The 72,089-nt window shown below is 35.0% G+C and overlaps 1 protein-coding gene and 1 pseudogene across 1 annotated transcript; one reads left to right on the top strand and one right to left on the bottom strand.

Moving 5' to 3' along the window:
- Positions 1–9,624: 9,624 nt before the first annotated feature.
- On the top strand, positions 9,625–10,660 carry LOC143585082 (AT-hook motif nuclear-localized protein 23 pseudogene; annotated as a pseudogene).
- A 26,029-nt stretch (positions 10,661–36,689) lies between these two features.
- Positions 36,690–41,994, bottom strand: LOC143585081 (disease resistance protein At4g27190-like). Its single transcript, XM_077066954.1, has 3 exons — positions 38,997–41,994; positions 37,912–38,274; positions 36,690–37,383 (listed from the first exon to the last, which is right to left on the bottom strand). Exons 1-3 carry the CDS (start codon positions 41,961–41,963, stop codon positions 36,721–36,723), a joined length of 3,993 nt encoding a protein of 1,330 aa, XP_076923069.1. The 5' UTR covers positions 41,964–41,994; the 3' UTR covers positions 36,690–36,720.
- Between the last annotated feature and the right edge of the window lie 30,095 nt (positions 41,995–72,089).

The following is a 72,089-nucleotide window of genomic DNA, read 5'->3' as shown; positions in this document are numbered from 1 at the left end:
TTCTTCTTTATTTCTTTATTTATTTTGACTTAGGCCTTGGACTTTCTAGGTTTGTAGTCATACAAGATCTGATTGTTAAGGCCCTGAGTCTTCTGCTTTGTTTTATTTTCTTTCTTTTGTTCAAGCCTTGAACTTTCTCTGCACGATAATATAGTATTATCCGACCTGATTGTTATGGCTTGAACTTCTGCTTTATTTTAATCTTTCTAGATCGAGTCAATTGTACAAAGAGTCAAGTGTACAAAGTAAAAGTGTCCAAAGTGTTAATAAGTGTACTGTGATCAAATAAGAAACGTTTAAGTCAAGTTGAGGTGATATGTCAACACAAACTAGGCCCGAGATATGATGGAATCAGTAACATGTCTGATTAAGTGGGGACCACACAAGTTCCGTGCCTAATTGAACCTTAAATGTATCACGTTGACATCAAAACACTTGTCAAGTTAAACGAGTGGATAATATCTACAATCGATGATGAACTTGTGTTACAATAACATCAAAATGGAAACGTGATCTAGGGCTTTGCAAATCAATATGATTCCATGTTGCGATCGTTCTTATAAATTGATTAATTAATCAATGAAAAGAATTATGTAAATTAATTCAATATTAACTTTATTTCTACATATGTTTTATTTTTGTTTTTATTTCATTTTATTTTGTTTTGTTTATATTTTCTAAAATATTATTTACTTAGTTATTTTAATATTTTATGTTTTATTTTTATTTTTAATTTTATTTTACTTTTATTTAAGTTATAATTTATTTTTATTTTTTTTATTTTGTCAAAGAGATCATTTTTGCAAACGTTAACAGTTACGGACCGACAAAAGAAAATTTGAAAAACAACCAAGTGAGGTGGTTAAATACTTTTCGGGTTTAAGTTCGTAAACAATTTTAAAGACCGAGGACTGAGAGTGTATTTTCGATGAATACTCGTGATGTTTTGACCTTATCGCGAGATAGGCTGACCCTATATATAAGGGCTACCTAAAATATCTTTCACTATTCACCAAACACTATACCACACACGCTCTCTCTCTCTCTCTCTCTCTCTCTCTTCCTTATCATTCAAACCCAAACTTCTTTTCTTCATAAATCTTCAAGATCCGGCCTTGATTATCACATATTGATCACAAAATGGAACCCACTCCTATGGTATAACACCATCATCATCTGTTCTTCTTATTTATATGAACCGTCGGCTAGATCTAAGGGTCGATCTTCAAAATTGTTGTTGTTATCACTTCAAGCAACTCTCGATTAGACATTTGGATCATGAAAATCATTAGTAGATCTTAGGTTTTGGTTTAATTTGTAAAGTTTGTAGATCTAGGGTTCATTCATATTTATTGGGGTCCGATTGACTAAGTAAACCAAAGGGTTTTGACTTCAAACTCTCCAGAACTTCAATTCGAGTATGGGCGACTCCATAGACAGCAAGGAAATCAAAAAGAAGGCAAATTGTGGATTTTTTGCAAATTAGAACTTCGCAAAAGGAAAGGTTTCACTTCGCATGCTTCATGCGAAGAGAATGATAAACATAATTCGCTTCGCACACAATGCGATGCGAAATATCTTTGTCATTCGCTTCGCACAAATCATGTGAAGCGAATTTCTTTCCTGTTTCACTTCGCACATCTCATGCGAAGCGAATGAACTTTCTGTTTTGCTTCGCATAAGCCATACGAAGTGAATTAAGGGTCCATGCAAAATTTTAACATTTAGCAAAATTTTTAGAAACTTGAACTGATTGCTACTGGACTGTTTGTCACATATGGACTGTTTGACCTCTGGACTATAATGGACATACAAACTTAATATATTATGGACTTATTAACTTATAAATAAACTTAAAACCACTTTTTGTCTTATTAAAACTAAATTGTATATAATTAATTAACTATAAATAATTAATTAAATTAAGTACTTTGTACATATTTAAATATTTGTACATATCTTGTGTTAGTTTAAGTTATAAATGATGGTTCTCATGATCTTGATGAATGATTTCAAGCACATAACTTATATTGTCCTCTCGAGGATCCAAAAGATAGAAAAGAGAAAGTGTTCACATCAATGATCAAGGGGCTAAGGCAGTCACCCCTTGAGTATGTCATTTCTTCTAACCCTGCCATTTACTCAAAATGGGTTATAGAATTCTGGGCATTTGCAAAACCAGTAGAGGACTCTCTTTCAATCAACACAAAGGTGGCGGGAAAGACATCGAAAATTAAGGAGGAAGACATCAGGCGTGCATTGAAGATCAAGGATGAGCCAGATTATGTTTATGAGAAAGGTGACAGGGCCAAGTTGAGTGGGTTCGTGACGGATATGGGATATGATACGGAGTGGAAGAGCTTGGAGAAGAAACACCTACCACCATATTGGAGATTCCTATTCCATATTGTGATTCATTGCCTATCAGATTTGAGGGGAGAATTTGATAGCATGCATGCAGATTGGGTACGAATTATGTATGCACTGACACATCGAGAAAAGTTCAATTATTCCTGGATGTTGTTCTTGTGCATGCTGGCGAATGCAACAAATGAGTCTACATGGCTTATGTATCCCAGATTCGTGCAGTTGTTGCTTGATGATATGATTCCCAAGGTACCCAGGCCAGCTCAGAAGAAAGCTAAGGATAAGAAGTCATTACCCGAGCCTTACCATGTCAATGAAATCAGGCAGTCAGTCTTTGGGCTTATGTTGAATACAAAAGGGAAGGGTCATCAGTATCAAGGAGAAAGGCCAAGACCAAAGTTTGGATTGTTTGAGGAGACCAAGCCAGTCGGGGATGAATCTGAGGAAGAAAGTGGGGAAATTAGAGGTTCTGAGGCAGAAGTTGAAGAAGATGATTCATCTGAAGAGGCACCTGAAGACCGAACCAAGGATAAACATGATTTGAAACGGAAGGCAGCCGACAAGCCTTCTGTTGGTGGTTCTTCTGATAAAGCTAAGGCAGGAGAAGAAGAGGAGGAAGAAGAGCAACAACCCTTAAAGCGTCTGAAGAAGCTTGCAAACTCCCAGAAGTCTTCCAAGTTCATTGTCAAGCTTTCAAGCAAAGGTAAGCCTTCCTCTACACCTGACCCATACGTAGTTTCACCCAAAACTTTAGCTAAAACCCTAAGAGACCTAGACGTAGCCAAGATTAAGATTCCTGTGTACAAGAAACCCAAAACCAGAATCAAAGCCAAAGCCAAACCAACAAAAACCATGTTACATGACTCACTAGACCCCTCACCTGAACCCTCACCCACACAACAAGACCAACTAATTTCCACATTCTTAGGAAACCTACCACCCTCCCCACCTCAATCACAACCACAAACCACCACTCCACCCGAACAACCAAAACAAATCGAACCCTTAACCACCTCACCATTCGCCTCACCCATCTTCAGCTCACCAATCCAATCCACAAGCTTATGGAGCCAAACCTTTATTTCCTCTCCACCAACATAACCAGCATCATCAACCTTAGAACCAAGAGCCTACACACCTCTATTCTCAGCACCACCCACCTCTACAACCTCACCACTACCTACCCAATCCATTACCCTTCCATTCCAAAAAACATCACCACCCATCCTCTCCGACACTCCTCCATCTACAATCCTCTCACCTAAACCCATAGCCAAAGGAGTCTTCGACACCTCTGTTATACGCTGATCCTATCCTCGATAGGATCATCGCCTTGGAGGAATCAAATGAAAAAAGGGCTGAGTGTGAGTTGGTGCTTCTGGATTATATCAAAAATCAAAAGAAGAAGATATGGAGGATGCCAAGGAGAATGGCGAAATTGGTGACAAGGGTTGAGATCCTGGAGAAGCAGAGAGAGCTGCATTATGTTTTGATAGACAATCAACAATCCTTGATCAATCAATTCCAAGGTCGAATTCAGAATCAACAAGAGCTCCTTAACCATGAAGCACTGGAGAATGCCAATCTTAGAGCATCCCACTTTAGACTGGGAGATAGGGTGGAGACTCTTGAGAGGAACCTACCTGCTGCCACTATCCTTGAAGAACGTGTATTCAAGAAGATTGATGACATAGTGACTAAATGGGATATTGAGAAGGAGGCTACCAACTCCCATGTGTCAATGATTGAAGGACAGTCTGCATCGGCTGCCTCTCGGTACGCTCATTGATGAAAACACACAGTTCAGAACCGAGATAGAGGCTATTCAAGCAAAGATAACTGAGCAGGATCGTCTAAATGATCTTCAGTTGAAAGTAAACGAGGAGATGACGGAGAAATACAAGGCGGCCTCTGAGCTTATTGGTATGGGTGATGATGATTTTGCCACGCTCGAGGCCCGTCTTGACTCAGTTTTTGGAACATGGAGGAAGTCTTCCGCCGTTGCACAGATTGGTGGATCCCAACCTACCGCAGGTCCGAGTGTGGCTGTGCGAGCTGAGCAGGTTGGTGGATCAGAAGGAAAGGCGACTGTGGGTCGGGTTGCAACATAGATCGGCTAGGCAGCGAGTGTCCTTGGTACTAGCTTGGGAATGTCTCATGTTGAACAACCTCAACCCCAAGCTGGTGGAAATGATGAAGGTGGACAAGGTGATGGTGGAAATGATGATGACGATAAGACGAGAGTGATGATGAGGACGAGGAAGAAGACGATGACGATGATAATGACGGAGATGGTGACGGAGGAGATGGTGGAGATTCTGGAGCTGGCGTAGCAGGAGGTAGTGGAGGTCACACTCAATCACCTCCACAGGATCAAGAGCCTCACGATGATCCAGCTGCGTCTGCAAGCAAGGTGAGGCAGGACGACTCCAGAATCGAAGACATATATAACGAGTTGTTTCCTGCAGGTAATATTGCAGGTGTGATGGATGATTTTATTGAAGCTGGGAAACCATTGGAACCAGTCACAACGCAGAATGCGGAGGAGGCAGTAGACGACGATTACATCAATTACTCGCTAAATCCAGACACACCACCTGCTGATGCTCAACCGTCTGAAACACCTGTCACTGATCCAGTCATTGATCCAGCTGCCAACTTGTCACAAGCAACACAGAAGAAGAAAAGGAAGACACATATTGTGACAAGTCGTGCCAGTACCCCGCTCCCTAAACTACCCCTATCACAATGATTCGTTGATTGTGTATGCAAGATACAACCGGGATAACAGTTGCTGGGCTATTAGAAGATACAACGGAGATCTCATCTACCTCACACACAAGGAATTGAGTTCACTACCAGAACTTGATCTTAATTACCTTCGAAAAGCTTTGGGACTTGGAGAGTATGATGAGAATTTGGACGGTTTTGTCACCCGTCATCTGCATCATTAGTCAAAAGTGGGTTATAAGGATTTTGAAGTAAATAAGGGTTGGAAGTTTAAGAACCCGAGAAAGATCGACCCAGCTACCGGACAGTCGCGAATTATGTGGAGATATAGGGCACCAAAAGACAGCCACATTATTTATCATGGTGAACCCTATATTCAAAACACGCTCCGAGACTTTATTGGCTAGGAATTTGACAACACTATGGGTGAAGCCGTCATACACTGTAGAAATATGCACGAAATTCGGGTATTTGACTAGCACGAGCTGATGGGTCTGCACTCGGAAGACATTCTGAAGCTTTACAACTCACCCCTGCACACCGTCAAGGACATTGGACGTCAGAACACAGACCGGATAATTGAAGCATTCAACAAGTTTATCAAAAGACTTGTTGAACTTCCACTTTCCAAGGACGAATGCTTGGAATACGATACCGACGGTTTCCAATACTAAAGACTAGAGGGAGATTGTTAGCTCCCATTTTGTTTTATTAAGTCTTTTGTATTGGTTTTTATGTTTTGGGCTTATCATGTTACTTTTGTATGTAATTGGGCCTAAGGCCAATTGTAAAGAAGCCCATTGAGCATATGGAAATAATACAAAGTTCTCATGCATACTTCTCTATAAATAGAGAAGCATGCCATGAGAAAACAAGCCTTTTGTCAAATTGTTAACTTCTTGTTCTTATCTTTCTACGTCTCTTACTCTCACTCTCAAACCGAAAATAAACTTCAAGATCCGACACCAAAGGTAACCCGGTGTGATATTCCGCTAGCACCGAGTTTGGTTGATCCAAAAATAGTTGTTAGATGCACCCCCGACGGGACCTACAGCATGGCGGTACAAAGCACACAAAGATGGGCGCCCCATTTACCATGGAGAACCGTTTCAGCCAAATCTTTTCCGTCAATTTATATGTTGGTAGTTTGACAACAACACGGGGGAAGCAATAATTCACTGTGAAGATATGCACTTTCTCCGCTTCTTTGACAAGCATGAGCTGACTGCCATTTGCAAAACAGATCTGCTTAAGCTGTATCACTCTTTCATGGCGACTGTGGAAGACGTTTGAAGGGACAACATTGACCAGATAAGTTGAGACTTTCAACAAGTATGTGCGATATCTTGTTGACAATCAACTATATGATTACCCTTCCGCCTTCGAGTATGAGACCGATTGACAGAGACTACCGAAGCAAATACTAAAGACTAGAGGGAGATTGTTGAGCCCGGTTTTTTTTATTTAGTCTTTTGTATTTACTTAGTCATTATTATTGTAACATGGTAGATTGTCGATTTTCGTTACTTGTATGTTTAGGCTTGAGGCCTTATTTGGTGAGCCCATTGGGCCGTAAATAATATAATGTACTGTAGCATGGAAGTCTTCCACTATAAATAGTGGAGACTTCTCATGCACAACAAGATTTTCCAAAAACACTTCTTCCTTATCCAGACACAAAAACTGTCTACTCATCTTCTTCTTCACCTTCCTTCTTATCTTCAAGCAAATAAACCAAACACTCCAAGATCCGAGATCTAGGTTAACCATTGGTGATTTCCGCTAGTTAGTGGTCTAGATTGCCTCAAGAACTTAGTTGTTAGATCCGTCACGAAACCTACAGTAATATATATATGTATATGTATATAATATATATATATGTATGTATATGTATGTGTGCATCTCATTCTGTGAGAGAGAGAGAGATTATAACAATGGCTACATTTGCATATTAATTTATCAACAAGCTAAAACATGGACAATGAAAAAAACTCTTTTAAAATAGGTGTCATACGTTTTATTAACCACCCCCCCCCCCCCCCCTCCAAATAAAAAAATAAAAATTCCCTAAAGCAACTTAAAAAGAAAGAGATAATGGGGCCATCTTCATTACAAATAGGTACTACAAGAACATGGAAACGTATACCATATGGGAAAGTGAAGGGGACAATCCCTTACATTTTTTTATTCATAAATTAAACTATAATACAAATTCTACCCGTGAATTCATAAAAATGCAGTCATTAATTAGTGTATATAGTTAATTAAAAGAGGTGCTGTTAAAAATTAAATAAAAAGGCAATGCGATATTAAACAAAAGTGTCGTGTATATATAATAATGAGACTTTATATATTAGCCTATGTTAAAATCTTTAGTTATAATTTATTTTTCAGATTGAATTATCTTGCACAATGTGGTATAGTTTATTGAAAACTGGATTAATTAACTAAAAAAGGTTAGCACATTTGGTATGCACAATGTTTGACATAGTAATGAACAAGTGTATACTGTATTGTCGAATTTGTACGAAGTGCACACTGCACGCTATGTTAATAATACGTTACATTTTGTCCATTGCATACGTATATGTACGAGTAAAGATGTTACACACCCTTTTGACCAAGGAAACTGCAGCTTACATATCCTTAAAAGGTTCTATGATCTTCCTAAATGAAACAAGTTTCATCCAGTTTATTCACATCAAACACATCACCTTAAGAATCATATCATGCATTTTAAATTAATTTTGGACATTTCCGGCTTCTTGTGAAGCTTTTATTCATGGAGCTCACAAAGTCACATACATTATTTAATAATTATATTGGTAATATTTACATATTTACAAGCAAATAATTTATTTCTCATTTTACCAAAGAAAGGTTATCTTAGTCATCAATATTTTTAAAAATTTAGTAATAAATATAAAAAAAATTCTTTTTTTTTGTTTACATAATTAAAACCTTACATTTTAAATTATTTGCTTATTGAAAATCTTTAAATGCGAATATTACTCCCCTTAAAACAATACGGGGTTGTAGAAGTGATCAGTTTGAACCCTAAAAACAAAAGATTAGTACTATTCCATCCCTGTTCATCGCAAAAGTACTTCCATTTTCTCCCCTCATTTGCTCATCCCTTAATTTTCCTTTTGTTCTTCACATATTCAATGTTTCTCTCTCTACATATCATAGAATACTACTTCTGTCACCTCTCACTATATTTGAATTTGATAGAATAATATTCTGAGTATTATTCCAATGATATTATGGACCTAATAATATAATAGCCTTTTTTTTTGTTTTCCTCTGTAAAGTATTTCACCAGTTCTATAACACATTTATTTTTAACTTTAAACAATCATAAATGCATTCTAATCGAGTAAATAACAAAATATTTAATATTTTTATATTTTGGAAATTAGTAAAAGGCTAAAATATAAATGGCAACAAAATTGAGAAAGACGAGAAGAATTTATGGCTTTTAGATGGTTAAGATTACCTTAAAAAATCCGAATATAATAACAAAAAAAATCATAACTCAAAAGCTAAAAAAATAGAAGAAAAACTAAAATGCCCCCCCCCCCCAAATGATAAATGTTGGTTTAGCTTTTAGGGTTAGGTTTTCGGGTTTAGTTTTTAAGTTTAGTTTTCTTTGTTGTGTTGTTTTTGGGTTCCATGAGGGGGAGGGGGGGGGGGTTGTTTAGGATTTTGGGTTATTTATTTATTTATTTGTTTTTTTATTTTTTGATGAGTTTATGTGAGATGCAGAGGATCAAAGAATGTAAAATGTGCACTATAAGATTAAATGGATAGCCATAAATCTTTCTCATAAGTCTCATTTTTATGGTCCTTTGTAAAATAACCCAACTCTTGAGAAAATGTCACAAAATACTAACCAAGTTTTAAAACTAGTTCAATTATGTTACTCATGCATTTTTTTGTTCAAAAATTAAGTCATTAAACCTTTAAATCGAGCCATTATCAGAAAATTTTTATTTAAAAATAAAATAAAGAAGATATGGGGGTCGAGTTTTATGTTATATGTAATTATATTAAAAAATGTGTTAGTTATATTAAAAATTAAAAAAATACCTAAAATCCAACGTCAGTAGTCCACATTAGCATTAAAAAAAATAAAAGAAAATTTTCTAATTGAAACTAAAGAAAACTGCTAAAGAAATATGTTAAAACCTATAATTTGAAACAAATATGAAAACTTGGACTTAGAATATTTTCAAAACTTGAGTGACCTAATTGAAAAAGTTTTAAAACTTTGTTATTATTTTATGAAATAAGACGGAATAACGCTAAAAAAACATGTTAAAACTTATAATTTAAATAAAATATGAAAGCTAATAATATTTTTATTTTTAAAACATTTATTTTTATACATGCATGATTTCATTGGTATAAAAAATAATTTGTTCTATGTAAAAATAAACTAAAATAATAATAATAATATAAAATTATAGGTAATCCCCATTTACTGAACCCTAAAAACAAAAAATGGGTCAGGTGTTAGTGTTACTATTCCATCTCTATTCATCACAAAAAGTACTTCCTTTCTTTCTTTTTCTCCACTCATTCGCTTACCCCTTAGATTTCCATTTGTTCTCTCATTTTCACACTTTCTCTCTCTCTCTAGATATCATAAAATACAACATGTCTCTCTCTCTATAACCTTTTTTAAACATATATTTCCTCCATTACCAACTTACTTTATTATTCTTCATCATCTCTTTCTTCTTGTTTCTCTCCCTTCAGATTTCTCCTCCTGATCTATATCTATATCAATATTATTATGTCAAACAATTTAGACTTAACCTCCACTTCCCCTTTCTCCCTTCAAACCCTACAAAACCCTCCTGACCTCCACCTTCAAATCCCACCCGACTCAGAAGACGACAATAACCAACACACGCCTGGCTCAGGCAACGACCGTCGCCCACGCGGCCGCCCTCCAGGCTCTAAAAACAAACCAAAACCACCAGTAATAATTACTAGGGAAAGCGCGAACACTCTCCGCGCTCACATCCTTGAAATCAGCAACGGCTGCGATGTGTTCGAGTCGATAGCGAATTACGCCCGAAAGCGTCAACGTGGGATATGCATAGTTAGCGGTAGTGGCACCGTGAACAACGTGAGTGTTAGACAGCCCGCAGCTGCTGGATCTGTGCTAACACTTCACGGGCGGTTCGAAATACTTTCGCTGTCTGGCTCGTTCCTGCCCCAGCCCGCGCCGCCAGGGGCTACTAGTTTAACTATATATCTGGCGGGCGGGCAGGGGCAGGTTGTAGGTGGTAATGTTGTCGGGGCTTTGATTGCTTCTGGCCCAGTGATTGTGATAGCAGCCTCTTTCACAAACGTCGCCTATGAGAGGCTGCCACTGGGTGAAGATGAGGCGGCTGCTGATGGTGGTGATGGGAATGTGGCTCACCAGTTTCCGGACCCGTCGTCTATGGGTTTACCCTTTTTTAACTTGCCGGTTAACATGGCTAACGTTCAGTTACCCGTGGATGGTGGTGGCTGGTCCGGAAACATGGCGAGCCGGCCTCCGTTCTGACCGAGTTAAAGTATGCTTCACAAATCACAAAGAAAGAGTTGAGGTCAGATAATTGAATTCTGTGGGTTATTAGTTAATTAATCATGTACAATGTATTTATTATTAGCTATTTAAGGATTTGAATATGGATGGAATTATTTTCGTCTTGATGATGTTATTGTATGTTGCTGGGACGTTATCATTATCGTTATTTGTTTATTAGTTATGTAGCTAAAACAACTAATCTTTGCTTATTTTCATGAGAAGCAAATCTAAGTTGTGAAAAAAGTGTGTCAATTACTAGTTTTATTAGTGCTATTTTAAGTATCATGTGACTACATTTTATTATTGTAATTACTATATTCAAAGCTCAAGTTGGACGCTATATTCAATGCATAAATTAAACAGTTTTTCTCTATGTATTTTCTTGCAATCTCGTGTTCTAAGGAATACTCTTTCACCTAGATCTTCTAATTATTTTATTTATCTAAAAAATAAGAGATTTATTCTTTGGTTATTGACTAGGACAACGTTACTAAAATCAATATTAGTTAGAACTTAGATGGTCCTCTCTGGAACTTAGTAATAATTACAAGAGTAATAATATGTCTATTCAAAAGATTGAAAGAAGCACTAGCTCCATCACAATTACCCAGTTCTGTGCTTTTAGTGCAGTAATTATGTGTGTTACTTTCCATAGTTAATAATTGAACTTAAAGAAACTGTTAATGTTTGCTTTCAATCAGAGAACAATATCATCTAGTTTACCATCAATTAGCAACACATAAAGGTTTAAATTGAGTCTATAGCTGTCAATTAAATCAAACCAGGAAATATTGTGTGTTGTATTAGATTTTTTAGGGTTGCAAATGATATTCACGTTTCTTACCCATTACTATAATACAAATACATATCTGGTCTAATATGTTATAGTGTGTAGTTACATAAACTAGTTTATGTTTTTCATTTACCTTTGGAAGTTAATTTTCGGTTTGAAGAATGACTATTTTTGAAACGAATTTTACAAATCGTAGCTCATAAAGCAGCCAACTGATGCAAATTAAAGCTGACAAAGATTTTGAGTTTGTTTGTTAATACGAGCCAACTCCTACATTCTTAGAGTTTACAGACAAAGCAAGTTTGCCTTCTCACATAACTTACAAGTACGCATCCCCAATAGCGAACTCGCTTAGTTTGGTTCTCACACCTGTGAACATCCCACACTTCAATGCCGTCTTTTACATGACTTCACAATCGATCTTTGGTAGTGAAGCACCTATTTGTACAACCAACCTTCAGAGTAGGGGTATTCACGGTCCGGTTTTGACGGTTTTTGGGTCAAACCGTAAGCCAAACCGTTAGTACGGTTTTTTCTACTAAAAAACCGAAGCCAAACCGTTTAAAATAAAAACCAAACCGAACCGAACCGAACCGTTACTAACGGTTTGGCTTCGGCCGGTTTCACGGTTTAGGCTTTAATATGCTATTGTCAATAACTTGAACTCTAATTCACAAGTTCAGATTTCAAACTGTCCAAAAATAGAATAACCAAAATGCAAGTTCCCCATAACTAATAATATTGTCCAGAATTTAAGCCTAAAACATGTGGTCAAAATACACAAAAGCTTAATACAAGTTGACGGGATACTGGACTTTTAGTAAAGTTAGGCTAAATTACATGCTAGCATTTTATAGTGGGTTAAGACAAGAAGCCCAATTTTTAAAACATATGATATATTATAAATAATTATATAAATCTAATATAAATTAATAAAATTTATATATAAATAAATCATACGGTCCGGTTCGGGTTTTTACGGCCGGTTTTCAATAAAAACCGCAAGTCAAACCGTTCATTACGGTTTGAAAATTTTGAAGCTGACCGACCGAATGCCAAAAAAAAAACCAACCGCGAAGCAAACCAATGACCGACTTGGACGGTTTCGCGGTTTTAAACCGATTGCTGAACACCCCTACTTCAGAGAATGCCTAGAAAATCATACTCATTCTCCAAACCACCTAGAAATCCAAAAAACTTAAATTTCCATGGTATTTTCTTTGTTGGATTACAATTTAGAAATTATTGTTTACCATATAGTGTAGACGGAATTAAGAAATCATCTCATAAGTTAGGGAAGTTGATCTTGTATTCTACAACTAAATTAACATAGATAGTGATTTAGTTCTGCCATGCATTGCCACATTATGTTTAAGCAGTACAATTATGTGGGTATGATGTTCGTAACAATGTTTTTAGCTTACTATGATCTTTCCATATATACAATTACAATAAGTGATCTCTGATGAGTGATGACAGTCACCGAGTAATTTAGTGTGCAAAACATTGATTTGCCATTTGCTAAGTGACTGAACCAGCATGATCTTCTAGAGGTAAATATTTCTAATTAACAAGATAGAAATTAACTAGTAATTCTAGTGGATGCAAGAAAAATTCTATGTGTATATAGGGTATCAAATTACTTCTGTTAGATCCTGAAAAAATGAGGAGTTGGTACATAAAATAATAGGTAAACGACTTTGATAAAAATAAATGGAAAGAAAACTTTCTAGAGACCCTAAAATGATTGTGAGAAGCCATAGATCCCAGCTGTTAGGACAGCTGAATTATAATTGAAAATGGTATAAAGATACAGCATATATATGCATTCATATATCATGATAAGAAACCTGATTATTATTTCTAATATTAATAATTATGTTTTTAGAAAGAATCATTGGAGACATCAATATCTTGGGTTTTTTGTGGTTGAAAAACAAATCCAATTGTAAATCGCTAGATTGGGTAGAATGGTGTAAATTATTCAATATGATGTAAGATTGTAAGTCGTTGGTTGGGGCTCCTCTCCGTTGTTGAGGGGAATGCGTTCTGTTTTGCTCGTTTGTTATAAAAGTTGCATTTCGAAAAAAAAAAATCGGTTGTGAAATCATTGGAATTATTTATCAATAGGTTAAACGAAGCTCAAACGGATATGAAATACTAACAAATAAAATCATTTGTTATAAATGGTGATGGCAAGTTCTAACCCTAGCTCATCCTTTACATTTGACTTACCATTTACCAATGCCTCTACTTTTCTAATATATAAAAGTAGATCTAGTTTTTTAGTAAATATAAGAAAAATGGTGTTTTTGACCAACCCAGTTATGATTTATTCTGTCTAAATTCAACCTATCCATTCAAACCGATTAGTTTAATATATATGTATGTATATGAGAGATTTCTTTTGAAAACCACTTTGAGTTTTAAGAATTTGAAAGAGCTTAATGTAACAATTGTTTTTTTGAATTTTTTTACATATACGTAATGTATGTAGGTAAAAAAATTATTTTTTTTACTCACCGAGTCAACTTTTTATATAGGTGTAACGAATGGTTAAATTAGTGTAATCACTGCACATATTTATTCACTCTCCTACTTAATTTTTTAATCACATTTAATCTCAATCACATAATCTAATCTATTTAATTAAATGTGTGGTTAAGCTAAGAATAAAGTTCTTAAGTTTTTAAAACTCAACAAGGTTACATAACTTTACTACATTTTTCTTTTAGCTTTGGATGTTTTAACTATAGAGTTATTTGCTACAGAGTTTCAGCTACGAATTTGAGTACCGATTTCATCAAAAGCTTTTGCTACAATCTAGCAACTTAATCTTGTGAACCTTGTTGAGTTTTAAGAACTTAAGAACTTTATTCTTAACTTAACCACATATTTAATTAAATAGATTACATTATATGATTGAGATTAAACGTGATTAAAAAATTAAGTAAGAGAGTGAATAAAGATGTACAGTGATCACACTAATTTAATCATCCGTTACACCTATATAAAAAGTTGACTCGGTGCCTAATAAATTCTGTAATTTTTTTACGTACATGGAACCTACATAAATTACATATATGTAAAAAATTTCAAAAAAAATTATTACGTTAAGTTCTTTCGAGTTATTAAAACTCAAAGTGATTCTCAGAAGAAATCAATCATATATATATATATATATATATATATATATATATATATATATATATATATATATATATATATTATTAATTTACTAAAATCTATCATTTAAGAAAATAATAATAAAAATGCAGTTGATAAAGTAGAGCCACTTAACCTGGGTGACACTATTTTAAAAACAGGCATTTGTTACGATAAAAAAACACCCAAGCTATAAAAAGTAGCGTCACTCTTTTATCCTTGTTAACTATGGATTTTGCTACAAATGCATTTGGTACCCATTTTTAGCTACGAACTTTGAGCTACATAACTTTACTACATTTTTCTTTTAGCTTTGGATGTTTAAACTATAGAGTTATTTGCTACAGAGTTTCAGCTACGAATTTGAGTATCGATTTCATCAAAAGCTTTTGCTACAATCTAGCAACATAAATTTGCTATGGTTTTTGCTACCAATTTAACCAAATGGAGTCAAAAGTATATAATGAGGCATAAGTATTTTTATTTAACTTGTCAAGTGTGAAAATGCGATTAAAGTCCTTTTAACTTGTCAAATGTATATGCTGGACTGATTCTTGCATGTGCCTTCAAGAAGAAGAGAAATAAAAACACCATATTTTTAACACAAACTTGAGAATGCAAATCAATCAAAATAACAAAGAAACTTGTTTATCTGAGTAAATGAAAGTATTTTTAAATACATTATATAAGAATATCAAATGCACTTTGTTACTTAAAAAAAAGGTAAAATTAAATGCTTATCCCAAAAAAAGTGTCCCTCCCGAGTGATGAAATTTACAAGTCTTATCATAGGTAATGATGTAGATTTATTAATGTGCAAGTAATCCAATAAAGAAGAATAGTAAATGATCTCAACTCGTGTGTTGTGGCGGGAACGTTGATACATATTAGTCTGAGCGTCACAATGAGGACGTTGATTAAACATAAAGTTGATAAAAGTTTGCCCACTTGTCACAGTGGCTCGATTTTAATAAATTTATATCGTTACATATGTAGAAATAAGGTTGTCTATGTAAAAAACTAAGTTGTCGTAGAGAAAACAAAAATATATTATATTTGACACATGTGTTTTGGTCGTGCATTGCATGAGCTAGATGAATAAGATTTATATCAAAGCGTATATATAAACATTGTCATTTGTATTCAAATTTAGAGTACCATCAAGTTGCGAAAAAAATTAAAAGTATATAATATTTGACTTAGGTTAGTTTTGAACGAAACTTATATTGAAATGTAAATAAAAGTGTTCGCAATGGTATATTTGGAATTTAAGAAATCATAATTTGTATGAGAAAAATAAAATATGTCAAAATTAAAAGTTAGTTATAGAAATAAAAAAAAAAAGTAAATGGCGTACTAAGAGGTAAATAGTTAATATATTTACTGTTTTATGAATAATTACTTATTATAGGTAGTACTACCATATGTCTTTTAATATATATAATAATAGTTGGTGAAAAACTAAGTATAATTACTAGTGAGTTTTTGTGGTGTTTTCTTTTATATGCAAACATGGTTTACGAAGAAACCAAACTTCTTGGAGGTTATGACTTATGAGGCAGTTTCTAAGTAACTTTGGGCCTTGTCAACGGCCAATGATTTTTTGAAATTATAATTAATACTGTCTCGATAGGAACTATACAAGCTTAATTTAATTCCAATATACATTTGTTCAAGGAGTTTCTCGCCCTTAAGCTAGTGCATTTTTAAAAGAGTTCAGCAAATCATACACAGTAACCCATCAATGTCAAAAACCATAGTTCAGCTTTAAGTACAAAAACCAATCACTAATACATAAATACACTCAAATCATCAGCCTGACAATTTATTCACTCAAGAACTCTCACAAAACTGAAATCTCACGACCAGGGAAGAAACCTAATTTGGGAAGAGGGTGAAACAAAGTATTAGGCGGATTGACCGAAAATAATAATCTCGTACACTTGATGATTTTTATGCAAAATATCGGATGACTCGCATGGAGCTATGGACCACTCCTTGAGTCTTCTCTCTTTACATCCAACGGCCCATTCCAAGACTAGCCCATACCAAAGCTGGCCCAGTACAATGCTCCAGACAGCTAAATAAGACCACTATGCACAACCCGAATCTCTGTAGCATTTAAGCCCAATAGCATTCAGAGTATCGAAGTCCAACGCATCTTACTAGAAAATATATATAAGAAAAAGAACTAGATAAGAAAAAAAATTATGTTTGATGTTTCAATTACATAAAGTTAAGACTTGCTATTGTAGACTTCTACTTTCTTTGACAAAATACTAACGTAAACTAAAATTTATGTGTCATTGTCATTAACATATAAACTATGCTATCCAATTGATACTAAGCACTAAAAATTATATTACACTATGTTAGAGTCCGTGCCAGAAAATATTTGTTTCAATCATTCTAGTTGCCAGAAACATGTAATAGAGTATCAAAGTCGATTGAAGCAAAAGAAGGTTACTCTGTTGTTTAGTTTTATCAAACAAGATAATTATAAAGACAATATTAAATATGATAATTGAACAGATATTCATATACGTCTATACAACTCGTATAGATGTCAACTTTGTTTAGTAATACATGATGGGGTCTAATATAAGGGTACTTAATATATTTTAAAGGTATCTTCAGAAAATATTTGTTTCAATCATTCTAGTTGCCAGATACGGCATACTATAATTGTCACATAATTATGTGGTCAATCTGAAAACACTATTTACTATGTATGTAATTCCTAACAGTTGTCACCATTGTAAACCATTAAATTAGTAGGAAACCAAAATCTTTTATCTCGGAAAGATTTTGTATATATATTTGTGCGCATTCATCAGCCAACCTCTCGGAACATTTTCTTCATAAAATTAAAAAAAAGTTGATAAATATGCAGGCCATCAAGGATAAAATAACCGATTTAAATGCGACCCGTAAGGCCAGGTCTGAAGCTAAACAAGAGGAGAAGGTTTATACCAACTCAATCATGTAATGCCATCAATGTTTTGAGGAGTTAACTTTTACGCACCGTTAAATATAAACCTTTTCATTCGTTCGTATATTGGCAATATCTCTAGAATATGTTAATTGGAACGTGCTTATTTCATAATCAATATTATGTCGATGTTGAGAAACTTGAGAAGCGCTAAGCAAATGTACGTATTTTGTCAATTAAAAGAGAATTTGATTAATATTGGTTTATTTATGTCTTCCCGGCACTTTTTCTTTTATTTATCTTTGTCTCTTGTGAATTTGTTTTTAAAAAGTATGAACAATGTGCAAATATGCATTTAGTTGACATTCACATGCGCATATAACATTTGTGTGTGTATATTTATATATATGTGTGTGAGAGAGAGAGAGACTGTTGAAATCAGAACCAAGAAATACGTAGGATAACCTACTTCTACCACTCGACTTAAGTGTTCTACACAAACAATCCAATATTTTATTACAACATTAATGCACAACGCACAAATGCGTTTTGCGATATCTCGCAGTTCTCATTATAAAACTGGTTTTTGAAAAGAATGTGTCCCTATATACATGTATGTATGTATGTATCTATTTATGTATGGATGCACACAAAACACTATCATTAACATTTATTTAAAAATAAGCTCAAGCATAAGCATAATGAAATTAGCATGAATTCCAGTAAATTTATATACCAAATAGTTCAAGTGTTTAGCAAGCGTATCAGCCAATATATTACCCATAGGAGTTTCAAAGTTTGAGATATAGATAGATATATGTTAAATGTTGTTAATTTCAGGCCGAGAAAGATCTCGCCAAATCAAGAGCTGAGGTAGCGCATGAGATAAGGCTAGCACGAGAAGCCGAAGCTTCAATGGATATGCATGTTAATAAGGCGGTCGAAAAGGCTGCCCAACATGACGCTAAACTCGCATCGGACGATAATGGAGGACAAGCGAAGAATGACAATAATCATTCTGATGGCAAGAGCTCCTCAAATATACCTGCGCATCTCTCCAAGTATATGTAATTATTGAATCTTTTAATCTCGACACGTTGATAGAATATAGATAGGAGTTTTTAATTTTGTTTTTGTTTATGTGATTAATGTTTATAATACTTTATTTCATATTCTTCATTTGGTCTTAAACTTTTGTTGCCCTTCCCTAAATCATGTACACAAAATTATCATTTTTTTTCTCGTGAAAAACATTATTGATTATAGACAAAAATAATTTTATATAAGTACTGTTAACTGTTTAAACTTCTTGCCTTGGGTTTGTGCTCTCGGTGAAGCACAGGTTATTAATCAACACAGTCAAAACCGTTTGGCCAATAACCAGTTCAGGTTAATAACCGTTTGATTTCACCACACCCGTCTCGTCTTGTATCCGGATTTCTCGTCTCGTATCCGGGTTTTTTGAAAAGTTCAGGATGAACACCTCAGCAGCTCTCATTCGACCCCACACAGTGCATGCACCGAAGCTCTCGTCTTATATCCGGATTTCTCGTCTACTTTAATTATAATCTTGACCATAAATATATACGAGTTTCGTCATATTAATATCGCAAGTCACAAATTATTGGCCTTACAAATCCTTATCATGATACAACTTTATATAGCTAGCATATTTTTATTTAGCACTTTTAAAAATATCGCTTGGCTAATTTCTTTATTTTCTCAACTTTGAGTCCATCTTGTATAACCAAGTTAATGATACGTGTAACACATCAAGTATGAAAAAAAACACCGTCATGGTAAAATATATGGAAAATCGTTAGTCCTATAATATATAAGTGTGTATAGCACTATCTAAAATTAAAATAAGTTTTCCACGGTGTGAGAATATCTAAATGATTCAAACTCAGTGATACACTTCATCATTTGTCAAACAAAGGTTATCAAAGTGATTAAACATCAAGCCTTCTTGAATGAAAAAATTGTGCCATCCTCTCACGAACCATTTTGACGTCAAAATTTCAAACGCCTACCCTAGTTGCAGCTTGCACTTAATCACTAGCTGGATTGGTTTTCACCTCCTTGCAACCAGATTGGTTTCACCTCCTTGCAACGCTTTTCTTAGTTACCTTTTAAAGTGGAGGTCAAGTATGGTTTTAAAAAGCATTATAATTCTTGAATCGAGCCTAAAACACCCGTTCGACATTTCACACTTGTCGAAAAACACCCAAACTTCATGATTTCTATTTGTTGGATAAATCTTAAACACGGTTGGCTGATTTGAGGATGCACCAACACCAACATTATTACTTAGAACACTTGAGAGGGTCACCTGAAAGTTTTGAGAGTAGAGAATTTGTGAGCGGTTTTTGAATCTTTTGCGTTTTTTAGAACTCGAGAAGTGGTGTAATCAACCCAATACATCCGATATTTATTTATACTATACAAGGGGTAAATGGTAAAAAAAAAGAAAAAAAGAAGGTATTTTTACCACCATTTACCACTAGTATAAAAAAGAAGGTATTTTTACCAGTCTTATGGTCGTTCTCAACGGCTAAATCATTTTTTTTATTCTAACAGCAAGAACCGGTCCAGTTTTTAATCTTAACAAAAACAGCCGGGCCAGTTCACAACTGTAGAACCATTAGGAATGCTCGGTTTATATTGGTTTGGAACTGCTTTTTTTTTTCTTTTTTTCTGTATCAGTTAATATTCAAAACCAGTTTCGATTAATAACCCATTCCGGTTTGAGAAACCAATTTTTTTGTTAACCACTACTTGAAAGTGCACTTGTCTTCAAGAACGATATTAAGGCACAATGTGTATCGCTGACTCATACAATAACATTCGAGGCATTCTCAACACACCACAGAAAATAAAACGTCATCGATATAGTACAAGGTTTTCTGATGACATATCCTCGGCATAGGATGGTTCCAGTGTTTTGCACAATATGTACCGACAACATATCGTTGCTATAGCATGGGTGAAAAGGGGAAAAGAAAAAAGGAACCGACATTTTGAAAAAATGTCCTGACAACAAGTCGTTAGTATAGGCTAAAATAACGAAATATTTATTTTATTTATATTTTCTTATATTTGTGATTTAATATAAAGGTAAAATGACGTTGTTTAGCTGGAGCCTATTCCAGCGGCATATTGTTGGTATAGGTTGAGCAAGAGTAATGGAAAAAGAACCAATCATCTTGAAAGGTGTCTGAATGACATGTCGACGGTATATGTTGAACGCAATTAGTGGAAAAAGGACCAACCGTTTTGAAAGATTTCACAAGTCGTGGTCGGTTTAGGTTAAAATTTAGTTGTATTAGGCGATGTTTGGTTGAGTTTCTAAAACTTGCTTAATTGCTTATTTGTTTGTTTGAAAAGCCAAATGTGTTTGGTAAAGCTTCTCCAAAATCTTTAAAATGAAGCTTTTCAAAAGTGGCTTTTCCTTTTCAAAAACTAAGCAAGCAAAAAAGCAAATCTAAAAGCTCACTTAAACGCCCCCTTAGTTTTCTTATATTATGAATTAATTAATGAAAAAGAAATGTGGCGTCACTTCAAGGGACCTTGTCCCTAGACTTGTGCTCGACATAGGCTTCAGACTGCCCTATCAGCCGATGACCACCACCGTTGGAAAGAGTTTTTCTTTAACAAAATGGGGGGTTGGGAAAAAACTATTTACCAATATAGGTGATTTTGAAAGTATTTACCAAAATAGTTTTTTTTATTTATTTGATTTTAATTATAAAAAAATAAAATTTTCCCATGCATATTCTTTCTCCCCATCATCTCCGAGTCTCCGACCATACCGGCCAAAATTTCCGGCTACAGCCCCTCGCCGACCACCATTTCCGATGGCAAGAACAGAATCGAAGGTGAAGACAGGATCGACCTCTACCACCAAACCCTCTGTTCGGGGGCGGGTTTCACAATTTCCAAACCGCCGCCGACCCTCTTTGTTCGCCAGAAAACATTAAACCGATCATAAAACGCTGGTAAAATGAGATCTAAAACCTGTAAATTGACCTACATCATCATCATCATCATCATCATCTCTCTCTCTCTCTCTCTCTCCGACTTTGCGGTGATCTGAAATATCACCATCTCATGAGTGACAGCGATGGAAGTGATGCACGATGATGATGGTGGCCGGCCGGAAGCTTGATGGTGACAGAAATGGAGCTGTAGACATTGATAATTTGACTAAAAGTAATTAAAATATAGATAGCTTCATATATAGATATAACAGACACACACACATACAACTTAATATATAAAAAAGGTAATATACTAAAACATAATTAAAATTGGGCCTTGAAAACATATTAAAAAAATTTTTGATAATACTTTTAAAATCACCTTATTGATAAATAATTTTTCCCCACCGCCTATTTTAATAAAAAAAAACTCCCATTGGAAACAAAGGCTCCAAGTAATTAAGTTCTCTTTTAGTTTGTAACAAATTTTGGTTTTCATGATCATACGCACACGTAGGTTTTTCAAAATTGATCTGTATTTGTAGTGTATATAATACCGTTGAATCATTTTAAATGATAAGCAGAATTTTTTAGGAATCACTAATGGGAATTTCTATATTACTTTGTTATTTTTTCTAAAATAGAAAATACAATTAGCTAGGCGTCACAAACGCATAGCAAATGAAAAAAAATTGAATATTGTTGGGCGTCCCAAACACGCGTGCGACTCGAATTTATCCGCTTTGGTCCAGGTTCTCAGCTAAGCATGTTTGTTATATATTTTGTATTTATTATATTGATTTGTATTGATTGCCTTTATTTGTCACACCCTGACCTAGGGCCTAGGCGTATGACCAATAGTTGGTACCTGTTTGTAAATATATCAGAGTTACATTCTTTTAGCGGAAGTCTTTTGAATTTATATTGAAATTCTGGGAATTTAATTCCCGTTTCGGTATTTCAAATACCTGTCATTTTAAAATATGATTCTTCACAATATTTTAAATAAAATATCTGAGCAATCAGATCACCTCTAATGACTATGTCCCCAATCTTCTAATCTGTCTTGCTTGCCTGTTCTAACATTTACTGTTACTCTGAAATGTGGGAAAATACGTCAGCTCTGTGCTGGTGAATAACGCTGACTCAATAAAATGTTTTCAAAATTTGTCATAACATAAATCATATACAATATCACCTTCGTTATGATACAACACCAATAGTGTTCAACGACTCAGTGGGCCTCATCCTATCTCATCGGAACTAAAAATACCAATAGACCACATAATCGGACTTCACTCGCCCTAGAGACAGTCACTAGCCTCATGGTCAGTATGTTTGTAGTGTGCCCACTACAAATCATATATGTATGGATCCAGACACATGTATTTTAGTGTAACACCCGTTAATTTCAGCTCATGATTTAAAGCTTGTAAAGTATGTATAATTCTCGGGATTTAACCAACATTTCTCGGAAACCTTCTCGTCATCCTGGTACGTTAATTCGTTTAACTTTTCTTCCAAGATTCCTTGTTATTTAATTTAGAGGGGTTAGAATGAATTATTTTTATATTATAACACAAGTCATGATGTTCTACTTTGAGTCTAGTTTCCAGAAAGGTATAATATGTAATTTTTGGACGAGATTTGAATGGTTCTTATGAATTTATAAGATCGAGTGTCAAAGCTGATGCGGGATAATGGATTCTGGTCTGTCTTCCCGACATCATACTCTTTTTCAACAAGTCCAAATTAGTTGGTTTCACTTCTGGAACTTAATATTTTGAGTTAAGAATCAAACCCAATTGGATTAGTTTAATTTGGTTTGGTAATGAATTTTATAAAAATAAAACCATTTTGTTGCGCACTGAAGTAGCTGCACGGACCTTGCTGTGTTGGAGGAATTTTTATAATTTTTTTGTCCAATATAAAAATATAATAAAAATATTTTTATAAACCTAAGACATTTATTAAAGTCTGGTAAAAATTTAATAATTTATTTCAAAGGTTATCATATGTAATTAAATGCATCTTTGCATGCTAAAATCTGCACGTTTTACTCGTTATTGATCGATAAGTTCGTTTTAGGCTTAACCGGTGGATGTTCAATTGTGTTCTTGTCGGGGCTATTTGAAGTGAGTTTTTGCACCACAATCTTCCTAGGTATGTCCCATATATCATACCTAAAAATCATGTTAATTGGTGTTTGTTAGATTGGTCAACTAGTTGTAGCTTGATTGTTAGTGTTCGGTTGACTAGATTTGTAGTTTGTTGCGTTTAACGCGAGGGTGGAAGTGATTAACGACCAATTTAGCTCGGAACTTGGTTTGATGTACGAACTGTTGAAAAATCATTTTTATAAGTTATGGGGCTGAATTGGTTGTCGGTTACTCCAACGGGTCGGTACAACGCGCAATTGCGTTTATTGAGTAGTTGGTGCGTTGTACTTGCGAGTTACCGACCCATTTGACTCGTGTAGCGTCGTGTGGACTTGTTGGCTGTGATTTTATTATAATGGGTCCACACGGGGCTGAGTTGGATGTTAACGGCCTAAACGACTCTTAAACGCGCGTATTAGTATCACCTAGTGCTTCCGGGGGTAATTTGGGAATTCTTTATTCCCGGGAGTATCTAAGGGTCGTATTGGTGAATGTGAGGCCTCGGGGGCTGTTGTGATTTAGTTTGATGAGGTCGAGGCTTTAGGTGACCCGAACCCTGTTAGAACGTCTCATAGGATAAACGAGTCATCTTGATGTCATTAGTATTGATTGAATGTAAACCGGCAGGTGTTTGAGTCTTGGGATTACTTAGGGATTCTCTAGCTCGTGGTGAATCCGTGTCTCGTGTCAGGTGAGTTCATGATGCACCTTTTAACTCCTTTTAAGTTTTGGGCCAGCATGCACACCTAAACAATTTTTCTTGATGAAACATTAAAATTATTTTATATAGGCTTGCTCGTATATGGTAGGCCTTGGGATGTTATAGTATGTATGTATATATATTATTGTATGGCCAATATTTGGCGATGTTGTAGTCGTTATCGACTACGGATGTTACGTATCTCTACTTTGTGTTTGCATACGTTGATGAGATGTTACGTGTTTGGGTTGTACGTTTGCTCGACCCTGATGTTATTACTTGGATGTTATATATATATATATATATATATATATATATATATATATATATATATATATATATATATATTTATATATATAGGGATGCACTTATAAAGATGTTTATATGTATGTATGTATGTATATGTATATATACATAAGGATGATTATTTATCGAAGATGATGGCCTAACTGATGTATCCCTTTTATAATTTAAAACATTTGGAATGACTATTATGATTATTAATATTGATGTTATTTATTAAAACTTGAACTCACTCAGCTCAAGCTGACTTTGTGTGCATATTAGTGTGAGTTTCAGGTTAGGAGGTGGATGCATTGCCGCTTGGACGTGCATGAAGCTACTTGGACGGTGGAGAGCATACTTAGTCGGATGTTTCAATAATAATAAACGTTTTCTTTTTAACATTTATTTAAATACATTTAAATTGGTTTTGGGAACTTATTTTATTATTTATGTTTTCCGCTGAATTATACTCTGAAATGGTTTTTGAAATGAAATGAATTGTTTTGGGTTTAAGAATTTTGTAAGTTTCATGTATGATCACCAACTGTAGGATTCCCGGGATTCGGGGTCTTACACTTAGCCTGAGTGTTTAGTACTACCTTGTATCAGAACGTTTTTAGAGGATTTGAACCAACCCTCATGCAAATACTTTCATATCTCTTTAGATATGGATAACAGTCCATAGTTTATAAGAGTAAACATTTAATAAACATAAAGGATTCGTACCAATCCTCAGATAAATCTTTTCTGACTCTTTATCTATGGATAACCCTCCATGGTAAATCTTTAAAACAGTACATAGACGTATTCACGTCATAAAACATATAAAAATGTTGGACGTATTCACATTTGTTCTTGATCAGTGTATCTTTCTGATTTATGCATTCTTTCTATCTCGGACCTATAGTACGAGAACAACCTTTGTATAAATATCTAGATCAACGATCTTGTCACACCCCGACAAATGAAGGCGGAAACGTCGAGGCGCGACATGATTGCTCATTACACAATGACACTATAAAGTTAGAATATTTAAACAACTCATTTAAATCCATATCATCATAAATAACACAACAATTGTTCATACAAAATGCCAAATAGATAGATAAACAAATAACTTGTTCTTTTATTTTCTAATATCCTAAAGCCAAGATAATAAGTTTCTTCAAGTAATCCAATCAAGCTAACATCAAACCTGTAACATTGCATAAAATAGAGTTTGTCAACACGAAGGTTGGTGAGCAATTTTCATAGTTTTGGACAATAAGTATATAGTATGAAATCCACAACTAGTATATAAAAACAATAAATAATAGCAACAATTTAGATAATAAAACCGTCAATAAGAATACATTGACGACAATAATGAAATCGTCAATAAGAATACATTGAAGACGCCTTTCTATATGGGGATACCATATATACTCGGAATTAACGTATGATCATACTTTGATGAGGCTACCCGCCTTAGCATTCAAGAGGCTACCCGCCTTAGCATTCAAGAATTTGCACATAATCATGTAAAGCATATAACACCAAATCGAGCATTTATTTAAGTAAACATATACAATACGTGTTGTGGTTTAAGACTCAAGTATAAATCATTTGAATTTGAATAAGTATGCAATGCCACCCCCAAAATGAAAGATAGAAAACGGGGGATGAAAAAGTACTCACATTAACAAGTAACTTGAAAGATAGTGTCGTGAATAATCGGAGAGATCGGTTTAACGAGCAAGACCTATATTAAACGGGTCTTGTGTTAGTAGGTAGTCTTGGAAGGGTTTAAAATAAAATACATGACAAATAAAGTAAATAAATAAAGTTTAGGATTTAAAATGTAGATATTTGAGAAATTAAAGAAACGAGTTTTGTAAAATAAGTTTACTCGAAACCGGGTCTCGGTATTCTATTCATTAGTTTTTTTCTTTTTTTAACTCAATCTATGTTAAGTAATAATATGGGTTAAAATGCAATATTGCAAAACCCTTGGTTATAAGAATACCCAAAACGAGGTTTAAACGAGTGTTCGGGTTTGTCGGTTCGAGACTTGATAATTGACCAAGCTCACAGTTGACTTCCCAAAATAATAAATGTTATGAGATAACTCAATAAAATCAAAATAGACTTAACCAAGTATGTAGTTCTATTGTGAAGAACCTTAACGTTCGTTAAGCGAGTATACGATCTTATCGGTTCGAACTTATTATAAGATCAAGTTGGTTACCGACATGCCAAGTATGTTTAGAAACTAACTAAAATTGATTTAAAATATAATCTTGAAGAAAAATATGAGTTTTGGTGGCTAAAAACACACTTGTGTGTCTTAAGCGAGTGAACTCGGTTTAGTTCGGTTTTTGGTTCGGTCCTTGACTTGGATTAAGAGCGAGGATGGTTACCACATACCCAATTACCATGGAACTTGTAAAAATAACTTATAAATAATAATACTCAAGTTTTACATTCAAAAAGTTAACAATAAAGCTTTTAAACAAAAGTTCGGTTTTTAGTTCGGTCCTTGACTCGGAATAAGACCGAGGATGGTTACCACATACCCAATTACCATGGAACTTGTAAAATAACTTATAAATAATAATACTCAAGTTTTACATTCAAAAAGTTAACAATAATGCTTTTAAACAAAAGTTCGGTTTTTTGGTTCGGTTCTCAACTCGGGATGAAACCGAGGCTAGTCACCACATACCCAATACCATGGAACTTGACAAATATGAACAATAAACTAAAATATGTAGAAGTTAATCAAGTATAACAAGTTATATGGTTAGATTTTTTAAATATATAAACAATGACTACAAAGTCCTCCATGTAACCTTGCTTTACTAGCCGACATTTCAACCGGCCGAGACCGGAGAAATGAAAGACCGAAGGTAAAAAAGGAGTGCATATTATATATATGTTGTAACATCAAGCTTTAAGTGTTGAGAAGTTAGTTAAAATGAAATATTAGCTTATGAAGAACAACCTTAGAATTCAAGAATTTGAGAGAGAAATGAAGAAATGAGCAAGCACAAATGAAGAAGATGGGTGTGTATATATAGAGTAAGTTGAATGGGTCTTTCATAAAGGGTGTTTCATGAAAATGGGTTGGTTATAGACCCAAGAAGCACAAACTACAAATGGGTCCTTCAAGTCTCCATTTTGGTAGTTTTAGTCCCTGGAGTTCGTTTTGAGCGTTTTCGGGGAATTTTAAGAACCGAAAAGGGTGTTTTTTTTATCCAACAACTATGAAACAAATATTTAACATACAATTCATCATTTTGATAATATCGAAAGGTTCGGGAAACAAAACGGGTCGGGTTTACATTAAGAATACAAGTATAAAATAACCCGAAATTGACAAATGTCACAGATCTAGCTTCAGACCTATAGTCTGTTTCGTATAGCTTAACCTTGACAATTAATTTCTTTCTATAAAAAATTTGGATCTTTAGTCCATTTGTCTATTCATTAATCATATACTATGTTTCTTCTTCCGGAAGAAACATCCATATCGGGTTTCTTCTTCAAGAAGAAACTTTAATCTAATTATAACCTTTGCATACATTTCTTAATCACAAAGGAATACTATTTTATTCCTTACGTTTCTTAATCACAAAGAAACAATACTTTACTATGACCTTTACTTATGAAAAGGTATATTATGTTCATTGTAATCAAGGTTCGGGCTATACCCCCCGACTATATAATAATAATAATAATAATAATAATAATAATAATAATAATAATAATAATAATAATAATAATAATAATAATAATAATAATAATAATTTAAGCAGAACCCCTACCTTACGCTGTTATTCAGATTTTATATGCCTAAGCTTGATACGAGTAGCACTTCTACTTAAGCCGTCAGAATCTCGTTTCGAACTCGCTTAACTACTTGTCAGATCGTCAAAACTCCCGTTCTTGCACGAATTACGAGAAATCAGAGCCTCGGAACCTCAGGGCACGCCTCCCAAGGTTGGGTGTGTGTAAAGAAAGGTGTTTTTGGGATGTGAATGCTTCAAACCCGTAGCCCCCTTTTATAGGCAAAGTTTTGCCCACCATCTCGTAGCGTGGTGGGCCTTTCCATAGGCCATCGCGTAGCTCGACGCCGCAATACTTAAGATTGTGCCACGTGTTGACACATGGTTGGACACGTGGACTCGGTTACTTAACCGGGTCATCGCATAGCGTGATACCCCTTTCCTTCTGGACCATCGCGCAGCGCGACGCCCCCTTTTTGTAACTTTCTGGGAAACATCATCGCGTAGCACGATGCTAAACATATCCTACCCATCGCATAGCGCGATAGGTCTAGAAAACTAAAATTTTTATTTTCATCCCTTTAATTTTCAAAATTGATGTTTTTAATCTGAAACTTAAATAGGGTATTTCTCGAGATGTTACAAATTGTATATCTCCTAATTAATTGTTATACCTTGTCTACGTACATACACCTATTGGAGGAATTAGCATGATCGATTGTTTGACAATCTGTTGGTCCTCTGGAATGGATCTAACAACTTTGCTCGGATCAATCTGTGTTGTTGGTTAGCAGAAATCACCAACGACACTCGGATCTCGGATCTTAGTTTGTTTGGTTTATTTGCATGAAGGTAGAGAGAAGAGAAGAGAGAAAGAAACTTTTATTTCCTGGAAGTTATGAAAGTGTTGTATTGAGTTGTTATGGAGAAATGGGTTAAGTGGCCCTTTTATAGGGTCCCCATTTCTCCAAAGTTTACATAATGAACGTACAAATAAACGTGCCAAGTACGTAATACATCGACTAAAAGCAAACTAAAACGACATACACAATCCTAATAACAATATAGAATATTGGCCCTACAATCTCCCTCTAGGATTGAGTATGTCGAGGAACCTTCGTCAAGTTTCTTTGCTTCGTCTTTATTTTGTTGAAACTTAGTACTTGTCTTGATCCAGGATCTTGAACCAGATTGGATCTTGAACAGTTCTTTATTTTCCAGTCTTGTAGACTTGAACTTCAATCTTATTTTCTGGAAAGGATCGGCAACAGCAAATTTTAGAAACATCAGATGCGGGAGGCTCGACATCTAATTTTCTTTTGTTGACTTTCTTAAGCCGACTGGTTTCTTTCCTTGTCTTCGGATGCAATCGGTTCATTTTTAGCTTCAACCACCAACTTTCACGTTCTCGTTTTCTTTTAAGCGCTTCAGCATCTGCAACTCCAAGCAGACTTGATCTTGATCTACCTGTCCATGTATAACTGCACAAAACTTAGAACAAATAAGATTCGTTCACAGACCCTCTTGAGGGTCAAAGAAGAATTCGTTCACAGGCCCTCCCAATTTCAATCCCTCGACTTGTAAGTGATTTGTTTAAGTCCCAGGTTTCCAACGAACTTTGTATGAATGACCTTGACACATTATTTTGAATAAAACAAAGGTTTAATAAAAATATGTACAAACACGATAAAAACTTAAAATCTTTTTTGCATTTTCATATATTTTTAAAATTACGAAAATATATACATAATATTTTGAAGTTGAAACATAAAATAAAACATAAGAAAAAAATAAAAAATAGGAATAAAGATGAAATTAATATTATATATAAAAAATATTTACTTAAAAGTTTACTAAACTATTTTTGTGAGAAAGATCACAACATGAAATCACATTATCTGTTAACGTTCTAGATCACACTTCTATTTGGACATTATTATGCCAAGAACCCAAAGTCGATTGTAGATATAATTTTTCCACTTTAAACTTAACAAGTATTTGGATGTCAATGTGATATGTTAAGGTATGTATTAGGCACAATGCTTGTGTGGTCCCCATTTAATCTGACATGTTACAGACTCCATCATACCTCAGGCTTAATTTGCTTTCACATGTCACCTCAACTTGACTTAAACCTTTCTTATCTGATCACAATACTCTTATTAACATACTTGACACTTTGTACTTTGTACACTCGACATTTTGTGCTTTGCACACTTGACTTGATCTAGAAAAGATTAAAATAAAGCAGAAGATTCAGGGCCTTAATAATCAGATCTTGTATGACTACAAACAGAGAAAGTCCAATGATTGAATCAAAATAAATGAAGAAATAAAACAGAAGTTAAAATCCTAATTGACTCTTTTTTTTTTTATTTTTCATTTTGTTTTTCTGTTTTTATTTTTCTTTTCTTGACTCTTTTGTTTTTCTTTTTCTTGCTTTTCTATGAAGCATTTCTTGACTCAATAAAAATTAAAAAATTGACACTTATTTCATAAGACAATTGTGATCAGGTAAAGAGAGGCTTGGGTATAACATGTTATTTACGTTTCTGCCTTCATTGATATGACTTTAGTTGGAGTTGAAAACCGCTTCATAACGTGTAACCACTAGCGTAGGCAAATATTTAAGTTTATATCAATATGACACTTACTCATTTGTCAAGCCTATCTACACATCAAGCAATGATCGTGTAGGCTTTTGATCTACTCTTTTCATGTGCTAGAATCGTTAGAGATAATTTCTTATCATTTTCCAATGGTCGGATCAATTTCTCAAAATTTGAAAACTTTAATTATCCGACTCTCTCTAAACAGGAGCTCCCTCTAAACGGGACAATTCCTTTTAGATTTTCTTAAAAGTAATATAAAATCTTTTTGATAAATCAAATGATTTGTTTTTTTTTCTTAAAATAAATTTAAAATCTTTTTGGTGAGTTAAAGTTAGCTCATTTTCTCCCTCTAAAATTGTGACATATTTTAAAAATATTTACAATTTTAAAACAAAAGGATAGATAGTTTGTTTTAATCAAAATTGGTTATGCCGAGCGATTAGACCAGAAATTCAAATCGGGCATGATCGATAGTTTTAGTGAAAAGGCAGCAAAGTTGTTGTCAAATGAACTATCTTAAGCATGCATCATCACATTGTATAACAAAATTGAAGAGATTCAAACCGAGACCCAACAGCTGATGCTGGATCCATAACTTGAGAGAAGCAGTTGGACGAGGCTAGTTTGAGAAACGCTCGATAAGTTGTGGTTGAACCATTTAAACAAGGCTTCCCTTCCTTGATGTTTGTCCTCCCATGTCGCTTATGAAAGACTCGAATCCGCCATCGAATGATTTAGCATCAAATAGCAAGGGTTCGTCTCCCATCATAGCAATCACTATCTAAGTACCTAATACTATTGATAGTCCTCCTTGATTGACCCTGCATGCACTAAGCGTTTAAATAGACATGGGTTCCCGGGATACTTTTGTCCCGGGAAGGTCAACTGAAAATTGACAAAACTTGATTTTATTTCCTGAAAACCATTTATTTCTTGGTGCATCCTCACTTGATGAAGAACAATCCTTAGGAATCCAAGTAAAAACTTGTTCCTTGGTTTTGACAATTTTGGACTTTTCTTTTCTTGTTTTTGAAACTATTTTTGGTGAATCCTCAGACTTTACAGTCTTAGGATCCTTTTTGATTTTATCCTTCTTGGTTTTCCAAGAAGGTTTCTTTTTTCGTTTTACTTTATTAACCTTGGATCTCACATCCATTTCACTGGGTTCACTATCAGCTTGATCAGTCCTTGAATCAGGGCTACTAAAAGCTCCTTTTGGAAACTGACTAAGCCGCCTTTGAATATCAAGCTGTTGCTTGAACCAGTGCTTGCAATGTCTTGCAAGGTGAGAAGAGTGACCACACACAAAACAACACTTTCTCCTAGGAGTGCCATAGAACTCATCTGAAATATAATGTGGTTGGTGTGATGGAAAAGGTGATCCTTGGAAAGGAACATGATTATAAAATAAATTTGTGTAATATGGATCAACAAAATTTTGTTGATAATGACCATAGTAGTTGTTATCATAGAAGTTATATGGCTGAGGATTTCTAAATTGATTGGTTGTTTGAGAAAATGATCGTTTATTTGGTGGAACATATTTACACGAAATACTTGCCTTTTCATTTTCAAAAACTTTGCTTTTACTTGAATTATCCTTAGTCTCACAACTTGATGATGAACAACTTGACATGTTCACCTCAACAGGCCTACTTTCATTGACACACTTTTCAACAAAAGTTTCATTACAAACGGTTTCATAATCACAACTCGTATCCGTTTCCACCGACCCACTTTCTTCTACACAACCAGCGTCAAAAGATACATTGATGTTAGATTTATTAGATGATGGGACTGGAGCAGCAGTTTGTGACACCGCAGGAACAAATTTCATTGGTTTTGGTATTCTACCAACCCCGTATTCCATTTCCTCGTCGGGAAAAGTATTATAGCTAAAGTGGGGCATGCTAGTATATTTATCATTCATCTGTGGAGGTACCGCTGAATAATCATATCCTAGCCCCGCTTTAACTTTAGTACTTCTCTGGGCTCCAATAAGATCATCCAATTTTTCAGATGATGCTTCAAATCTTTCAACTTGTTTTTCTTTTTTCTTTTTAGCAGAAGCATCAAGTTTTAACTTTTCAATTTCATCTTTTAATTCATTAATTATATTTTTATAATATATAACATCATGCTCCTTTTGAAAAATTTTAAGTTTAAGATTTTCCACATCATTACGATGAGTATCAATCTTCTCAACGTAAATCTTGTCAGCCTTTACATATTCAGCATTTAATTGTCGAAGTTTTGCGTTTTCTTTCAAAACTTTGTTCTGATGGTATCTATAATATGTGACCTTGTTAATGCAAGCTTGAGAACATAAATTGATGTATACCTTATCAGCATGTGATGTGTCGGGAATGATAGGACATGCATGATTGCTTTCACCTGCAGCACTTGTCCCAACTTTATTTTCTTTGGACTGATTGTTTATTCGGAGCTTATCTTCCATTATTTCAAAAGACTTGATAGTAGAAGCCAACTCTGAGAGTGTCATGGTATACAGGTCTGTGGTTCTTTTAATGGTAACCACATTGATGTTCCATGTATAAGGCAGTGAATTCAACAGCTTCATGTTGATCTCATGCAAACCATTGATGATACCGACACCTCTCATTTTAGTGACGATTGACTCAAATCTGTTGATGAGAGAGGCAACCGATTCTCCTTTGATATGTGTAAACATGTCGAATTCTCCTTTTAATATTTTCTTTCAGCTTTCTCCCATATCCAGATATCCTTCAAGCTTAGGATAATAAGACATTTTTTTTTCAATTCGACTCAACTTGACTCGAATTTTTTTTTAATTCAACCCAACCGACTCGACTTGAAAACGACTCGAAAACTCAAAACACGACTCGACTCAAAAAATTTGACTTGAAAAAAAAACAACTCAAACTAGACTTAAAAGGAGCTTATATTCCATTATTTCAAAAGACTTAATGGTAAAAACTAACTCTGAGAGTGTCATGGTATACAGGCCTGTGGTTCTTTTAATGGTAACCACATTGATGTTCCATGTATAAGGCAGTGAATTCAACAACTTCATGTTGATCTCATGCAAACCATTGATGATACCGACACCTCTCATTTTAGTGACGAGTGACTCAAATCTGTTGATGAGAGAAGCAACCGATTCTCCTTTAATATGTGTAAACATGTCGAATTCTCCTTTTAATATTTTCTTTCGGCTTTCTTCCATATCCAGATTTCCTTCAAGCTTAGGATAATAAGATATTTTTTTTTAAATTCGACTCGACTTAAATGACTCGACTTGACTCGAATTTTTTTTTTTAAATTCAACCCAACCGATTCGACTCGAAAACGACTCGAAAACTCAAAACACGACTCGACTCGAAAAATTTGACTTAGAAAAAAAAACTTGACTCAAACTAGACTTGAATAATAATAATAATAATAATAATAATAATAATAGCATCCAAATAAATAAAATAAAAGACAGCTTATATATATAATTTAAAGAACTTGACTCATTTGAGTCTCACACAATTTAATTTATTTATTTATTTATTTTTTTAACTTGCCCCGTCACTAATTTCTTTCTTTTCCTTTTTTTTTTAAGGTTTTTAGAATATAGAAAGAAGATAACTTGAGTTCAAGGTTCTATTAACCAATGCTCCACTATGTTAATAATCCTTATCACCATGGCGTGAACCAAGCAAGCTGCCCGCAAATCCACCGGCGGCAAAAATCCCCAAGGAAGCAATCAACTCCGGTCACCGGCGGCGTGAAGAAGCCGCACAGATTCAGGAACAGTTTAAATGAGTCGAAGGAGGGTACTCGGCTGGAATCAAAGTCAATCGAGTCAAATGGGGAACTCGATTGAGTTGGGTTCGACTCGAATGAAAGGATTAACCGATCGAGTAAGATCGACTCGAGTGAATGGATCGACTGGTTTTGAGACTCGATTGGAATTTATGACTCGACTGGAATTATGAATCGAGTGGATTGAATGGATTTTTTTTTATAAGGAAGACTCGATTGATTTTTTTATTTTTTTAATTTGAGTCGACTGGAATGGTTTGGAAAGGAATGGTGGAGTGGAATGGATTGGATGGGGTGGAGTTTGACTCTAGTGAACTCGAGTGGAAATTTGGCTCTTGCCTGACTTGAATGGAAATTTGGCTCTTGCCTGACTCAAATGGAAATTTGACTCTGGCTTGACTCGAATGAGAAATTTGACTTGACTCTAGCTTGACTCGAATGAGAAATTTGACTTGAGTGAGATTAGATCCAAATCAAGTGCACGTGCTCCAGATAAACAACTGCACTTTTTTACACATGAAAGCAAACCACTTGAATTCTCATATCAACTTTACTTTGCACCAACAACAATAGTACATCCAAACACTTAAAAACCAAACACCACACCAAATCTCATACTTTTCACCAACTTTTCACAACCAAAGACCAAAGTAACCGTAATTTTTTTTTTTAATATTTTTTTTGTGAACCCGTAACCACTTTTCACATAAAAACAACCTCAAATCCAACAAAAACTAAGATCAAAATCCGAAAAGTTTGACACGAAAACCACAAAAAGTTGAGTCGAAAGTTCTGATACCACTTGTTGGTCCTCTGGAATGGATCTAACAACTTTGCTCGGATCAATCCATGTTGTTGGTTAGCGGAAATCACCAACGACACTCGGATCTCGGATCTTAGTTTGTTTGGTTTATTTGCTTGAAGGTAGAGAGAAGAGAAGTGAAAAAGAAACTTTTATTTCCTGGAAGTTGTGAAAGTGTTGTATTAAGTTGTTATGGAGAAATGGGTTAAGTGGCCCTTTTATAGGGTCCCTATTTCTCCAAAGTTTACATAATGAACGTACAAAATAAACGTACCAAGTACGTAATACACTGACTAAAAGTAAACTAAAACGACATACACAATCCTAATAACAATATAGAATATCGGCCCTACACGATCTTCATAATTATCATACGTAGAGTTTTGCTCTACAAATCATTGTGATTGATATTTTATTCATGTATTAATTTGAAGTTTAATCAATAAAAAGAAAGTTTTTTCATAGTTTTTACAAGGGTGGTAATTTATTTTTCATATAGGTAGACACCAATAAATCATACCAGTATTTAAAATGAAAATTCAGGCAAATAAGTTTTTATTACAATCCATGAACAGTATTTTTGAAGCATCCAAGCGTTTATTTTTAGAACATTGTTGATTCAAGTTCCTTGTAGAACATATGTTGTTGGTCCATCGATCCTCATTCTTCTCTATATATCCGAATTTATAATTTTATGATCGGGATTATTGCCTTGCAGAATCCTGTAACAAAGGAAAAACGAGGTACATAATAAATGAGTAAGGCCATTAGGCATGCAATAGCTATCTGCTATTTCTTCAATGATGTGACCAATTTTTACTTAAAGAGTCTCACTGGTAGCAAAATAATATGCATCAACCAAAGTGAACAGTTTGGATAGCTAATCCACAAGATGTAGTCTTAGAAATGTGGTAACTGGTAAGGAGTAAAGGACCCACCCTAGACCATAATAGGATACTACTGGGTACGTTTGTTTGTTTGTTTGTTATTCTTTTCACGTCCGTATTTGCCACTGACTGTTTTGTTGGAAGATAATGAATACATACCTGTTATTCCCAGTTGGAAAACCGGTTTCGCATGGTGCTGTTGAGGTCACCCATCCAGCTCCCTACATCATCAACCACTGCAAACTTAAGGTTCGGTGTGATGACCGAACTTACAGAGAAAGTGTACATATCTGGGCAACTCTTGATAATCACTTTGGTTAGTTCTGGTAGCTCCATGTCACATTTAGTGTGGGAGAAGTAATTAAGATTTGGCAAATATGCAAGCTTCACTTCTTCCAATTGGTTGAGGGAAACAACTTCATTTATTTTTCCATGTGTATGGTCATCTGCAACTACTGTTACCATCATCTTGCATCTGCATATATCCAGCATCTGTAGACTTGAAAGACCTTTAAATGTGTGGAAAGAGCACATATTGTTCAGCTTTGGACAATCATAAATATGCACACTTTTCAGGTTTCTGATTTGTACTCCTTTGGAACCCCACACATGTTCAAGTGAGTCACACTTCTCAACTTCTAACTTTTCCAGACTTGGGAATGATGCTTGCAAATCAGACGGAAATATGTTCACTAGTTTGTGACATTTATCAACTCTAAGAGATTTTAGTTTACCAAACTGGCTAGATGCAAGTCGACTGGACCATAACTCTTCAACACTATCGAGTTCAGAAACTTCAAGTGTCTCCAGACTAGGAAATGTGACCTGCATATTAAAGCAAATATATATTAAATGATTTTCACTTTTAATACTTTTTGTAGATGTTACAGAACATGACTAACTAATTCACTAGATCTGTGTTGTTGAAGCTTAATTATAGTTGAAAGATCTGTTTTTAGTGAATACCTGAAAATGCTTGAAGGATTCAATTGGTTATCGATGCACCCAGACAGGTCATGAAACTTTTATTAATCACTTTGAATAATAAAACTTGATACAACTAAGTAATTATTTAATAGCGTAAATCTTAGGACTTTTCGTTTTCTTAATTGATAATAATATTTTAATTCGAATTCGCTCCAATCCGGGTTGGATTATAGCCAAAAAGGATTGTGCTTATCACACCATTGTCAGATTTACTATTAGTGTGATCTTATTAGGTATGTTTTCTATATGAAGTAATCGTTTTTCCTTGTTTCCAAGCAGTTTACAGCTAGTTTCTTTGACAACTGGTTCATGACCTATTGAAGGACAGAAAATGATCAAATAACATATCCATGAACAATTATATACCTTGTCATCAAAGATCGAAGATGGGCAGCCAGTAGTATCTTCTTGACAGAAAGTTCTGAAATGTGTTAGCCAACGTAGTCGTAAAACTCTCAATTGAGAGAACTCAACATGATCTATCCCTCTGCAAAAATAAGTGAGCCTGTTCAAACCAAATAGGATTACTTCTTTTAGTTTGAGGAACACAATCTTTTCTTCTGTTGTAGTTATAGAGGGTCTTTGGATTGAAATAACTTCTTCCATCATATGACAGAACTGAATATAGAGTCCTTGTAGATGTACTAGATTCGGAAGGTGACCACACCAAACTTCCTTAATATTGACGACGTTCGTGATTGTCAATTCAGCCAAGCTTGAAAATTCTACCTACAATATTCAGATAGTGTCAAGCATATCTTTAAAGCAATTTAGCAAATAATCTGGAGTGATAATTATGAGATCTTATATAAAAGCACAAGGTTACACCTTGAAATGACATATGCAACTATAGGTAATGAAGAGCTTTACATCATCTTTTCAGAAACGACATAACTGATAACTTTATAACACTCACATACATATTATAACTCTCCAAGAAACATTTTAACATTATCAAAATTCATTGAACAATAAATGCAAGTAACGCGCACCGATATAATGTTAGAAATTTCCTTTGAACTCTTTAAAAGTTTAAATGCAACTCAAAGACCAACTCTAAGCTTATCCAGAAATGATATTGATCAGAAACCTTAAAAATAAAATCATAAAACGAAGCATATTGGAAGAGGTGTAAGAAGAATACCGGACTCTTGTTTGGGTCATAGAAGACATATAGCACAACTTAACATTCAAGGGTACATAAGTCCTATACATGGCTGGAACATTATTGACACTTCAATAATGAAAATAACAACATGATTTACTTCTACTATAAGTTAAAGGTCGGGATAAGATTTTGTATGCTATAGTAAGACAACTAGAAAAACCTTTTCATGTTAAAAAACTATGAAATGAAAACATATTATCTTTTATCAATACAATCCAATATGATAACACAAAGATGTTAAAATTGTGGCAATTTAATAATGAAGATGTGGGTAGAAGTAAACCTTGTGGTCGACCAGAGATTGAAACTTTGCACCTCTATAGTTACTCTTAGAAACCATGTTGATCTCTTCAGGACAAAAGGTAGAGAAATTCTGTAAATATTCAAGCTTTAACACTTTGAGTTGAGGAAACTCAATTTGCTGGTTGGCCCCTTGGGAAAAGCAAAAGAGGCTTACAACATCATTGAGGATTAATTCGGTTAACTTTGGGAACGGAATCTTATTTTCAGTAGTACTTTCCAGTTTGGTAGGCCATGGATTGAAAATGACTTGTTGCATATTTGTGCAGTATTCAATATGAAGGCTTTCAAGTAGTACCAAATTCTTTGCTACTGACTGTGTAAACAGATGAGTAATTTCAGGCAAAACAGATAGATGGATCTTGCGTAAGCGGGAAAACGACTTAGTTGGAAGTGCTTGGCCGTTGTGACGTAATATACCCTTTAAAAGCCACATTTTTTCCATGCGCAACTTTTCTAAATTACTAAAGACACCAGGACCATTCGACGAGTAGCTGTAATCAGAAAGATATTCTATCCCTTCACTATTACAGCATTCAACAGTTAAGTTCTTCACCTGCTGAAAACCACCTGGAACTAGCTCCTTTAGAGCAATTTTCATGCCATCCCCAGACAAGAATACCTTTTCGGTGTTCTTCTTTAACAGTTTGTCAATGCCACCAGCTAAATGTGTTTCTGTACTCTCATGCTTCAGCAAAAGCATCTTGTTATTGAAGGAGCGCGTTTTTTGGTTATGAACCCCTACAGAAATCACATACCTTTGTAATTTTGCAAAGAGAGAGTTTTTAGGAAGGATGTTTGAAGATGTAATGCGAATCCCTAAATATATTAAGTTACTCAAGGACTCTAACTCGTAGAGGCTCACATCACCTTCATCTTCTCCCCACCACTTTGATCCAGTGTCTAGCTCTTCTAGTTGAGACAAGCTTGCGATGACGCCAGGAGCGATCTTTTCAAGCGAGTGGCAACGACTCAAGTCTAGTAGCTTCAAATTAGTAAAGTTTCCCATCTTCATGGGCACCTCTTTGATGTCGCAATTTCCTAAACTTAGTATTTCAAGATTCTTGAACTCTTCTGGCCTAATATCTCCAATATTTTCCATTTTGCAATCCATACACAATGCGAAAATGTCTCTAGGCAGATAAATTAGTAATGATGATAATGATAATATAGACATGTTCCACAGTTCAACAACTCTTAACTTTCTCATTCCCTCAAACATGCTGTTCAGTTTGTCTAAAGAGAGATTTGGGCACGCGAGTTGTAGAAGTTCAAGTTTTTGGATATTCAATCTGTGTGAAGGTATCTCGGATAATTCATTTGATACAACTGAAACAGCATGGTAATCTTTATAGGTTATACCTCTAGGCCATCTATCCTCATGGATCACCATTGCACTAAATTGTTCCATGTTTACCTTTGATGTAGACGCGACTGATATTCCCACCGTACGTACAACATTGTGTATCTTCACTGTAGATTTTCTGTCACCAGCTAACAACAGAAAGCGGCTTTTTAGTTTATCAGTGAGTGCATGTACCCTGTCTCTTGCTCCTATTAAATAGTAGACTCCTCTAAAGAAATCCAACCCAATTCCACAACGTACCAATGCTTCTAGTGGGACATTTGCATATTCCGGGTACAAACAGCACAAAATAAATATTTTCTTGGCTTCCTCATCCTCTAACAGATCATAACTTACTTGTAGAGACTTATAAACATCTTCCTTCACGCCTTCCATGTTTTCGGGTACAGTAGATCTCTTCAGTTTTTTAAGTGTATCATTCCACACTTCTTGTTTTTGGTCCTTCAGTGCCCTACCAAGGCACACTACAGCAATGGGTAAACCTCCACACCTTTGTGCAATTTCAGTTGCAGTTTCTTGCAATTCCGGATCATGTACCGATTTACCAGCCATCTCTCCCAGAAGACTCCAAGCTTCTGAATGTGTTAATATGTCAAGCCTTAAAATGTCACTGCAGCCGATTGATCTGCATGCATCTTCGCTTCGTGAAGTCAAAAGCACTTTGCAATTGTAATCTTTTCCAAAAGGAATTCCAATTCTCTTCAGATCAATATATTTCCACACATCATCAAGTATCACAAGATTTCCTTTCTCGCTTTGGAGAAGCCGTCTCCATAATTCATCTGCCCGCCCGTCGAAATCTGGACTTTTGAACCTTAATCCCAACCATTTAGCCAGGCCTTCTTGAACCGTCTTCAGATCATGTTCTTTGGACACCACTGCAAATATGATCTCATCAAACAATTTCTCACCTTTTACACGCCTAGCAACTTCCTCCACCATTGTTGTCTTTCCTGATCCTCCCATACCACATAAGCTTATGATATTTCTATTGTCATCTTTTAACCACTTCATCAACTGATTTATGGTAGGAATTCTAGATTCAAAGTTTCTAAAATTTGTTACAGGTCTGTCTCCTACTGCTAGTGGAGGTGCTGGGAAGGCTATCCTAGGAAGATTTTTATCTGTTAACTCGGCAACCTTCTTAGTCTTCTTCCTAGCCTTCTTGCCTAACATATAACGTTTTTTAATGTTTAGAAACCAACCTTTTGGAATAACCTTGTTTTCTCTAACTTTATCAAGAAATTCCATAGACTCTCCCATAACTATCTCCACATCTGTAAACCATTCTTTCACCTGCGTCGAAATAATTTCTCCGTTACTAACGGCTTCTTCAACTCCCTTCTTGACATCAATTGATTTGGCCTCTAACTTTTGCATTTGGCCCTCTAAACTTTTAATGTAGTTACTATAGTACAACACATATCCCACGTGACGGTAAGTTTTAACAATAACTTGTTCTCCAAATTTAGCCAGAAGATTACCAGCAAAACCTATAAGTACTTCCATACTCGTTTCTTGATGAATGAGATTTGCACAATCGTCAAAAACCGCCCTGATGGGTAAAAAACAAATATAGTTCATGTTAATAGCCAAATATTAAGCCATATTTTGTTCGTCATTTTAGTATTTATCTCTAAGAAAATAGACAAGTATTATCATCATACCACACCTATCAACTTAACTAGTGGATGTTAATAGTACAATGTGCCATCTTTTCTTCATACCACTAAAGAGAAGGCACGAAAATGAGCATTTTTCTAGGTGTTTTATACCATGTAGTCATGTCACGTCCATTTCACCAAAATAGTCATGACTTTGCGTACGAACATTTACTTGCATGTGATTTAATATTGGAAGATGACAAAAGGTATTTTAGGTAGACACAGATCTAATAGTCTAAAATTGAACCCAAGTCTCGTAGAAGACAAAAAAAAAGGCATTTAAATGCTATTGCAGCTCTTTTTCTTTTCTCACAATTCTGATAGAAAAAGAAAAGAATTTGAAAAATAAGAGAATAATTCAAATGAAGTTTATGAGGGTTTGAAGCGTATTAAAAAGTCTCCTAAGTACTAGCTGGGTTTAGTTAGAAGTTTGACTTTATGTTTACTAGTTTGAATAAAAATAAAGTTAGGAAAATGTATCCCTCTTCTAGGCATATTTTCTCTCTTAAACTTTAAATTATTTTAACAATTTTATTGACATATCACTATCCTTTGTAACGCTTTTTTTTTTCATTGTATGGGTTTCCTTTAAAATATTAAATAAATAATATAAAGTTTTTATTTTATTTTATTGTATTTTTGTTTTTCTTTGTTTTGTGTAATTTATTGTCCTTGATCATAATAATAATACAGTGTCGATGCATTATTATATTAATAAACTATATATAGATATATATATATATATATATATATATATAACACAAGGTTAGAATAAAAAATAAACATTTCCTAAAAAGTGTAGAAAGTTATTAGAATCATTGGATTAATATTAACACACATGGGTAGGATGGAAAAATGTTTATTTCTCTTTCTCTTTATTATAATCACAACCACCAGATCACTTTCTCTTCAAATCAAAATAAAAAACCCTACTCCTAACTCTGTCAACTTTGACAACATCATCTACAACCAGCCACCTCCAGTTCAACCTACTATCATAGCCGTTCAAGCAACCACCAACACCAATCAGGTCAACCACTGGAAGTCACCGCCGGTGCCCACCGCCACCATTGCATTTAACCACCGGAAGTCACAACCGCTGCCCACCGCCACTGCAGCCGCATTTAGCCATCCACCGCCACCATCGTGTTCATCCACCGGAAGTCACCACCGCTGCCCACTCCGCCTCCGCGTTCAGCCACCCACCGCCACCATCGAAGATTGTTTGATGGGAGTTTGAATAAGGATGTTGTTACGTGGACTTCGATGATTAATGGGTATGTGGAGTTGGGGAAAGTGGAGGATGCACGCCAAATGTTTGATGAAATACCGAAGAGGAATAACGTGTCGTGGAGTGTTTAAAGTTGATGTATTAGTATGATGTTTATCGTGTTTATGTTCGTCATGTTTAACAGAGTGTTTTGCTCGCAAACTGTTTGATGAAATGACGAAGAGGAATAACGTGTCTTGTAGTGTTTAAAGTTGATGCATTAGTATGATGTTTATCGTGTTAAAGTTCTTGGTCTTGTGTTTAAAAATTATAACACACTGGACGAATATGCACATAGAGTTTTATAAAACAAGTATTAAAATAAAACACATCGCCTACAAAACACACTTTTCATCTAGATTATCAGATCATCAAATCTAACGCACCAGATTGGTATATAAACCTTAATTCCCCAATTCCCCCATGTTCACTTAATAGTCGTTAACTGATTTGTGATGATTTTCACTTTACCCCTTACTCTTTGAAACTCGTTTAAAACAAGCCTAGATATGCAACTATTGCTTGTTGTCATAACCACCCATGTACTCCCAAAACTGACAATTATAAGCTTTTTCTATAACAATCTCCACCAAAACTGTTAACTGTCTTCAAGCAATTCCCAAAAACATCCATAGATAAGTTAAATTTAGGACATGCAAGCATCTTTATTTAACAAATCAGCAGGATTCTCCTCGTGATTTTACTTGTTCCGCCTTGATCTCCTTTGAATAGATGCATCTCTGTTAAAATGCAACTTTACTTTGACATGTTTGGTTCTCTCATGAAACATATTGTTCTAAGAGAGTCGCACAACCCCTTGATTAGGGAAATACATCATTTCATCATCAAGTGGTACCCCTAGATCTTGAAAAATTCCTTTAAGCCGTAATCCTTCTTTAACATCTTCTGCTAAGGCTATGTACTCAACCTCGGTTGTGGATAAAGCCACAACCTTTTGCAACTGAGCTTTCCAACTTACCATATTACCCAACACTTGAATGTATACCCAGTTATAGACATGCCCCTATGCAAGTCTTCTGCATAATCTGAGTCCACATGACCAATGTCCAAATTGCCCATCATATTAGATTTGTGTCCAAACACTAGACCATAAAACTCAGTACCTTTCAGGTATCTAAGTATCCATCTAACAAAATTCCAATGTTCTTTACAATGTTTGATAAATACATGCTCACCAAACTAATAGCATACCCAATGTCAGGTCTTTTGCAGACCATTAAATACATTAGGCTGAAAACTGCATTACCATAAGGTACTTTCTCCATATAAGCCTTATCATAATCACTTTTAGGAGAATTATTAGTAGAAAGTTTGAAGTGTGAGCAAGCATAAGGATAGTCGCAGACTTTGTTTTATCATATGGCAACCCACAGCTTGTCATAAATTTGTGTGCATAATGAGTCAGTTTTAGTTGTTTTAGGCTTCTATATCTCAAGATTTCCATCACAAAAATCTTTTTAGCTTCTCCCAACTCCTTCATATCAAATTCACTCATTAACATCCAATTTATAGCTTCAATTTCACTTTCTTGACAAGCTACAAGCGTATCATCAAAATAAAGGTGCAAATAGACAAATATACCCTGCTATATCATTTATAATAAACACAGCAGTCATAAAGGCTTCTCTTAAACTCATTGCTTATAATGTAATCATCAAATCTCGTGTATCATTGCTTTGGTGACTGCTTCAGGCTATACAAAAATTTCTTCAACAAACAGATTTTATCTTCACTTTCTTTAACCTCGAAACCACCTTTTGGTTGTTTCATGCATATCATTTCTTCCAAATTACCATGTAAAAATATTGTCTTCGCATCTAGCTATCCAACTCCAAATCAAGTGAGGCAATTATGGCAAATAACCCTTGTAGAGAATGTTTAATTATAGGTCAGAAAATCTCATTATAGTCAATACCGGCCTTTTGCAATGAACCTTGCTTTGAAGATCCACTTACAACATACTAACTTCTTTTTCTCAGCAAGTTCTCAAGTATGGCTCTTCTACAATGAATCCATTTCTTCATTCATTGCCTCAATCTACTTAACTCTACAAGTGAATCAAATGCTTCTTCGTCATATGTAAGTGGTTCAAACAAGTTTTCATCTCCGCAACCATAAATGCAACTGCAGAGATATCATCACCTTATCTATACCTTAGTGGTTACACATTTGTTCTCCTCTGCTAATCTCAAGCATTACTGGAACTCCTTTCATTATTGACAGAAATACCAATATATTATCCTATACCAGTTTTAACAATACTAGGCTCCACCTTAATCTGAACACCATCACCACTTACTAAACCACTATCAGATAAGCTTGCATCACTCATCACATTTTTATACCTGAACTCTTATTGGACTTCACATCTCTACTGACAATGACCTTTTTACCCCTGCCTTCCAAACTCCACAGTCTATACCCTTTAGCTCCCTCCGGGTAACCAAGAAACACACAATTCACAGCCCAGGGTTCCAACTTCCCTTGGTTAACATTTGCATTAGGCCAATGTAATCTTGTTCTCCCCTAACCAGGCTTCCATATGACTCATCCTTTTTAAAGCTGTTGAGGGTGATCTATTGATCAAATAAACAGTAGTAATGACAGCCTCTGCCAAAAAACTCTTTGGTAGACCAGAGCTAACTAACATACACCTTCTTCTATCACGAATGGTCTTACTCATCCTTTTAGCTAGACCATCTTGTTGAGGTGTACGTGGCACAATCAAATGCGTAGAAATACCATTACCTCTACAAAATTATTAAACTCTTAACTACAAAACTCTAACCCATTATCAATTCTTAGTTTCTTAAGCTACTTGTCGTATTGATTCTCCACCAATATCTTCCATTATTAAACTTTTCAAAAGTATCACTTTTGTTCTTTATTATGTACACCCATACCATCCTAGAGTAGTCATTTATGATGGATAAGAATTATCTAGCACCACTAAGAGATCATGTTTTGCATGCTCCCAAAGATCATAATAGACATAGTCCAAAATATCCCTCGTGGGATGTTTACCCCTGCTAAACTTAACCCTCCAATGCATACCAAGAACACAACTCTCACACATACTAATGTTAGTTTACCTAAGACTTATTGTTTGTTTAACTCAAAAAGGCCCTAAACGCTAACGCTACCTAGCCTATTGTGCCACAAAAAAATTGCACTCTCAATGTCTTCTCGCACATTACTCACTAAACTGGGCAATTCAGCAGCACCATCTAACAAGTAAATATTATTGTCTTTCCTAGTTCCAAACACAACTAACATATAGATCCCTTAATAACTCTAGCCTTTCCGTCTTTCAAATTCACATGACACCCTAATCTCTCAAAACTACCAAGTGACAGACTACCTCTTTTCAAGTTAGGAATATACCTTACATCTTTGATATTAAACACCGTCCCATTCTTCATCATTAGAGTGACACTTCTTGATCATAGAACTTCACAAAGAATGCCATCTCCCAACTACACAGTTTCAAGATCTTATTGCTTTGATTCTTTAAAGAAATCTTTAATTGGTGTCATGTGGAATGAACACCATGAATCTATCACCCATTGATCCTTCCCACTATGATGGTCTACACAATATACATCAGCACTGTCATAGCCATCTAATTAATCATCAGGTCGATCTCTCACATTATGGCTATTTTGCCCTTTTGTACTACTACTTTCACCCTTCTTCTACTTAAGATCATGACAATCTCTCTTCAAGTGATTCTCAGAATTGCACAGGAAATACCTTCTCTTAAACTTGAGCCCCCTTTGATCCGATCCGCCTCTATCATTCTCCACAATATTTATTCTTATCAGATCTCATCTTTAGTTCTTCTGAATTCAGAGTTTCTAACAACTCACCCATGGTCAAGGTTTCCCTTCCATTCAAGGTGTTAAAAATGTGCTCATAAGAAGATGGCAACAAGGTGCTCATAAGAAGATGGCAAGGATGTTAGAAAAATGATAGCCTGATCTTCATCATCTAGTATCACCTCAATGCTCTCAACATCCCAGATGATTTTTTAAATGCATGATTTTCTAGAGTCTTACAAGAATACATATTAAAAGTATGCAGCCTCTTCTTCAAATACAACTTATTTGTCAATGATTTAGTCCTATATAATGACTCTAATTTGGCCAAAACACCGACTGCATTCAACTCTTTAGACACTTCCCCAAAGAACTCAATCTCTAAAGCTGAGAATGATTGCACTATGAGCTTTTTCAAGAATATCATATCTTTCTTCACTTTATCGGTGAAACCCTTTATTGGAGACCCCCTGATGAACTAACAGGGAAAGCATCTTGCCTCTCTAGAGACTGAAATCATTTCTCCCATCAAACTTCACCAATTCAAACTTAGTGGAAACCCCCTTGTTTTCTAACTGTGGAATAAATGAACAAATTTGTTGAATCGAGCCCACGAGGATCTGATACCACTTGCTACAAAAACACCAACTAATTGAGTAGAAAGAACCACTCGTAATCGATTTTTTGATGACTGATTATAAGATAAACGAAAGAAATTGAAAAACAAGAACTAATTTGATAAAAGTTATACAACTAGTATGTAAACCGTAATTCCCAAATGTTCAGTTAGTAGCCGTTAACTAATTTGTTATGGTCTTCACTTTACCCCCCTTGTTCTTCTGAAACTCGTCTAAAGCACACCTAAATATGCAGCTATTGGTTATTTTCATAACTACCCTTGTACTTCAAAACTGACAATATAAGCTTTTTCTATACAGCAAAAAATCTATTGTTCGATAATCAAAATAGCAGAGAATCAGACTAGTTGGATAATCATATCAAACCTTTGTTCGATAACCAATACAGAAGCTAAAGACTAGAAGATCACAACCTTCAATCCCAATGACAAAGCATTTGATGAAAAGAGAGATGTGCAATAGATAGAAAAGGCTAAAGGTGATCAATAGTGTTGCCAGTGGTGCCGTGGTGTTCACGCTATCAGGTCGGGTTGTGGCAAGGAAATGCTTACAGCTGTGAAGCATGGTAGGAACGGTGGTGACCGAGGTGCTCGACGTTGGTGGGAATCAGTTCATCGGTGGCAGTTGTGGAGTTAGGTGACCAAAGCCATCACGTACATAGACGTGTCATATGTTTAACACAACGAAGAGGAACCATCTGTTAGGAAATTGGGAAGTCACGTGGACACAGCGGTGTTCTTCAGGTTCGTTTTCGGGTTTTTCGGGTCGGGTTCTTCAGGTTTCAAAGTTTTAAATCTTGACTCGAAACCCAACCCAAATCTCTCACGGGTTTTTTCGGGTTCGGGTTTGTTCGGGTTGGGTTAATCAGGTTTCGAGTATCCTAGAAAACAAGCGAATTCTCCAAGAGAAATTACCAGCATATAATAGCTACTATGGTTATTAGGATTACATCGAAACAGAAGGCAAGCGGGCAACAAACTGCACCGCTACCCCTTTTTGAATCGCAAAATCCAATCTTTAAAAAAAAACCACAAAAACAAAAAAAATTTAAAAACTACAAATATTAAAATTAAAGGAACATATTCTTCTTTGCTTATAACATAAAGAATCAAAAAACAAACCAACATAACTTGATAAAACAATTCAAAACAAGAGAAAAACTAGCTCGAGCCTTAATCGGATTCAATCGGGCATGATTTGATTGTTTGATTTCGGTTACTATTAGTAATAAACGGAAAACATAAAGTAATAATAAACAATAGATCCATAGTTAGAATGACAGCAGTCGATTAGAGCTAGATTATGATAACTTTAGTGGCTAAGACTTAGCTTATTATGCCTAAAGTATATTAAATTTCAAAACTAAAAGTTTATTCGGGTTTTTCGGGTTGACCCAAAACTTATAAATCAAGCCCGAGAACCAACCCAAATTACTTCATTTCAGGTTCGGGTTAGTCCTTTCTCGGGTTCGATTTCTTCAGGTCGGGTTAGTTCGGGTATGGGTACGGGTTTTTTCGGGTTGGGTTTCGGGTAAAAATGAAAGCCCTATGTGGACATATATAAAGGAGTTATCAAGGCTTAAAAATGGCACACTCAAGGATATTCATCATGTATCAGTATGGCAGACCATGGTCGTCCCCCGAGAATCGTTAAAAAAAATTGGTCGAATGCGAGAAAATTTTGGGTCTTAAATAAAAGGGTTTTTTATCGAGTTTAAACAATTTAATTTTTAAATGGGCTTATTAGGTTATAATTTAGGTTGTGCAAAATTTATTTTATAAAAATTGACTTAAATAAATTTGATAATTATATATATATATATATATTAAAAACCAAATGGTAGTTATCTCATAACCCTATTTATGAAATAGTAACTAGAATAAACCACTTAGTTTGAGACACGCATGCAAAACTTTTCATTTCAAGTTTGATATTACTAAAACATTTTAAGTTTATAACTAACTTAAGGCAAATCTTCTAATCCATAATAAATATACATTTTAATTTCAAGATTAATTCCATTCATTTTCAAGTTTGATCTTACTATTTTTTTTATTTCTATAATAATTTTAACATATATTATTTTTCTCTTATAAATTTTTAAATACTATGTTTTCTTAAATTCTAAATATACTGTTACGACGTGTATATTTTTTTTATTTACGTTTAAATATAAGTTTCATTCGAAACCAATATAGGTCAAATATATATTTTTTTAACTTTTTTTCACAACTTAATGTTACCCTAAATTTGAATACAAACAACAATGCTTCTATGTATGCCTCGATATATATATAAACTCACACAATACGTGACCAAAAACGTGTCAAATATAATATATTTTTGTTTTTCTTCATAACTTTTTTTTTTTACAAAGTGAACCTTATTTACCATTGTTTCAATATAGATTTTATTAAAACCAGATAATCGTAGTGTGTGAACAAAATTTATCAACTTAATGTTTTATCAACGTCCCCATCACGACACGTGGGCTAAGGTGTATCAACACTCCCGCCGTAACGCGCGGGATGTTTACTAGTTGGGTTTAAACATTAAAAATACATACTTTTCTCAAATATGTAAGGAAAGTTTCCAAACCTATTAACCACATGTTAAAGGGCCTGGTAGGTGAAATTATTCAACAACATATGAACTAATATTAAAATGTTTGCAATAACATGTTATAAGTGTGAGAAGCCTGGATCCTTTTAGTTACACTAGTGGGTCAGAAGATGAAACCCAGGTATAGTTGCAGGTTGAAAACAAATTAAAACTACCCTTGTTTGGGCAACTCGCAAATTAATGGGAATCTGCAGATCACTTGCTTGAGATCGACTGCTGAAAAACGAAAATTTAGTAACAACATGTGTAGTGGGCGTCACTCACGACCACATCATTTTGAGGAGAGCGTCACACCCCATTACGCAAGAAGGGAGAGGGGCTCCAAGGGGGGGGGGGGGGTAGTTGTGGGGCCACAACTTTTTTCAACTAGTCACACTCACTTATCCATACTAGAGATTGGCTTGGTTAAACCATTACATACGTTTATTGGTTTAGTTAGTTAATGCCCTCGGCATACCTAAGGTGTGATGGTTCTTTTGTTAACAAGAGCCCCTTTACTACACGTGGTCTAAGGGACATTTTGGAACTTAAAGCCTTGAAGGAGAAAAAAAAAACTTTTTTTACAAAGGGTATTTTCCAAAGTAAGGAAGAAAAAATCAGCCAAGAAATAGCAGATTTAGTATTTAGATCCAGCAAGTAGTTGATCAATAACAGTTAAGCAGGGGTCTTTATCAAATCCAGTGGTGACCGTTCTAGCAAGTAACATACGGTTATAAATTCAATCCAGAAAGAAATTGATCAAAAGCAATTTGGCCGAGTTTGATCAAATCCAGTGTGACCAAGAAACCATTGGGTTGTTCTCACAGGTTTATGTGACTCAACCTGTTCGGGTTTTTTCCTACATAGAACAGGAAGACTGAAGAGTCGGTGAAGGCAGGTGGCCAGAAATCATCAAACAAGGTTTAGATTAGTAGCAGTCAGTTTATCAACGGGCAGGAATCGAATAGTAAATTGATCAGTAGGAGTTGACTTTTAGAAGTATAGATAGAACAGCATGACTCGTAAAATAAGCGGTAAACCGAGTTATAAGGATAGCTTTTTTTTAGTAGTTTTGAAAGATCGAGTTGCAAGTGGCTTGTCATTCATATGGTGTTCATCAGCATGTGGCTTACAACACAAAAAGAATTAAAATTTGGATGTGACCATGATTTAGGTCGAGATCCAACATTGTTCAAAGAAGTCAAAACAAGGAGGCTAACTAATTCTGGCACAAGGATTATCAACCAGCATTGTTATGAAGATAATCAAGCACTATTACAAGATCAAAAGTAAGGGAATGTTGGAATTAATCCAATCTCGTTAAAGATCTCGTCAGTTTGTTAATTAAGGAATAGTTAAACTTAGTTAGAATCTTTATTAGTAAAGTTATTGTCAAAGTAGTAATTAGTAAATAGTTTGTGTAAATGTTGTAATTAATTAGTAATAAAAGATGTGTCACATTGTCGTGACGGTTTCTCAACAACTCCGGCAGCCTATAAAAAGGGTGCCGATTCACCATTCGTAAACCATTGATTCTCCATAAATTTTTAATACAAATTCGTCTTTGATTAATTATTTGTTTATACATGTTTGATTTCTAATGTGTTTTGTGTTTCATCGATCCAAATAAAAAGGGCCATCAGTCTCTGTCGTCTGGATTTCTTTGTTTTCTTTCTATTATTAATGTTTTGTTAGCTTAATTAATAAAAGTCCCCATTAAAATTATAATATTGCTAAATTTTTATGAAAGAATTTGTAAAAGTTGAACAACTAAATGATTATCTACGGCATAAAAACAAATAATGTACGATGTGCATAATCTATAAAATCAAGCCAGACAAAGAGATTTGAAAACAATAAAGCTTTGTTCTCCATCACGCATAATATTTTGTTCCATGTAAAAATGAAATGCATAGGAGAACATACCTGTTGAAGTAAGTTGAATCACCTTACCACAGAAATTAGTTAACTCGCATGAATCTCTAAACCTGCATAATTAACATCAAATGAGTCGAACCTAACTAAATATAAAACTTAAGATCGAATTATGTTACAAGATCTAATCCGAAGCAAATTGATAGGGGCCTTTATGAATTTTATCAAAATAGTTTGAGATTAATATAATTGCGTCAAAAAAATATCCTTGGCTAACCAATGTTATAGACGCTTTGCAACCTCGACCAAATATATTTGTGACCGTTTTTAGTGGTCTCAATTTTGCCATTGGTAAGCGACTGCTCGATAACAAAGGTTTGCCACCCCTTTTTGCGACTGTTTTTAAAGTTGAACTTTTAATCCAAAATACACATATCAAAACATAAATCTCAAGACTAGAATGGTTTCTGAAAACCATATAAGCAGTGCTCTAGTGGTACCATTGACTTTCTTTAGGGTAGGTCACCCGTTCGAGTCTCATTCATTCCAATGGATGTACCTTGGGCAGGTTTTGTTAGTCATTCAATTAAAAAAAATGTTTCCAAACGTTAAGGACTAATTATTCGCCTGATCCCAAACCCTATATGTCTAGGCATATGCCAAGACAGGAGCAGGATATTTCTTTAAATGTGTACCTAATCTTTAATTACCTAGCCTTTTAAAACTTCTTTCATACTAAATCTAAGAAGCTGCTTAGCAACTTACCTTTTTACCGTTGTGCACTATTCTTCTTTTGTTGGCATGAACACCACCATAAAGAGCTTAAAGATGTAACATATGGAGCAACCCTAAAAGTATACAAATAGCTTGTAGATCTTTATATAGATCTTCAATTGTGATGGAAGAATATAACTTTAACGAAAGCACACAAGGGAGGTCTACGGGTTTAACAAGTTTGCAAGTAGGAATAACAGGATTATGCTTTGCTAGCCTGGGCATCAAAGGAATATATAAGGAAAGCACCTATAAATGAGAGCAAGTTACTTCTCTTGCACAAGTTATAAAAAGCTGGAAAGATTCTTCAAATCAGTTTCTTTTCTTTAATTTCATTATTCAGTTAAGCTTTTATTATTCTTTCCTATACGTGTATACAGTATACCCTTTACAAAATGTAACTACAGACACGTGTTTCAAGCCAAGAAATATTGCTACCAATATACGTAACCTCATAACAACGCATTTTTTATTCGTTTTATTAATGGGCCCTAAATCAATTCTTGGTGACAAGAGCACGTCCAACTTCCAAGTGATTCGTTGTTTTGTATTAAGTTTATTCATGCAATATCCTTGCCTTACTATAACTGCATTTCTAACTCGGTACAATGACAAAGCAAACTACATTGCTTCTAAAAACACTTAGGATATGTGGACCGATTGTCTGAATGACGGGTTTGGTACCACCTCCGCCCGGGCGGGAACACCGCCTATCATTCACGGTACTGAGGAAAACGAACGCAAGCATATAAACAAATGTAGTTGGCGTTCAAATAAAAATTTCATTTTTGTAAAATTAAAACCTTTTTGTAACTTTTTGTAATATTTTTATTAAACTGGATTCTAAAAATGTAAAAATAATTTTTTTTTTGATGTTTTGCGTATAAAATATATGGTTCTCTACTCTCCGGTCCCTCATTTTTTGTGATTTCCCAATAAACCCACCCCAAGATATATATACACACGTGTAGGCAATTGTATAAAAAAATGTTTTGTTAAACCATATAAGGTATTTTGCCGTTTAAAACGAAAACAAAAGATTGTTGGTATTTCATGCAAGTTTTATTATCATAAATATTTTAGCCAATGCATCATCTTGAAATGTCTGTAGTACGTATGAGTGTAAGTGAAGTATTTATGCAAACGTTCTTTAACTTAATTTGGAACATGTAGGGACTTGATAAACTTGTTCTTGGCTTGTTCTATAGAAAAGTATGACATTCGTTCGTCATTTTGAAATATAGGTAATTTGTAAAATAAAACTTAGTTGCTATTTACATATTTTGAACTTTTGTTTGTTTAAGTATATGTTTTATATCTACTATTACAGGGGTGGGGGTGGTTTAAAAACCATAACTTGCAACCACCAATCACGGTGTGTCACCTCACCCCACCACTTTCCATCACTAGTGATGGAATTTTGGTGGGGGTGGTGGTGTGATGAAATTTTTTTTTATTTTTTTATTTTTTTTACAATAAATACTAAAACAAAGTTAAATTAAATAAAAAATAAAACAAGATTAAATAAATATTACAAAGATAAATAAATTAAAAAAACCGACAAAAAAAAAACCTACGGCGCTTCCCAACCCCACTTCTCGTATAGCTCGCGTTTGCGTTGAAGTAGGATCGATCTAAAGGGTTCGTTAAGATGTTCGTGCGGTTGTACGACGAATGTTAAATCGGCGTTTTTTTTGTTTTCATTCAAATGGTTGATATACGCCTCGTCACGTTTTAATTTTGAAGCAAGAGCTAGTTGCTTTCGCTCCTTCGTCTCGACCATTTCCGCCAACTTAGCCGACTTGTATTCGTTGAAGTCCTCGGCCACCGTTTCCTTTCCTAATCTTGACGATTCCCCACTTTTCTTGCGATGCGGCCGTGTGGGTGTGGGTGTGTCTTCGTCGGGATCGTAACCGGGTTGATCGTTCAAGTTCATGTTCGGCGTGTTGCTTGACAAGCCGTCGGTGGACGTTGTGTAGTTCCCGGAATCGGAAGTTTTTGATCTTGTGAAGAATATCCTTTTTTCCTTGGAGCCGTCTGTCACACCCCGACCAAATGCGGCGGAACATGCCGAAGTGTAACGATTGTCCATAAGCACATGACACTAATTAAAGTGACAGTATTTAATAAACTCATTTCATTTCACAACATCGAAAATGTCACATAACAATTATACATAAAATAACCATGAACAAGATATCACAAAATATGGCAAATTGATATTGTTCATTTTTACTAATATCCTAAGGTCTTTGATGTCGTTTTCTTCACAATCATAAATCAACCAAGATGCAAACCTGCAACATTTCATAAAATAAAGTTTGTCAACACAAAGGTCGGTGAGCAATTCATAAGTTTAATCATATTAGTATATAATAAAGATAGCCACAAAACTTGCATACGAAACGATAAATAAAAGTGGTAATTTGGATAAATAGATATCGCTAAACACATTAGCGACACCTAGCTATAAGGGGATGCCAAATAGTCTAGGATTTTATAGTTATCGTTAATTGCATTACGTTAACGACACCTTGCTATAAGGGGATGCCAAATAGTCTAGGATTTTATAGTTCCACCAACCAAAAGCGATAAACACATAGGCATATAAGCATAGAACACCAAATCGAGCAATTATTTAGGTAAAGTATACAACTACGTTTGTGGTTTAAGATTCAAATATAAAGCATTTTGTTGAATAAGTATGAAATGTCACCCCCAAAATAAAAGATGGAAAATGGGGTATGAAGTTCTCACCTTCAAGTGGTAAACTTGAAAGATGATAATTTGGAGATTTGTCGGAACGACGAGTTTAACGCACAATGCCTAAAAAGAAAAGAAGTCTTGAATTTAGAAAGGTTGTCTTGAAGGTCTTTAAACAAAATAAATGTTGAGAAATGTAAATAATTAAAGTTCAAGGTTTAAAATGTGACTATTTAAGAATTTATAATAATAACCCTTTAAAAATGTAAGTTTGCTCGAAACCGGGTTAAAGTATCTAACCTTAATATTTACTCAACCTATGTTAAGTAATAAGGTTGGTAAAATACAAGAATGCAAATCCCTTTGGAATAAAGATACTAAAACGGGTTTTTTTTATCGAGTGTTCGGGTTGTCGGTTCGGGTCTTGATAATTGGTCAAACCCAAAGTCAACTTTCCAAAATATTGAATGTTATGAGATAACTCAATAAAATTTAATAAGACTTAACCAAGTATGTAGTTCCATTGTTTTAGAACTAACAACGCACGTTAAGCGAGTGTTCGGTTTTGTCGGTCCAAACTTTGTTATGAGATCAAGTTTGATCCAACATTTCCAAGTACTTAAGAAAATATTTAAAAATTAATTTGTAACTATTTTTAAAGAAATATACAAGTCTTGATGGCTAAAAAAACACACTTGTGTGTCTTAAGCGAGCAAGAATCGGTTTGGTTCGGTTTCCATCTCACAACAAGTTTATAGATGGTTTCCACATGTCCAAACACTAAAGAACTTGTATAATAATGTACAAATAAAAAAATACCAAAAGTTAACAATAAAGTCTTTAAACAAAAGTTCGGTTTTCGGTTCGGATCGTGCTTCGGGTTAAGACCGAGGCAAGATTCTACAAACCCATAACCATAGAATTTGTAAAAATGATTTTAGAAACTTAGATCTAACACTAAGTATGTTTAAACAAACAAAACTAGTAACAAAGTTCGGTTTACGGTTTAGAGCTATTTACGGTTAAACCGAAGCATAGACTTTTAAAAACCCATAACCATAGAACTTGTAAACATGACCAACAAACTAAAATAAGCAAGATTAATATGTATGAACAAGTTATATAGATGTATATATATCAAGGACACGAAGTCCTCCATTTAGCCTTGCCTTATGGGGTTCGAAACCTCACCGACCGGAATCGGAGAAGTAACTACCAAAGGTAAACAATGGGTGTATATTATATATATGTTGCACAACCATAAACAAGTATTAATAAGGCTACATAAACTAATTAAGATGAAAGACCAAAATCCTTCAATAACACTTAAGAAGATAACCTTGAATCTTTGATGTTTGAGAGAGTTTTTTTTTTTGGAGTTGTAGCAAGAGAAAATGAAGAGGAAAGGTGGTGTATATATAGAGTAATGTTGGTGGTCAAATATGGGTGTGAGACACACGAGTTTTCATGCAAAATGGATCAAGACAAAAACACAAAACAACAAAAAAATAAATAAATAAATAAATAAAAATAAAAATAGGATGTTTTCAAGACCCAACAAGTGTGAAACAATATTGTAACATAAATCCATCATTTTGATTATAACATAAGCTTCGGTTTACAAATCGGTTCGGTTTACATAATAAACAAATACAAAAACGAATACAAACAAGACCCGAAATTGACGAATGTCACACCGTCGGTCCGTCCATGTCGACCACGGGAACCGGTTCCCACTTCGGGTGGTGTCTCGCAATCTCCCACGCATCCAAGTGGGGAAAAGATTTATATCGAAAAATCTTGATATAATTGCTCAAGGCGTTCTTTATGATAGTCGTCTCGCTCGCTCCGCTTTGTGGATCTCGGCTCTACAAAACATTTCGAAAAATATATATATATATATCAAAATTGTATAAATAAAGTAATAAATTATAAAAAAAATTTAACTAATAAATTTAAAAAAATAATTACCAATTAGATGTAGCAAGCATTAAATTTTGACATTTTTCTATTCAAATCTCCCCACTTGGAAGTCATTTTATCCATGTTTCGATCGGTTGCATCGGGGAGTTTTTCGAAATGTGCAATAACACGTCTCCATAACAAGTCTCGTTTTTGTTGGTTTCCGTGTTTTTTTGTTTCGGAGGCGTGTAAATAAGCCTTGGTCAAGGCGACCTCCTCCGCGGACGACCAAGGTCTATGGACGATGACATCCTCCTCCGCGGGTTCATCTTCATCCACATCGTCGTCTTCATCACGAAAAGCACTTGCAAATTGATGTATAACATTGTTATCCTCTAAAGGATCGACGGACGTTTGTGACGGTTGAGATTGAAACGTTTCAAAAGGATTATTTTGAAATATTTGGCTAGAAAAAGGTGAAATAAACGGTTGGTTTTGATACGGTGTCGATGAAAACGGTGAATTAAATGTTTGAGATTGAAATGGTTGGTTTTGGAGCAGTTGTGGTTGAAAAGGTTGTGGTTGAAAAGGTTGTTGTTGGAATGGTTGGGTTGTGTCGGGTTCATCTTGTAATCGGAATCTCGCTGGCTCGCCAAGATTTTGTCGAACCTTTGGTCGGGATTGGGCTTTCTTTGAACCCGAGCCACGTTTATTTGAACCCTCCATTTGTGTGATGTTAGAATGTTGTTTGTAGTAGAGGATTTGAGTTGGATTTGATTATATTTATATAAGTTAATAAAGTTTTTTTTTTTATCTCCTCGACGGTCACATTAACGTTAGAATTGGATTTGAATGCGTGATGGCCATCACAGCCAGCCCCCCATCACGCGTGATGGAAGGACCAGCGGCGGTGTTCCCATGACCATCACGCCAGATGGCCACCTATAACGGACCACCCCCACCCCTCCTATAGTAAAACAAGCTCTTTATAGACATCTGTCATTCTCACAAAGCCTCCCCTTTTATTTTTCAATTGACATTAATATGACACCTGGCTTCACTACAGTGCAGAGCGATGATCAAGGAACAAAGCGGTTTCAATTTCAAACCCCTGTATTTTCGCCACCCAGTTCAATTGATTAAACACATACACAGGGCGGTTGAGGGAAGTTTTCTTCCTAGGCCTAGGGTTATCAATGAAACACACCATCGACACCTACAATCAATAAGTTGAAGTTACCCACAAAACCTAAATCCAGTCCACCCAAACTAAACTGATCATGCATGTTTCCACGAAGCAAAAGCAAGCAGGTCACATGATTGCCCTAACCCGGCGGTGGAAAAGAATCTAATCCGGAATAAGATACATACCTGTGTAGTGGCATCTTCTCTCATTTCTAAGGAAGGTAAGATACATACAAGCAGATGGTATATTAACTTAATTCTTTTAATAAGAAATTCTACATTCTTAGACACACATATACTGATGTCTCATTTGTGTGTAATAGTAATTTTAAAATTAAAAAAGAAAAACACACAAGCATAAACCGGGTCAGGTTGCGGTCTCAGTAGTACCTAAATTAGGTTGAGTTAAGACAAGAGAAACTTTCAATTCACAAATCATTTCCTCATTGATTATTTTAGAGTCAAAGCACTTTTGACCCGTTTGACTATAAACGCTTCGGTATTGTTGTTGCAGGCTTGAACTTTTAGACTATGAATCATATATTATTAACAATACTCAAAGCTATGTTTGAAAAAGATATTTGAAGTCATGATTTATTTAGACAACTCTGCAAGAAAATCCCGGTAAGATGTTAAAGTGATCCATACTTTTACAAGCACTAACATAATATTTCTTAAAAATTAAGTTTTGTTTTTGTTTTCCTGCAGATTCTTTTTGTCTTTATGATCTGAGACATACTTTAGTGATATACATTGGGCTGTAATCCTGCTCTTAAATCATTATGCAAAAGGAATGGGTATCATGTTGAGGTATGCACTTAATTACTAATTTTTCTGGCAATTATGATATCTATTATAGTAAATTTTTTATTTAGTTATAACTTTAACTTTATAGCAAGGGAATATAATTGGTATTGATAATCTTGGCATGGATGTTATAGTTTTAATCTGGCTTGAAGTTTGCACTCAACGCTTTCCTTCAAGATTGGGGTAATCATTTTGACAATATAAAATTATGTTTAATTTAGATTTAGTTTCGTTTACTTTTAAAGTACGTTAGCTACAAAAAACATGTTCATCACAAGTTTCAGTCGGGCATAGCTATAATCTAATCGACATTGATATTGAATGTGATAATAATATTTTAATAATGCACTTATTGTATCAGGAAAGGTTGCAACGCTGCGATATTATTTGGGCCAAGTAAAGCACAAGCAACGCCTGCTGGGTACATGCATTTTCATATTAGTTTACATTTTTGGAGTTAAAACATGATTGATTTAATTCGCTCTGTTAAGTATTTCTTAATTTATTACCTTGAGGTTCATAGCTTTATGTTGCGCATGCCTTTTGATCTAATTTTTAGTTAATTTATTAAAACAAAAATTTTAATTTCTAAATTTTGCATTTGCTTTCTGATTTTGTGCAGGCTGGTGGGTCTGAATAGTGCGGGAGAGATCAGGGTTAAAATGGTTAAAAAAAACCTATGATGAGGGAATTTCATTGGCAATATAATAGATTGGCAGAAATAATGAGGTGCTGATATGACTGTTGCCAACATAATCCAGTTGGAGGATTAAAAGATTTTGATATTAGTCAACTTCAAGTCTTCAACCGAGAATTAGATAAAAAAAAACGATACAACAAAAGCAGCTATATATGTTTTTATTATTGTACATACAATACAAAACCTTTGAATGATAATTTATTTTTTCAAATTGGTATCACAAATCAGATCAGTAATAGTGTAGGTGTGGTTCTCATGAAAACAAGTGTGGCTTTAAAAAGGGGTCTCCCAATTCTTGGTGTATACAGGTATGTTTTAACCTTGACTTTCAAAATGTAGTTAGGTTGACTTTTAAATACACAAGCATAAGTTACTTTTTATATAAAAAACAGTAAACTACTTCTTTTTTAGATTTTTCTTTAAATTTGATTTTGATGCAGGCTTGACACCAACTTGAATGGGTTATATCATATGGCAAGCTAAAAGAATGATGGCTAAATTAGATATATACAGGGTATTTACAAACGCTTTGGTTGTAGCTGTTACTGTATCAGTAGGCCAGGCGGGATATGTTATGAGGTCAGATTTGTTACTCCTCACAATAAGGTGATTTAATGTGTTTTTTCTATGCATAATCTTGTGATGATTGCTAATAGCAGGTAAGTGCTGAGAAATGTGAAGTCTTATCAACAGATCCCCTAAAATAACCTTAATAAACAAAATACTAATAAACCTGTTCAGCCTGCTTTCTTTTGATGTAGCTATAGTATAAGTACCATTTAGTTAAAAATTAAAATCACTCTGTTTGACTTCTAAATTCAAAGTAGGACCGCTAATATGAATACGATTTTTCTGCACATGCAGGATTCAAACTGTTTGCAGTATTTTCCTTCTTCCACATGCAAGATCCCAAAAAGGATTCGATGCACATTAACCCGGACATACCACAGCTCCACCCTATCATTGCAAGGTAACCACATTCTCATTTTAACTGATGATTAGACATTGTTTAATCATCAGTTCTTTTTATTATTGTTTATTTTAATTGAAATGGTATTTCAAAAAATATATTAAACCTATACTAGTATTATTGTAGCACTTGCACTATCCCTTATTCAAATTGTTTCCCTAATTTAACTTGTAGAATTTAGTTCCGTAAATGTTATCGTGCTTATTGTGTTACCTTATCTTTTCCACTGAATTTTGGTCAAAATTATGATTTTTAGCATAGTGGTCAAGGTTTTTTTTGGAAAATCTGGGCTGGTTCACCACTATTGTTTGATTTCAGTTAAAACGACTGACGGTGACTACCCGAACCCCTTGGGACTGTATAAGTTATAAAATAAAGCATCCTACATTTTTTAGCATACAGTCATACCAATAGCTTTTTTTTTGGGTTTGGGTGACGGGTCAAAACGAATTCGGGTCAGAATGTGTTCTGGTCAAACGGGTTCTGAGTAAAATTAGTTTAGCTGTTTCAAAATCCTGTTAACTTGCTTTAGGTCTAAATGGGTCTTTTCAAAAAAAGTGTCAACTTGGTTGACCAAAATGGACGGGTCAAAATGGGCTCCTTTGTAGTTTTATAATTTGTTTTCAATACTTTTCATCAATTGAAATTATGTTGCCTTAACGATTTAAGATGATTTTACCTTTTTATATCCTTTATCCATTACATTAAGGGTTGTGCACGAGTTGGTTTGGTTTTGAGCCCCAACAGAAACCAAAGGTAGTTTAAAAACCAATTGATATCGGTTAATTTTGGTCTCGGTTAATTCATTTTTGAGCATTTGTTTGGTTTCGGTTAATAACCAAAAAATGACCAGGACAAATACATGACGTGAAGCTACAGTTCACAAAATTGTTAGAAGCTGAACAATCATGTAACTTGGCCATCCTTTTATCGAATTTTATTTGTTTATATGTCACTTGTTTTGTTTATTATTTATGGTATTTTCAATTATGAACAAAGATTATTGTTTGCCACTCCGGAGTGCTATCTTCAATGTATATGTTTTATAGATATTTGTTCCCATTTATTGTTTTATATTTCTTAATTTTAGTGGTATGAATTGAAATTAATATTATATTTTTTTTGTAGTTTTTGTTTTATTACTATTAGAGCATTCCCACCTCATTCTCTGCCTTATATTCATATATATATCATATAATTACATTAAAAATCATTGTTTTTTCTCTCTCCTGTTTAATTAAATAATACTTTTTATACATTTATCATTATATTTTCTTTTTTTTTCACTCACAACTACTTTTAAAAAATATTAAAAAAGTATACGGTATGGACAGTGAAACCTCAAATTTAACTCTCATATAACATTTTCTCTCTCCTCTACTCACAACCACTCATAACCATACCATATAATTTATAAATCCCCCTAACATATTTTTAGGGGACGAGCTGAGAATGCTATTAGGTGTTATATACGAGTTCTAACCTTCTAGAGTTATAAATGGCTACTACTTTTAGGTCTTGAATAGTTGAATGAGTATTCGGAAGTAGAAAAGACTCACTTGCATACTTAAATGAAATTAATATGTAGTTGTAAATGGAACACTGTTAAATGTAATTTGTATTTATTTATCGCATTTTTATTTTTAATTTCAAAATATTTGATAGCCAGCCCCGTGTAATACATGGGTTATAACCTAGTGCTTATATAAGTTTAAACATCTATCTATTCTATTAAAGTAAAATAAATAGGATACTTGTCTTGTTTTGGTTAATTCTAACAAATTTTTTCTCTCTAAAACTAATATACCCTAATATATGTAATAAATCAATAATTATTCACTTTTCTTTTATATTATATTTATATAATATCTATATATTTTTATAAATATAAATATTAACATATTATTTTACTATATATTTCAAAATATTTGGTGAATTCCAAAAATCAACAACAAATCATGTTTCTTAAATGAAAATTGTTTCGGGTTTTTTGTGGAAGTTAAATTTGATTTTATGGGTTAAAAGTTGGTAAATAAATTGTTTGGTACAAGTTAACTACATTTAGGTCAAAATTTATTACGGGTCAAAAATGAAAATTTTGAGTATTTTTAAAAGTTTGAGAATGCAAACTAGATTTATCGTCAAATTTGTTGTTAAAAGTATGAAAGTTAGAATTTTAAACATGATTCGGGTTTCAAGTTTATTTTTAAGGGCGTTTTTTGAAATAAACAAAAGGTTCGGGATTTGACAAATTGACTATTTTTCCCTCAACTTTTAAAATTTAAGAAAAGATTGCGAACGCTTTCGACATGACACCCCCAAGCCTATCAGTGCTTCTAACTTTTATCAAATTTGAAATATTTATGTTAGCATTAATTTTTCTTTCAATGGTGATCAGAACATTGTATGGGAAGCATGTCATGCAAAACTATGCTCAAATAAAACAAAATATTCACAAAATTGAATGGGTTAACATGTTATTTTTTATGTTGTCATTATGACAAAGTTGAGAAGCCCTTTGAAACTTATCAAAATCTTTTTTATGGTGTATAGCGCAGAAAAACATAGTTCTTGAAGAGCATCCATTGCTACAATTTAATATCCTACTTTCCTTTGATGGGTGGTAAATTGATAAATATATCAATAAAAGTAACGCCTCTTTTGTATTTAGGCTGAGTGGTTAGAACTACTATCGTATGAGATATCTTATTTTCGAAATTGGTTCATAACCAAAATTTTTTCAATTATACATATATGACACCGAGAATGAATTTTTCAATAGAAAGAAGCATTCTCGGTACGATTTTGCACGGGCATTTCTTTTATTAAGTTCATTTAAAAAAAATCATTTTGTGATATAAATAAAATCAATTTATGTACACATTGTATAGATACAAGCATATATATAATACATTTTTTTTCATATACGGTATGTAATTATTTGCTTTATTTATAATTTATAATTTGAATTAAGTTTCCCTAGTTAGTAAAAATACAAGAATAAGAAAAATGCACTTAAGGACAACATGTGATCTAAATAGAGAATACATCTATTTGATCCCTTCTCAAGCGAGACAGTGGTGGACCTGACTGAAGCAACTAACGAAAATAGTTAAGATGCACCGTGGAAGGCTTTTCGTAAAAATATCTGCCACCTATAACTTGGTTGGGACAAACTTGGTATGTAATTTTTCAGAAGCAACAAGTTCTCTAATAAAATGACAATGAGAGACGGGATGTTGTGTAAGAAATAAGGCACTTCATTATCACACAGAGTGGTTGGACGATTAGGTGGTAAAGCATGAAGTTCTTGTAAAAGATGAGTTATCCATACAATCTCGGTAGCCATATTTGTCATAGCTCGATATTCGGATTCACGTACAACTAGAACAAGCAATGATATGTTGTTTCTCAGCACTCCATGATATAAGATTAGCATAAAGAAGATAAAGTAACCATGGGTGGATCGATGAGTTTCCAAACAAGACCAGTTACAATCAGAGTAGCCAAGGGGAGACATCTGAATGCTCGACTATAATGAAGACCAAATGCCAGAGTGAGAATCACTTGACCTCTTGATAATGTGTATTGGAGAATGCAGAATTTTACTGACTTGATTTACAGCATAGGAGATGTCAGGACAAGTGATCTTAAGATACTGAAGAGCACCCATAAGGCTGAGGGGTGTGGGGCGCTAACCTGGGCGCGTGAGCCCCTCCGCTCGCGCCCCCAGGCGCTAACCCCACACCACCGGGGCCCGAGCGCGGGCGCGAGCGGGGCGCGAGCGCGGAAATCCAGGCGGGCGTGAGTGTGGTCGCGGGAGAAGAGAGAGGAAAAGCTGGTGGGCCCGCCCAAAAGAGCCGTTGAACTCGGTTTTTTTTTTTTAAACCTTTAAAAACTCCTATATAATACCCCAAAATCAACCCATTTCAACCATATCAAACACAACTTCAATCTCCAAACTCATATATAATATCCCAATCTCCTATATAATACCCAAAAATGTCTGGAAATTGGTACCCAAACCTAGATTCAGATTATAGTTACGACGATTTATGGTCGTCACCAGACCAATCGATGTTTTATACGGGGCCGCAAGAAACATCCGGCTTTCAACCATCCAACATACAACCGTCTCCTAACTTTGTTGTTCCAGAGACACAAGAATCACACGGTGATGCTACGGGAGCAAGAAGACGCGTCCACCGGAAAAAACAACTTGCAACGGACGGGCCGGGACCGGCTTCGACTCCGAGGATGAAACGGAAAACCACTCAGTGGTCATCGGATGAGAAGGAAGCCTTGTGTCGGGCTTGGATAGTCATTTCTGAGGATCGGCGTTGCGGTAATTGTTTTAACGTTTTTAAAAATGATTTTTAATAAAAAAGTTAACTGGAAATCTATTTTAATTATTCATTTTGCAGCCGACTACCAAAAAAGCAAGGTTTTTTGGACAAAGGTTAGGGAGACGTTCTATACGCTCGTTGGGAGTACAGAGCGAAACGCCGATATGATTTCGGGTCGGTGGTCCGAAATCAGAAAATTTGTCGGCTTGTTTACTAATCTTTTCAACAGGAACGCCGGTCGTATGAGACCAAGTGGCAGTGATGATTTGGCGGTTTACAATTTCACTGTCGAATAGTGGAGACAGGAGTGTTTGCGGAGGTATGGGACGGTGAAGACGTGGGACGATTTAAAGTTGTGGGAGAGGTTGAAAAGGTGTTCCAAGTGGGTTGAGCTTGTGGCGCCGGACCATGATGCGGAAGTAGGGCCGAAACGGACTAAAACTAGTTCGTCTGGAGCGTATAGCACTTCTGCCGGGTCGGATTGCCGTGTTGGATTCGACCTAAACATTGCGGGGGAGGAAACGTCTTCACCGCCGAGGAGGCGGCCATTGGGACGGGACGCCAAGGGGAAAAAACCGGCTGAGGGGGGAGCCGTAAACATCGTCGATCTTGTTGAATCCCTCAATAAATTCAACAAAACCATGGAGGTGGTCTCTAATGACAAAAAGGAAAAAAGTCGAATGAGAGATTTGGACTTCCTTACAAGAGACTTCAGTAACCTAAATCGGTCGATCAAATGCTGATGGAAAAGCAAAAGGAACGTATCCGAAAGAGGTTGATCGAAGAAGACCAAGCCGAAGAATAAGAATAATGTTTTTTTAGTACTTTAATTTTTATTTTATTTTTAGATATTAATGTGTTTTTTTTAATGTGTGTTTTTTTTTAATAATTTATGAGTTTTTTTAATAATACGTTTTTTGAATATATTTATAAAAAAATAAAAAAAAAATCCGCTGGAGCCCCTGCTGGAGCCCCTCCACACCAGGGCCAGGGGCTCCAGCGGGGGCTCCAACACCCATCTTATCCAGTTTCTCTCTCTGCCACACGTCACAATATTATTGGCTGGAGCCCCCACTCGCGCCCCCGTTAGAGCCCCCCACACCCCTCAGCCTAACTAACAATAATGAGTAGGATCCGAATATAAATCACCTGCCAAAACAAAGAAACATTAATGCTTAATGACATCGGTGTCAGTTGGAATCCAGCATCCTAGTATGGGTAAGTATATTAGTAGTATATTTGATTGGTTCAAAAAGACTTTGTATATGTAACTTCAAGCTCAAGAAAGTAGCTGAGTGATGTAGACGAGTGATGAAAGAGGTGAGTGTGTTGAATTGATTTCCGTGCATTATAATCAAATCATTAACATAAACCAATGGATCGAGTTGATTTCACATTCTCCTTGGTGAAATTCTAAGATTATCACAAAACACCTTGCTTGAAATCCTTGGATTTGGTACATTCTCTAAAGTCAATCAACTTCATACTCTCCTTTTATCTCCCTCCCCAATTGTTATTTCTGATGTCCTATAGTCGATCATAAATACACATGAGCCTACTATATTGATTACTACACAGGTCCAGTTTAGTAATCAATATTATTATACTTACGTATTCTTAATTTGACTATCAACACCACAGTTAAGCAAGTTTCCAAGTTTGCATACCCATTACTTGAGAGTACCCTTCAAAATCCATTAGTTACTGATGGTCAAGTCTGAAAATTTTTTTAACGAAAAACTTTTTTTTAACATCAAGAACACACATGGTTTGAGTTTAAGTAGGTACTTGCCCGATACTTAAATCCCTTAAATCAGTGCTCTCATACTAACTTGTTATACCCTAAAGAATCTTAAATATATATATATAAACAAATCTTTAAAAGATCTCTGATTGTTCCTTACATTCTCTTAAGCCACCAAATCGCTTTATTTGTAAATGGAGCATTCTCATGCATTTAACCCGAATTCACGGGTATGAGTCTCATCAAACCCAGATAGCCCTTAAACGGGTTATAACATCTAATTAAATTAAAAATTAATTCACCAAATATTTTAAATGAAAATCTTATAAATATGGATATACTAAAAATTAATATCCATTTAAAAAAAGATATTATTTATAATTAGAAAACAACTTTATAGTAAAAAATAAGCGGGTCATGTATCTCAACCAAACCTAGATAGTTCTTAAATCGGGTTATAGCATCTCATTTATTTGTGAAACCTTTTCATCATCAAATTTCTATGTGTTATTAACTTCCTTACAATAAATAAAATTAAAATCCAAAAAAATATATAAATATTATAAAAGAATAATGTAAAATAACCCCCGTAATACATGTTATAAAAACTTGGTTAAATATAATTTAAAGTTGAACACAACAGAAATTGATTCCAAAGTTTAAAAAAAAAATCTTTTAAACACGGTTCGATTCATAGTTTCAAGTTTAACATTATATTACCACGGTTGACAACTACAACCAAACTATATTACTTTGGTTATCCGACATAATCTTGTTAAAGAAGCTTTTACAAAAAGTAAGCTGTTAGTTTGAAAATAGAAGTTATGAAATCGGAGACCTTGAACACTCGAACACGTCATTGTTGAGCTTTTCCTATAACCAAAACATATGAAAAATGAGTACGTTATTATAATATGGGGGATACGAGGCCACGTGAGAAAAAACAACAAAATTCATCAATAGCTACGTCTAGAAGGGCGCACCATACACCGCACGGCAGATATGAAGTGGGGCCGTCTTTTGGGTAAGCCAAATCAGGCAACGGCTTTAGGCCTCCAGTTTTATAAGGACTCAATTTAAAAGAGCAGATATGTATTTTGGGATTTTGATAGTAGATTTTTTCTAGAATTAGTAAGTAAGTGATGGGCCATAAGCTAAGAAGGAATGTCTCATATCCATTATCCCTATATATCATTCATCTTCCATAATTTTTGGATACTCTCTAATGCTATAAGCATAAAAAAAAGGCCTCAAAATTTAGATAGCTTTAGGCCTCCAACTAAGTTGAGCCGGCCCTAATATGAAGAACCTTTTGAAGAGTATAAAAACATTAAAAAGCACGTACCTTTTGAAGAGTATAAAAAGCTTGGTTACTTGAACGTCCACCGTTTAGATTATTAGTCCACAATTTTCACAATTTATATTGCACATTATGGACCGCTACATAACCATAGAACCCAACCTTTACGTAGTTATATATTTCATACTAGGATAATAGCCCGTGTTTATTCGTCCAAGATCTTCTCCTTGGGGCGCTCCCGTCCTCTTCGTGAAAAAGAAAGATGGTTCGTTTCGTATGTGCCTCGATTATCGTGAGCTTAACAAACTTACTATTAAAAATCGTTATCCTTTGCCACGAATCGACGACCTCTTCGATCAACTTCAAGGCGCAACGTGTTTCTCAAAAATCGATCTTCGATCGGGATATCACCAATTGCGTATTCGCGAAGAAGACATCCCAAAAACCGCATTCCGTACTCGATATGGACATTTCGAATTTCTAGTCATGCCTTTCGGTTTAACCAACGCACCTGCGGTATTTATGGATCTCATGAACCGCGTTTGCAAACCGTTTCTAGATAAATTCGTCATTGTCTTTATTGATGACATCCTCATCTTTTCCAAAACCAAGGCCGAACATGAGTATCACTTGCGTTCCATTCTCGAAGTTCTAAGAAACGAACGACTTTACGCCAAATTCTCAAAATGTGAATTTTGGCTAAAGGAAGTTCAATTTTTGGGACACATCGTCAACGACAAGGGTATTCATGTTGATCCCGCAAAAATCGAAGCCGTCAAAGATTGGAAGACTCCGACTACACCCACTGAAATTCGATCTTTCCTCGGTTTGGCCAGATATTATCGACGTTTCATCCAAAATTTTTCCAAGATCTCTTTACCCCTCACTTCCCTAACTCACAAAGGAGAGCCTTATGAATGGGGATCCAAACAAGAAGAAACATTTAATACTCTTAAACACATGCTTTGCAACCGTTCTAACCCTTCCCGATGGAAACGACGACTTTGTAGTATTTTGCGATGCTTCTCATCAAGGTCTCGGTTGCGTTCTCATGCAACGAGGTCAAGTTATCGCGTATGCTTCAAGGCAACTCAAGGTCAACTAGAAGAACTACACGACTCAGGATGTTGAACTTGGTGTCGTCGTTTTCGCACTCAAAATTTGGAGACATTACCTTTACGGAACGAAATGTGTGGTTTTTACCGATCACAAAAGCCTTCAACACATTTTTGACCAAAAAGATCTCAACATGAGACAACGAAGATGAGCTGAGTTACTTAGTGACTATGATTGCGAGATTCGCTACCATCCCGGTAAAGCGAATGTCGTGGTTGATGCCCTTAGTCGAAAGGCTAATGTCAAATCCGTCTTGCTTCTTAGCATCACCGTTCAAACCGATTTCCAAGCCAAAATCTATCAAGCCCAACGTACCTCCGTTGACGAAGGCAACATGTACGACGAAATGTCATGTGGAGCCAAGCTTCAACTCGAAACAAAACCCGATGGCTTATTGTATTATCTCAATCGTTTAGGGTTCCCGATCGTGATGACCTCCGTACTTGCATACTCGACGAAGCTCACAAGTCACGATATTCTGTTCATCCCAGTGCGGGTAAAATATATTTCGATCTTCGTTCTACCTTTTGGTGGCCAGGTATGAAGAAAGACGTAGCAACGTACGTTTCGAAATGTCTTACTTGCTCTAAAGTCAAAGCCGAACATAAAACACCCTTTGGGTTACTCGAGCAACCACCGATTCCCATATGGAAATGGGAAGACATTGCTATTGTCACACCCTCAAAATCCACTAACGGAGTTTTACCGTCAGAGGGTGTGAACTAACAGTATCGGAATCATTAGTTATAATCAAACCATAAAAACGTTTAAATGAAAATAAGTGCGGAAGCGTAAAACCATAGAAACCAATGTTGCGTCACGCAGGACGACTTACAAACCCAATGATAACAGTTTAAAATAAGTTTGCATAATTAAAAGTGTTTCAAGCAATGCATGTTCCTAAACCGCGCGCCCGCCTCGGCTACCTGAGAATAACATACTAAAAGTGTCAACACAAGGTTGGTGAGTTCACAAGTTTAAATAAAAATAAAGCGTTTAGTGTTTGCGTTCAGCGTTTTGTGTTACAGCGTTTTGCGTTACAGCGTTTTGCGTTACCAGATAATGTTATGTCAATTATATATCTATAGGTAGCTAGCCTATAAAACAAGTATCACTAAGTGTTCGACACCGAAGCTGACTGTTTATCATTTGCCTTGCCACCAGGTCATCCAGACCATGGTATGTGTTTAGCCAAGATTACACCCACTCGACCTCCAGTCGAGTTTAGCGTTGGGTGGGGTTTGTCAAACCCAGTAGTACTACTCAACAATGACTCGCTATTATCCAATATTAAACGGTTCGATGTGAATGAAGGACTTTAGTTAACGCGTTTGCCACTTAGTCTTTACAAGTGATATATAATCTATATTAACAAAATCTTAAATGCGTTTTCGGAGTATGTTATCTCCCCCAAGTGAAAAGCGTTTAAAAAGTTTAAAAGGGGAAAGTGAAACTCACTGTTTGCGAAGAAATTCCCAAATTAAATCACCAAGATGCGCGTCACAGAAAAACTCTCTCTAGCGTTCTAAAACAACAAAGAGATTTTTCTAAGTGTCGGAATATTATCGAGTCTCTAGACCCGGCACATAATACCTATGCACATAACATGTTTCGTTTGTGGATCGTGTGTGACTTTAACAAGTGTATTTGTGACACGTTACATGTGTAAGCAATTATTTACGTGTCACGTATTCATAAAGTACATCACTAGCAATTACTCCCCGTAAGGGCAATTTGGTCAACACATAACAATTAACTAGCCATTATTCCCCACTAGGGCAATTTGGTCAAATCATGACAATCAATTAGCAATTATTCCCCGCAAGGGCAATTTGGTCAAAACATAACAATTATATAGCAAGTATCATGTTTCATGCATTTTCACAAAACTCAGCAGCTAGTTTCACCGAGACAGAAATTCTACTTGAAAGATTGTACTATCTCACCGATCATAGCATCGCAATTAATTTACCAAAAATCATCACAAAAGCATATATGTCTTAGGTTTTCAGAACATATTTTATTATATTTTTATTCCACATAGGTTTCTCACAATCATCAAATCATTACAGCAAACTCATAACAGTCAAATTCATGCGCAACAGAATGTTATTTGCAATTCCCGTTAAACGAAAAATCCAATAAATGCAAGACCACTTGGGTTAGGTTCCTAACTCAACAAGTCAACTTCCAGAAGTGGAACCAACCCAATTGGTCTCGTAGTTCATGAGATATAACATTTACAAAACAACCTAACAGCAGGTCTAACAACTCAG

Source organism: Bidens hawaiensis, unplaced genomic scaffold (genome assembly GCF_021521415.1).
Source record: "Bidens hawaiensis isolate Kalapana, Puna unplaced genomic scaffold, B.hawaiensis_p1.1 tig00033551_1, whole genome shotgun sequence".
NCBI lineage: Eukaryota > Viridiplantae > Streptophyta > Magnoliopsida > Asterales > Asteraceae > Bidens > Bidens hawaiensis.
The sequence above is the reverse complement of the archived record's forward strand: the minus strand, read 5'-3'. Positions and strand labels throughout refer to the sequence as shown.

Coding starts and splice junctions, on each gene's coding strand:
- LOC143585081 (XM_077066954.1), bottom strand. CDS start 41,963: ATGAACTATATTTGTTTTTTACCCATCAGGGCGGTTTTTGACGATTGT. Junction 38,275..38,996: donor AATCTCTGGTCGACCACAAG/GTTTACTTCTAC, acceptor TGAATATTGTAG/GTAGAATTTTCAAGCTTGGC. Junction 37,384..37,911: donor CTTCGATCTTTGATGACAAG/GTATATAATTGT, acceptor TTTAATATGCAG/GTCACATTTCCTAGTCTGGA.